The sequence below is a fragment of the Anopheles coustani genome, chromosome 2 (genome assembly GCF_943734705.1).
Source record: "Anopheles coustani chromosome 2, idAnoCousDA_361_x.2, whole genome shotgun sequence".
NCBI lineage: Eukaryota > Metazoa > Arthropoda > Insecta > Diptera > Culicidae > Anopheles > Anopheles coustani.
In genome coordinates, this window is record NC_071289.1 from 25,475,312 (window position 1) to 25,531,172 (window position 55,861).

The window sequence follows — 55,861 nt, forward strand, 5'->3', positions numbered from 1 at the left end:
CTTTACTTCCATCTTTTAACTCACGTCATAAACTGCAACATCCCGACGCGAATTAAGCGGCGCAGATCGGCTAAACACGTTCGCTTATGGCCGGTTTGTGTGTGTGTGTGTTCAATTTTGACGCATTACGATAAATCGCTGGCTGTAATTTGGTTGGCTTAAAAGCATCCGCCAATGGCGAATCGAGACGGATACTGCAATTTCGACCACAAACCCGGAGATCGACGGTTTATGGCAGCCTTGGACGGGCAGTTCGCGAGCCGATCGCGTGCATTGCGAAAGTGAAAATTCCCCATCTCCGGCATCGGGGTATCGGGGCGATCGTGTGATAGTAGGTCAATAGTTTTCGGGTTACCGATTTTCGGCGGGAGATCGTTTTCTCTCTCATCCATGTTGGGGTGGCGGTTTGTTTTTTTTTTTGTTTCTGGTGCAAACAGCACAGAAGTCCGATTCCGTTACGAGAAGCTGATTCATCCTCAACAGGGTGTTTTTATCTTAGGATGAAATTGAACCGGATTTTGACGGGGACAGGCTTTTAAAAGATACTCGCACAACATCGGAAAAAACCCACACTCAGGGTCAGAGTCGAAAGCCGTCGCCATGGACGCGATGATCTTTTTTTTCGGCGGGTTCGTCGCTTGCTGAACCGAAGCAAGTCTTTCTCTGTCGAAGCAACAAAAGCGAACCGAAACCACCAGAACGTGTGATGCTTTCGCTTCCGAAGAATGTAAATACCGTTACTTTGGTGTTGATGAACTCGCGTCCACGTCCGTTCTAATCATTCGATCATCTTGGGGTCGGGTGAACGTTCTCTGAGTCTCTTACTTTCATCGTGAAAGAAAATTCACGCCCCAAAGAAAAGAAGAAATCCATGTGCCCCATGTGGTTTCATTCTCGGCTAACTGTTTCTTTCGTTAATCCCTTCATTTCTTTTCGGGAGATCTTTTCTTTCGAGCATGGCATTGTCTGCTTGTGCTGACATCTCTTTACTTCGCTTCAGCCCTTTGCTCGTCCTTCCCTTACCCTTATTTTTAGCCCTTTTCCTCAGTTTAACCGTTTGTTTGCCCTCCGTCACGAACCCGTAAGGGTTTCTGATTCTTTTTGCTTCCTCCTCTCACAAGCCTTGGTAACATGCGATGATCGCTTCGTTTTCACTTTCGTTCGCCCTCCCTCACGGCTCGGGGAGGCGGGGCCGGGAAGGTCCTTCGGGGTTCGTGACTCCACACCGGAGAAGGCTCCGCAGGCAGACGGCGCTGATGTCATTCCACCGTCACCGTATCCCGAGCTCTCGAGTGTCAGAGGGCGCCGAGGTTTCGAATCAAGCCGGAATCGTTCGACCGAGGCGACCGAGCTTCAGACACTCGTGGTCGGTGGGCCCGGCGGGAGGCTTTTGCCCAGGCACTCTTTCACCGGCCGGCCCGCGTACATTGTGTAACCTGAGAAAGTGTTTGTGTGTGAAATGCTGCGTAAAAGGCCGCGAAGCGGGATGGAAATGTTGAGAAAAGAAATAAACAAAGAAACACCTTCCAGATTCGAACCTCCGTATGGTCGCGCAACACTAAAGGTAAGCCTAACCTCACCAGCACTTGCCACCTTGACCCGTGGCCACAAAAGCATCTTCCACAAGTTGCCAGTGAACGGGAGAGAAAGAGATAGATGTAGGGAGAAAAAAATCTTCAACTGTTATGGCGTTCGGTGGCGATTATTCAGCCTCACTTCCAACGGGCTTCCGATGCCAGGCTCGGATACCCGAGGCTGGACTGCTTCCTAGCAAATGGCGCTCCGTGGAGGTGTTTGCGCATGGTTGGCTACAACCACCTCCCCGTTCGACTAACCGTCGGGCTTAAAATCACGATCGTAGGCGATGATAAACGTAAAGAAAGGAAAAACAAAACCCTTAACCACTTGTGCCGATCAAACTTGAACTAAACCTTGGAGGAAGGCGCCCAACACCTCTGCCGGGGTTTCCCGGTTTTTTTTTTTTGTGGGCACAATTAACCCCCTCCCCCACACACACGCATACAAATCCCTTGGTGCAAGACACGCAACAGGTCCATTTCACTTTCGACCTCCTTGATCCCTCCCAATGTTCCCAGTGGCGTCTGGATTCGGTTCACCTTTGGACACCGCGTGGTCAAACGTTTTCGGGAGGGTTCGTCGCCTGCGCCAAACGTCATCGTTGTTGAACGGAGCGTTGTTGCCTATCTCGCGATGCTTGAGCGCGATTTCGATTTATGATCGAGCCACGATCGATGCTAGGGGACCGTGTGCGTGTGTGTGTTGGCTCCCAACGGAGTGTTACGCAATCTCGTGCGCCTTGCGGCGCCCGCGAATGATAAGAAAGAGGAAAAGAAAGCGCCGGAGGGCGCAAAGCGACAGACGGAGAAACACCTACCGCGGATTCGGATCGACCGTTGCATTGGAAGATGGAACGGTGCAGATGGGGTTGTTTTTTGCTGTCTGGCACGAAAGGAGAAGATGTGTGAGTGTGTCGGTTTGTTTGTGTGGTTTTTTTAGGAAGAAACTATTACCGCATCAAATTGTAGTTCCGACAGAGTTCGATCGGTCGATTGAGGGATTGAGTTAAAAAAGAGCGTAAACTAAGGGTTTCTTGTTTTGCACGGAACTGCTTCATTATTTTTGGTTTGGATTTTTTATCGTATTTTGCTGAGAAACTCGAACAAGGTAGTTTAAAGTAAGCAGCAACAATACTCAAAAAAGGCAACATCCCAAAGGGAGCAAAAACCGAAGCTGCCTCATTCGTTTCCGCATCTTTACGTTCCGGCTCTTATCAGACAGTGGTCGTGTTGTTGGTGGCAAGATTACTGAGCGGTTGTCGACAGCGAACCACTGTTTCCGTTTGCTCGTTAAAAGTCCTAAACACATCGTCAACTTGTTCCGGAAAAAAAAGGAAAGAAAGAAAAACTACACCAAACGCCGTACAAGGAGACGGAAACCGTCGCCAGCGAGCCGATAACAACGCAGCGTATGCTCGTATAAAGTGTTATCAGCTCGAGTAAAAACGCCGCAGACGACGAGTGGGCAGCGCAATTGTCTAAAAGTATCTGAACCATAACGCTCGATCGCTGATTGTATAAGGAAGTTTCCAAAAGTACCCCGCGAAACACGAAACAACAAAACAAATCCACCCCCTCCGCTTGGTAGGGGGTGTTTGCTTGTGGAAGGGGGAGAAAAGCCACCCCCTCATTCCATCCCAGGTGCTGTCTGTGTCTGAGGAAGGAAGTTTTTTTTATTTTTTGTTTTTCCGGCCACCCGTTTTCCAGTTCCGCGGCCCCCAAGAAAAGGGAACTACTCGCACGCAGTTTTCCAGTTCACTCTCGAGAGGGTGGTTGATAAAAGGGAAAAGGGGCGAGCGGGAGCAAGAGAGCGACACACGCGTGCAAGAAAACATCCGTGCGCAACAAAGAAAGGTTCGGTGGGGAGGAACGGCGTGTGGGGCCGGCGGGAAAACACGTTGCAAGGAAACTGCTCCACCGCCGGCCAACGAAAGCGAATGTGAAAATAGAAAGAAGAAAGAGTATCTTTCGCTTTCATGCACACAGTTTATTGCACCGTCACGATCGCCACGCCAATCAGTGGCGACCGTGTGTGCGTGTTGGTTTCGTTGTGTGTGTGTGTAAGTGTGTATCAAAATATGCTCCACGATCGAATGCGGCGTGTCACGTGGATGGATCGCGTTCGGAGTGCGCGTTTCGCGTGTGAGTGAAACGTGCCAGGAGTGCTTCGACCGACCGACGACCGGCGGGAAGGTCGAATATGTTGCCCGTTTGGGTTTCTTGGTTTGGTTTCGTTTGGCTCTTCCCGTCCCACAGTGGGTCGCTAGCGGGCCATCGAATATTTTTCACATGATTTTCTTCTTTTTGAATAAAATAATCTCTTGTTCCGTATGAACCCCATTTTAAAATTGTCCACATGTTGATGCACACAGTTTTTTGACTCAATAGCATCATCAAAAATACAGATCAAACTGGATTTCGGGTGGTTTATGAGAAGATTCGGTAATATAATAAAATTGAAAAGAATTTAGAAATTCAATTTAAAACTTATCCATCTCCTAGAGTCACATCAGATTTTGCACAAAATAATTCAGTTTATTAGGGAAAAATGAGGAAAAAAAGGAAATTTGATTAGTGTCTAATTCAATTATGTTGTATCTCATGTAAAATATATAAGAAAAACAATAAGTGAATTTAATCATTTCAGCCGAAAAAATTAATGATTTGGAGGATTCTCTCGTCAAGCACACATGGATATTTCATTACTTTACATTACATCAACTGCCTGAAACTTATCATTTTGAGTATGCCCATCTCCATCTAAAACATAGGAAAATAGTTTAAAAATATTATTTAAAAATAATTTTTAAAAATAGTTTAAAAATCATGTCAAACCGAATCTACAAAATTATCACATTTTCGATGTTTTCACAATGCTATATGTTGTATTCAGATACGTTCTTCTAAGTTCCACACGAAACGAGAGCGAATCAGTGACAAATTGCTGTTACGAAATCTCCTTCCAAAAGTCCACTCTTTCACCCACCGTGCGTCCTTTCTTCAGCATTTGCGGTTAGACGATACGACTCGCATTTCCCCCCCGCGGAGGAAAAGAAAAAGGTGCGATGATCGCGACCAGCGCTAGTGTATGCGTCGAACATAGCCGCGTAGTGAGAGGGAAAGGCACGGAAAAGAGAAAGAATGAACGAGTGAACGAGATGGAGGAAGATACTCGCAAGATCCCGCGATGCTGCCGAAGAGAAAGACGACGCGAACGAACGGGCATAATTTGGAACCTCGCGGCTCCAAGCGGTCCATTCCGTCAGTCTGAACTTTTCTCTTCCGAACGGCGGATTTCTGTCCGTGTACTGTTTCGCGTTGGATTTCACTTCCGCAGTGGTGGAGGCTTTAAATCAATTTGGTGGCCTTTAGTTTGTGTTCAGCAGTTGGTGCGTTGTTCAAAACGTAATATTTCAAACAGTAACAAGCACGGTTGATATTTTAATCTGAATCCACTGATCCACGTACGTAGAAGCACACGAGGAAAGGTCCACGCGGAAAGAGGGACCATTGCGTTGGTGGGGTCATACATTACTCAATCGGAGAATTTACACTCACCCCCACCGCACTCCACCGCCCCCTCGTGTCTTGGTAATGCAACCGGAACACTTCCACCCATTCCGGTCGCCAACGTCGGGAGAAGGGGAAGAAGGTGTTCCTACTCTGGGGCCCTCGCATGGGGGCCATGCACGAGAGTGGGAGTGCATTCGTGCACGTAGTGGTGGTGGTGGTGGGCACCCCAACGGCAACACGGTGGCAACGGTTTTACCGCGGATTACCTGCGTTTGTTTTATGGTTTATCGTTCAGTTTACGTCGAGTGGCCCGTCAGTGATGTACTAGCGGTTCGAAGACCCGGTGCGGTGTCGTGTATCCTTTGCTGCCTCGGACCCACAGTGTGTGTACACACCGCAGTGTGCAGTGTGTTGAGTTTTCACGGACAATTTCCGCTGCATCCCGGTTCGAAGTATGTAAGCGGGCGCCATTCGTTTGATCGAACTTGTGTATTATAATTCGGGTTCCTCGCCTGTACGGCTGTTGAAGTCTTTTGAATCAAAACCGTGCTAGAAGCTGAATTTTAGATGTGATTAATTATTCTAGTGGACAATTAGTGTTTGGAATGCGTTCTTAAGAGTTTCAAGTGGATTCTGACAGTTTTGTTTTTCTGTGGAAAACTTGAAAAGAAAATTGTATGGTGCAGTGCTCGAATGGATTATAAGCGACGCTTAAAGAAGACGAGTGACATGTGCTGTTTATGATACTCTATGTTAAATGATAAAACAACGCCTGTGATCGTGATCAACAACAATTTCAATAAACGATGACTTAGTGGTTGAGGGTTCTGAAATAATGGTGCAATATATAAGTGATTCATCCTAGCATTTTCGCACATGAATGAAAGTTTTTGGATATTAGCTGAAGAAAATGTTATTCGTGTAAGCTGTGAAACTTGACACTCCAGTTGAATGATCAAGAGAAAATATTTGAAAACGGTTATGAATTTCTGAATTGACGTTTTCAGTTTTTCTAAGTTATTTTTAAGTTCAACTTTTATAGCAATGAGAACATTTCAATATTTTATAAAACCAACGCTGTTAGATGAGCGTTGTTAAACATCGCACCAACATGGTAAAGGGTAACTGTAAACTATGACCACCCTTGTTTTTATGAGTCAAAACTTTTGGAGCTTTCCTCTTTCGTAAAGCAATACCTCTGCTATTTGTTTTGCCTTACATTACTTTCCTTTAACAGTACGCCATAAATCGGCATCCGCTAGAAAAGGCTCACTTCAATCAAGCAAAAGGCTCCATAAAACTACAAAAGATCAATCAGTGGATTTATCTACCGCCCTCCCTCCCCTCCCCTGGCATCCTCCCACGTTCCCTCCCGAGCAAAAGTCCCGTCGCGTGGATAAGGTTGAACCTTGGGCGACAGTTCACTACCATCGCGCGCGCGCGCGCACCGAGATCCAGAGCACTTCGGTGCCGGAATGGAGCGTGCGGAATGTGGCGGATAAAGAGCAGCCCCGAACGCCCCATTGTTGTTTGGCCCGTGCTCCGGTGAACGCTGAAAAGCGCGCTCGTTACATTTCACTAGTTTCACTTTTTCCAATGGCGTGGAAAGTTCGCCATGGTTGGGTTGTGCATTAGTACACTCTTGGCTTTGTTTTTCTTCCCCGTTTTCCTTTCACGCTACCCTTCTCCGACCACACTAGACAACTTCGTGCAAAATTCCCTACGGCCGAGGCGTTGAGGCGTTGGACCCTTTGGGACCGTTTTGGGGGCAACAAATCGAAACCACAGATTTATCCACCGCAAACACTGGGAAAACATTTGCGGTGGCTGCGGTCGTAATCGTTGCAAACACGGTCAACCTTCTCGATCGTGATCCTGTTTCACATTCGCAGATGGCACGATCGATTTGCGGTGGGTTTGTTGCTTCATCTGGGTAAACAATTGGAATGCTTTTCGCCCTCGTCTCTGTGCCCAACAGCCTTCGAAAACATTTGTCAGCAGATGCGATGAACCAAAACACAAAGTGTAACTGCCTGCCACTCCCAAAAACTCCCGAGACCTTACAGCGTCGCAATGATTTTTCACTGTCAAATCGTGATCGTGACATTGTTTCTTGGATAGCCATCAAACCGCTGAGGTGCAGTATGGTAATCGAGAGGGTGCGTGCGTGAGAATGGGAGTAGCTTTGGCAGGTTGATCCTCAAACAGCGCGATCCAAGTTGATTATGGCTATCGTTTCATCGTTTCGCAGCGCCATAAGACAATAAGAAAAAAGTGGCAATAAGAAGAGAAAAAAGCGTTACCACAACCTCTAAAACAAGCGGCCCCAACATGTTTTCCACGCAGGCATCATCTGGCGCGAGGTCAGCCTGCCCGACGACAATTAAGACCATTAGCCGACACATTGTGTGAGGCGCGCGCGCCCTCGTCTTGGTAAACGACCCTCGGTCAAAAGGTGGTGAAAAGAAGCGTTTGTGCCGAAGTCTGAAGCCTCCGAAAACGCCCCAAGTCCGGTGCGGCTCCCGGTGCGCTGGCCATGGGCCTTGGCTGGGGATCATTTTCACGTTGCGTTGCAAACTGGTGCGTGAGAAAAACCCAAGCCAACCGACGGCAAGTACCCTTTTTTCCAGCGAAACCACAAACCTTCGGAAAAGGGGCACTAAATGGCTTTTCCGAAGGCAGATTAAGTTTGGGCCGGCCAACAACAACTGGGCTGGTTGGGCAACGGTTAAATATCACTCGGCGGCATAATTGGCCGCACCGTTTTGCCTTTCAGCTCGTCTGCCTCCCCCCGGGAACGCTGGAATGCATTCGCTTTGACAAGTTGAACGGTGCAGCAACGTTGACGCCGTCAACGGGTCGCTTTGAGTTCGTCCGCCGGCCAGGATTGTCGTGCTGCATCTATACGGCCGGGAGCCTTGAACGCAACAGTGTGTATGCTTATTTTCCTACAAAAAAAAAAAACAAACTCGAGCCCTTTCTCTCCAGCGTTTTGGACAAATGGAAAGAAGCACAAAAAGGTAAACGCGATCTCGCACCGAAACCGAGCCAAACGAGCCAAACTTAAACGGATGTTGGCAAACAAAGTGGGCAAAGGCTTCGTGTACGGAGAAAACCGTACCACCCTTCCCTCCCTTCCTCCCTCGACCAGACGTGGGAGTAGCGCGAAGTGAAATGAGCCTTCGCAATCAACGTGTTTAAAGGTAAAAAAAAAAGATACTTCATACACACACTCAACAAGACTCGGTCTTTCACTTTGCTAAATTGCGTACAGCTCGAGTGTCGACCGGAACCGGAAACTGGGCGACATGCGTGTGCGCACACACACTCGTAGGTGGCGTAGGGATCGAAACCGGTATCGGAATCGATTGCCATTTTTCGGTACGACAATATAAATGTGTGTGTGTGTGTATGTACCGTGGAAAGCATTTCACGCTTGTGGCACGTGCGGAGACGTGGAGGATACCGACGCCCCGGAACGGGTCAGTTGGTAATTAATTATCCGCTACCGCCCTCCCTTGAACACACGGGGCGTGGAGTTGGTTAACGAGCGTCACGAAATATTTCTTCGCGACAAACGCGGCCCCAAGACACCACTTCATTCGTTCGATACACGTTCAATCGGTGGACGGAAAGGCAAGAGAAAAGCTGGAGATTATAATAATAAAAAGCAAAGACTCCGCCATCGGCCAAGAAGGCCAGACTCCTTCGCAAGTGAAACAACCGAACGGAGCGTTGGGTAAAGTGGTTGGCCACTGTTTGCTCATTTGGGTAAATCAACACCGGAAGCGTGCCTGATGAGGCGTACTGTTTTGCTTCGCTTTCCGTTGCAGACACCGTGTCATCCGAGTCAGCATACGCGAGGGTGCAAACTCGGTAGGGTGAAGGTTGTTGTCATTTGACGGTGAACGAACCAGGAATTCAGCGGCCCTGGGCTTCAACATTGTCCAAACATTGGCTTCCGATCGTCAACCGGTGACGGTTCATGCTGGACGACAGTAATTAGGGATGCAACAATATTCGAACCATCGTGGGTGGGTTCGAAATGGTTGATTGCGTCAGTTTATGGCACGGAGAGTAATGATATGTTTGGTGACAACCTTGGCGCACAGCAATTTCCCTTGGTTATGCAATTTTCTTTTAAAATTGTCAAACATGATTTTGAGGTTGTTAAATGTGACATTTTTCTTGTGATTATGAAAATATTAATTACTTTTTACTGAACAGTTTCGACTAAACTGGCATTAGTTACAAAATAAAACCATGTCTCATGTCGATCACCAAATATGACACTAGAATTACAGGCACTTGACGCGCGCTCAACTTTACCGCCACCAGCAAAAATTACTAGTGTATAATTTCGAAGAGCTGATTTTTGTTTGAGTGTGTTTTTTTTTGGAGATCCGCTCTAGATGGATTTTCATAATTCAATCATCTATAAATCAATAAACGTACATATTGTTACATTTTTATTATATTTTTATTTTAAAACCCGAACCAGAGAGTTTATTTTTTATTATATTCATTACTTAAAACAACAATTTTTGAAAGTTAAAAATTAAACACTTAAGAGTTTTCTCCCAAACTGACGTGAAATTTGTAATTAACCTCAGCTTCTTCGTCAGCACCGTGAAATAAAGGCCCTTGGTTGGAAATCCGTTCAGGCAATTCAGGATTTTGGGTCACCATTAATAACACCCCGAGTGAACCGTATAGACGCGCGCGTTAACAGGAGCATGACGGTATGTGAACTAAATTCTGCTTGCTTCAAGCAAATGAAAAATGCAGAACGAAATCCCGTACCGCAACAGTTGCACACTTCGAGCCGGCCGAAAGGTTAAGGAAAATTGAATCAACACAATTTTTCCTCTACTCACCACGAAAAGTTGGGACCGTGGATCGCTCGGCTGCATTTTCTCTTTCGTTGGTTATAAAATGTGTGTGGAATTATTTTGTGCCGTCTTTCTTTGGCTCCGAAAATGCCGTCCGTTTCGTTCTGTCGGTGAAGAAAACCTCCGTTAAAGCCATCACCAAGCCACGACCGCCGGGAAAAGGTTGGGTAGGATGTGTTTCGTAACCCGCCAGACGATGCGCAAACCACCGGTGCGCATCATCCCCGGGCTCGGTGTTATGTGATACGCGAGGTCCACAACACGACGCTCACGATCACGGACGATCTTGCGATTGATGATTTTATGATGCTGCGCTTCGCTTCGTCCGCTAGGAAGCGGGGGAAAACACACACAACCACACATATGAAAACAATGCCATATGGACACGACGTTGTGGGGTTTTTAACCGGCAAACGTACGCATTGCGCTTAATCCTCCCGGTGAAATGAATGGTACGAAAATGAAAAGTGAAATTAATTTCCATTTCTTTCTGGCGTTGGAATGGAGGGTTTTTCTTTCCTCTTTCATTTCTTCTTCCTCCTGCGCTTCTTATCAGCTGCAGCGATCGAGGTGTAGGAGTTGAATAAGCACGAGCAGGGTGAAGTATAAATGATGATGGTAATCCGCGCGGTGTGAAAGCGCTCGTGAAAATAATTCACGCCTAAAGAGATCATTTGTAGCGGGAGTTATTCATATTTTGGGAAAAGAAAAACGATCCTGATTTGCATCGAAAAAGCTATGCTAATCTGGGGTAGCATAAGTACGGACGTATATTGTGACTTGAAGCGGAAATAGTAAACAAATCTATCCAACACTGAACAAATGCATTTGCAAAACGCGTAGAAAGGAGGAAGCTAAATAGTGTACCTTTCGAATGATTGAAGGATAAAAGGTGCAATATAAATCAACAAGACACTGTTGCATCCTGCGCCAGGAGACTCCTCCAGGATCTACAACGTTCCCCGAGTGCGAAAGTAAGTGTGTCTCCCGGTGCGAGAACGTGAACATTCCGGTGTCAACGGGAAAGGACCCCTCCCCCTCTCCCCGTACTCGAATAGTGCAAAGACCTCCTCCTCCCACCGGGCGTTGCAGGCAGCTCAGCTGCAGTTAGCTGGTGGTTGCATAAACCGAAACGAAAAATAAAAACACAGCAAAGCACGACGGAACGAAACGAAAAAACAACCAACCAAACACAAGACACACATTTCAGACGAAATCGATCGAAAACAGGGCGCGCTGCGGGAAAAAGGCGGGCGGGAAATCAAACCGCCGTGAAAAAGAAAGTGGATTGAATTTAAGCGCAGGTGTGTATATATGAACGGTGTGTTACCCTCCGGTACGTTGCTAATGCACGTTAGTGAGTGAGAAAGTGAGGTAACATGTGTGTGTGTGTGTGAATGGTGCGAGTGGACGGTTTTAGCGCACGGCGCGTATCAGCAGTTTGGGTTTCCGAAAGTGCACCCGGGGTAGTGTGGGAGGGCCCTGTTTTCCGGGCGCAGGACATCGACCAAGGGATTGCGAGCAAGTGCAACGTACCGCTCGGTACGGGAAAGGAACGCAAACTAACGCCAAACGGGTGCTTTGTGACGATCGTTGGTGTGCGTTGGGTGCTGTTTGGTGCGCGAATGGAAAACGAAAGTGAATGCGGGCGAACACGGAAAAACTGCTAGCGTCGGGGGGGAGTGGATTAACGATCGTTGAACGGGCGGAGCGTTGGAAAGCCGAGAACCTCAAACAACGAGGATGTGATGGACAAGATTTATCGGACTAAATTTTTAAAAATTAAGAAAATAAGCGACGAACCTTTTTAACACTAGAATACATTGCGTTGGAATCTTGGCCGCTAATGCTATTTTTAAAACACTATAGCTTCACTATTTTTGACGATTTTGCAAATACGTTACCTATTACTTTTTAGTATATATGTTGACTATCTGCGACTATGGCGTTTTTAATTTTTTGATGAACCACTTCAACATTTCGGTGCAAAAAGTTCGAAGTGATTCAAAATGTAATCTTTTTCATCGTTTTATTCTTTCAAAATGTATCTCGTAATTCCGGAAAAAAGTGCACTACAATGCTTATATATTAGACCAGCTTGAAAAACTAATTGCATATTTCTAAGGTAATAAATTATGCCACAAATTAACCTTGAAGGTGTGGATTTTAAAATTTTCCGCAGGTTGTTTCCGTTCTGTGCTTTATTTATTTCGTACGATTTTAGTTTTTAAATATTCCCAATCATTTTGATTTTCTGGCGCACTCGTTTTTTCTGGATTTACATTATAGATTTTGAATAAATAAATAGAAGCGGAAAAAACTTAATTACTAACATTTTTGCTTTACACTGAGCTAGCGGAATGATGAAGAAATTCATCGAAAACCCAAAACCATCAAAACATAGTCATCAAATCTACTACATATTTTAGCTTTTTTTTATGTATGGAGTTCTGTGTACACTATAAACTCGACCAATACTGAACCGTCGCTTCTGAAACTTTTCACACATTAAGTTTAAGTACTGCAGATGTTGTTGAAGGTTTGTTTGATCACTAGTAAACAATAAAGTAACAGTTTACGGATTTGAAAAATCTTCAAAAATAGCGAAGTTCTAGCGTGTTAAAAATAGAGGTCAAAATTACACCTAAAAAGCATTCTAGAGATAGTCAAGTTGGTTCTCGGTACTGGTCAAACGAAAAAATATTTTAGATGTAGCTTTGGGTTTAAAGAAAAGCCTTATTTTTTAATAAGAATATTCAACCGTTTTCGAAGTATTAAAATCGAAAATTGCGTTGGGGTCAAATTTGGATTCTAGTGCTTACTCTACTACCTATTTGGAGTCTAGTGTCAAATATGTTACCTGGGAAAAATGCATTTCCTACCTAGATATACGATCCTGGTTTGCTTAGATTTAACTGCTTGCTTTTCTCTTTCAAGTCCTGAGTCAATGGAGATCACTGTTTAGTGCCGTACAATCTGTCCGGAAGCACCAGTTTTTTCCCAGCACGGAAGTCAAGCAGGCAACCCGACACCCGAACAGTGCTAAGGGAAAAAAAGGCTACACGGTTCTCCCAAAGATTCACCACCGCACCCCGCCCCCCAGCTCACCAACCCACCCCCTGCGTGGCCCATTTACGGATGAGGTAAAATGTTAGGTCCGACCAAATGGAGACTGCTGACGATTGTGGCCGGCATACTGCTGGCGCACGCGATCGAGTCGCCGAACAGTAAGAGCCAGCACAAGCTGAACGCGCCGGTGCGCTCGTTCACCAACGCCGAGCTGGGGCTGCGGATCGAGCAGATCAGCCCGTGGAGCACGGGCCGGAGCGTGCCGGCGCGCAACCTGCTCGTGCCGCACCAGCTGTTCTCGCGGGCGGACGACATCCGCTACATCGACGCCCGCTCGCCCAACAGCCGCCACCTGCCGGGCACGTTCGGGGCGTTCCGGTTCGTGGCCCCGGCACCCGAGTCGCCCGCCACCCTCGCCGGCGTCCAGCGGCGTCGCTCGAAGGCCTTCCAGATGCGCCGCTCGGACGAAACGGACCCGGAAGCGGCGGTGACCGCCGTGTCGGTGCTTCCCTCGCCCGAGCAGGACCAGCAGGACGCGTGGGGTGGCCAGCAGAACGTGAGCCGCGTGCAACGGCAGCATCGCTACAAGATCATCCCGATCAGCTACTTCTACCGGGAGGAGCCCCAGCCGGAATTGAAACCGATCGCACCGAGCCTTCCGCCGAAGGACACCGAGAACGACGAACCTGCCCGGGACGCCCGCTTGCCACCGGTGACGGATGAAATCGGAACCACCGAGGAGTCGGCCGCCGAAGGAAGCTACTCCCGGGCGGACACTCCCGTCATCGGAGCGCGCCGATCTGGCATTCGCTTCCCCGACACGCTGAAGGCGGTCAAGAGCTTCACGCCCCAAGGCTACAGCGAGGAAAGCCTCACGCTCGGCGACAACCTGGGCATCTTCCAGCAGCCCGTCAACACGGCCGACGACTTTCCGGCCGACTTCGACGAGGGCCGGCAGCGCACCGCCGACGCCGACGCCTCCGAGTACTCGCGCAATCTGTACGCGAACCGGTTCTTCCGGGACTTCGGGCGGCCACCGGTCATCTCGCCCGTCGATCTCCGACCCGCCGAGTCGTTGCCCCGCCCGAGCCGGCTGATCGAGTTCCCGGGGGCGGTGGGGGGCGTGAAGCAACCGTTCCGGGACGACCAGGTGACTAAGTTCGGGGACGTCGGGGGCCCCGTCACGGCCATCCAGCGACCGTACGTGGACTTTGGCGACGGCAAGCATTTCCGCACGGCCGACCCGAACTACTACACGGACAGCCCGTACCAGCCGGTCGGCCGACCGCCTTACTTCCCGGCCAAGCTGTACACCGAGCCGAACCAGAAGATCTACCAGCCGCTGTGGAAGACCCGGTCACCGCGCGTCGTCTTCCCGCAGGGCGATCTCTCCAGCCCGTCCGGTTTCGGGGTAGACAATGTTGTTTTCAGGTGAGTTTACAAGCAATCAGTTTTAAAGTGTTGAATTTCTTTAAATCTTTTTATAACAATCTTTTTTGTGATCAAATAATTTCACATTTATCATTAAAATAATTTTCTTCTTGAATTTCTAACTAAATGTAATCAAAACGACCGATTCCTATCGTTTTTTTTATTTTTTCGATCGTTGTACATGTTTACACTAGATTTTACCAGTTTGTTTTTAACTCTACTGTTTACACTTTTCTGCTTTGATTATTTTTCATACTCCACTTTCTAACAGTTTATTGTTTAAATAACATCAAAATAATAAAGTAGAAATGGAAGCTACATATTACATATACAACTATTAAATTTCACTCGTTAAACCCTGATATATGGCACAAAGCTCGAAGAATTGGTTTGTTTCGTTGATTTGATTTGGTTCGAATATTGTTCCTAATATAGATTGAAAGGAACAGAAATTCGATTTCTTTTTTCCTTTAATGTTTACCGTTGATGCTCTAAAGCAAAGGTCGGCATATAATTCCTCAAAAAGGCCAGATGATTAAAAGGAAACCGAAAGCGCGGGCTGGATACCAAAAACGATGATTTAATGGGTGCAAAATAGTACCCTTTTGAATGGACTATCAATTTTCTCTAAGTAAAGTTACATGAAAAGTGGTAAAAGTAAAAACACGATTATTTTATCGTTAAACTTTTTAAAACGTTCTCATTCTTATTTTCAATTAATCTTTTTGATTTGATGATGATGATGATGGAAAATGATTTTTAACATTTAACAGTTGAACAATTTTAGAGAGAAAATCAATAACCCATCGTGAATAAATCCGATATAAATTGAGATGGGTTTGTTGTAAGAAGCATGAAAATTTCTTACGAGTTGGTCCGCGGGCCGTACTTTGCCGATCCCTGCTCTAAACAATCCCTCTCTAAAACATTCAAAGTTATATCTTGCAATTTTTCTGTAAATCTTAGCTTTTTTATTTCAATGAGAATACGGAAAATTTATTCACCATGCGTGAGCCTAACCTTTCACTCCGCTCCATGTTGCAGGGATCAAAACTTTGGCCTCAACGAGCTGGCCGCCATCCAGGACGTGCGGAACGAGTTCAACCAGGATGACATCAACGATGAGCCGGCGACGACCAGCAAAGATCGTGGTAAGTGGCCGCCCGCTTTGCGTTTCTCTCTCGACTTTCATTTTGCGTGTGCTCTTTTCCAGTCCTGTTGGGGGTTTGTTGTTGTTAATGATGTTTTTTTTTTTTTGGTTTACTCTACCTTCCCTTCTCACGTTGTTCGGGGGTGTCTAGGGGCTTTAAACGTTCATGGGTGGTAACACATGACTTCTCACATTCGACTCAAGGCGAGCGAAAGCGAAAACACTTTTCAAAATTTGTGTAAAATGTGTCTCCCTTCCTCAATTTTCACCATCTCTCTCATCGAGTTCTGCTTCTTGGTTTCTTCTGACTCATTCAGCATTCATTCAAACATTCAAACGATGGGCGAGGCTCGGCTCAAGGTTGATTAAAAGTATCGAGTTCTGCTCTCGTCAGCTCGATACAGTCACCTTGACACGAGCGAATGGTTAAGGGTTCTTATTTCGGAGTCTACCTTCGAAATTGTGCTATTTTGTAAATTTATCCTTCCTCGCGGTTGATCAAAACCGGTTCGTCAATTAAACAATTAGATATTAAGTGATGGAAATCACATCATCCTCACAATGCTGCTCACTTCATCACTACATCAATCATTAAGTAAATAATTTCACCTCTCATCGGCTCATTTGTATTTCTATCTCATCCCAAAACGGCCTCCATTTTCCTTCCATCGCTTCTGTTGACCCATTTCCTTGCAGCACAAACGAAATTACTCTCCCAAAAATGCTTACGCATTCGGTGCCTAAATGAAAACCGCTCAAAACCAAGTGTGGAAAACAAAACGATCCTTTCATCGAGTTACAGATCGAAGGTGCGCTCGTAACTCCATGCGAGTGCCCAAAATGCCAGACCAGAACTAGAGCGAAACATCGGAGGGAAACTCTGCCGAACCGAATCGAAAATAAAACAGGGCACCCCAGGGCGTGTTTTGTAAATATACAGTGGTGTTTTAGGTGTGCAAACTATTTCACCTGACGACACTGCGCCACTAAATCGGCAGGAAAAATTCACCCACTTTCGTTGGAAAATTGCTTTGCCCCCCGCCGCATTGCCTGCATCGCCCGAGGGGGAGAAATTAATCTTTGTAGCTTAATCTTTCCACCTCGTAAAAGGTGGATTACCGAGAGAGGTTGCCCGGCGTGAAACGTGCAACTTTTGGAACCTTTCCAGCATGCAGTGAACTCGGGTCAGGTGGGGCCGCCTGGGACGCCTTTGATTCGGCACGCCGGCAATGCGCTTTTCCAAACGGCTTACACAACGACCGGTCGTCGGGCGCTCGAAGCAACTCACTTCGGCCTGCATCGAACTGCTTTAAGACACCGCGAAAGGTGTTATATTGCTACACTTAAAATACTTTCTCCACGATCTCAGGCGCGCGCTAGATGAAGTAAAAAAGAAAAACACATTTCGATCGGGATTTAGTGGATTACTCCATTTTAGCTGGCGCCAAATATCGAGCAACACCGACTCTATTCGACTACAAAGCGCTCTCCGGAAACAAAGAAATCTGTTGTACACAACCTGCCTTCCATTGTTTCCTTACGCATTATTTATAAACGGACCAGATAGGTCGGTTTCACGATCGAGTCTTTTAGTTTTATCAAACCATAGCTTTTCTTTCCACTATGGTTGGATGCATACTTTAAATATGACATGTATTATATTGTACATAAATGGTGCTATCATTTGAGAAAATAGTTTTTCTTTTATTGTTTTGTATTAATTACTGCATTACTGTCTAAACATATCTTTTCGAGTGGTTTCCCTAATTCTTTGTTTCAAACACAGGAATCGTAAAGCTAAATAATTGTTACAAACAACTTCTCGCATTGATTTTAGAAAAATAACAACTAAAAGCTATTAAAGTTGTGTTATGCATAGACGATATTATGGACTAGAAAACATGGAAATTCCTATTTGAGTTTTCGTATTTTAATAGTCCAAACATATAATGAGCCGTAAGCCATTTTGTTAAATACAATCCTTTTAGCATGTTAAAATTTCTTTCTATTGAATTGAGAAGTTGAGAGATATTTTTTTGATAAACAATACTGTGTTGTTTTTTACATAGAGTTGGCAATCTTCAACAGATGGTTTTTTACTTGTTTTACATTCTATACTTTCTTATTACTGTCTTGTGTAAACTGAAATTATGTCCAAACTTTTTTCAAAATAAGGCATAACTTTAAGTTTGTAAACCATGCTCGCCCTTGATAATTTATTAGGGTCTGCATTTTATGTTGATATAAATTTATATAAGTTTGAGGCTCAAAAATATGTCTAAAATAAATTTCAAAGTGGGTGTTCAAAGAAAAAATAGCGATTTTTCTTGAAGATTGTTAGTTGTCGCCGTTAGCGGCCTACGAGGGCCCGAAGAAAGGCGACGGTGACTTTTACTCGTTGAACACCAAACATTCAAAGGAGCAGTTATTTAAATCGCGCTGCATGGAAATTACCACTCCTTACCCTCTCCCCACCGCGTGCCGTTTAACTCTCGTGACATTCGGGGCTGGATCGGACTAAACTGCACCCAGCGTCGCATCGCGTAACGCTGTGGCACCGGTGGCCGTCCCCATCGATGCACTCGAAACCGGCAACGCGGGCCGCGCTCGTTTCGGCAGATAAAATATGGAGTGAAAGTTGCTATTTTGTCGTCGATGACGCGACCGTTCCGCTCGGTGGGGATGGCGACTTCCTTGCTTCGCGTGGCCCGACCCGGTGGGACCGGTTTTCGCGGTCCAGCTGCTCCGAACCAGCACCCAAACAGGTTCGTGATGCACCAATCACCCCCTGGAGGGTGAGGAGACTGGGGGACTGGGGGATGGATTGTTTTTCCAAACCCCAAATCGTGACTGATTATGTCATCGACGGGCTTATCATCTCGCGGAAAGTGGCGTCGATGTGAAAACGAATGGTAAGCGGCGAGGGGAACGCGGCGGAGAAAGCGAGGGCCCCCAGCGGGAAGGCAACGGGTGGTTTCGTGTCCGAACACGTTTGGCGATGTATTATCGCACCATCGATGGCCATCATCATCATCAGCATCGTCGTCGTCGTCGTCGTCGTTGTGGTCGATTCCTTTTCGTCCGTAAATTGGACGCTTCCGATGGAGCCGGTTTACCGGTTCGATCTGTTTCTGGCCCAACTCGTTTCCGTTTTCGCCGCTCCGGCTACTGTGTGCGCTCGTGTCCCAGGCCTTATGGTGCGATCAATGATTTTTCCGGTGAAATTTTTCTCTCCCCAAGCGATCCGATCCGTCCGGAGCCTTTCCGTTAGCGACGGAGTTCCGGGGCGCCTTTCCGATTGACCGATAGGAGCACCACGGGGTTGCAGCAGCAAATTGAAACGAGTCGGTTATTAAATTACCGAAATATACTCCACGGACAGAAACAATGTTCGCACCGAAGCGCGACGCAGACGACGGACATGGCGCCCGACCGAGGCTAACTGGAACAAAGTGCTACATAAAAACATAATGAACGGCGCGCAACAATAAATCGTAAAGCTTTTATCTTTGCCCCGGTGTTGCGTAATGCTTCTGTTTTTTGGCCTCTGGACTGGTTGATTGTAGTTTTTTTCTGCCTCCTCCTCTCCGTCCGGTAGTATCATTTTTTTTTCATCTCTTTCGAGCGCAGCATCGTCCGCTTCCTTTTCCGTCACACCGTTCCGCCATCGGCATCGCCGCGATTAAACTTATTCTGACGTGCGAAGCTTTTGTTTTTCTCGCTTTCCTTCGCGCAGTCTGGTGCCCATTGGGAAATAGAAAACCCGCGGCGGCGACTGGTCCCCGCTGGGTTGGTGGGAGGAAAAGCATCGAAACAGAAACGAGCCGAAATGGAGGAATAAAGAGATCGATAAATTACGCTTTTCGTAAGGGCTGCCCGCAAGGTGCCGTGGAAAATGAGCTAACTTAATTTTACAGACACCTCGCCCCAGGGGAGCGTTGGCCGCTTTCGTCTTACGGAACACGAGAGTAGAAATGAAAAGGAAAAGCGAGCATATAAAAATTCAATAACTTTTCTGCTGCAACGAGAACGAACTTTTGCAACGAATCGATTGGGTTCCGAGGCAGCGCCGTGAATTGTGCAGCCAATTGCAGATTAATTCTCTTCGCGCAACTTCACTCCAGTCGTAGTTCGGAAAAAGATAGCTCTTTTTCAACTGCCACAATGTTTCTTTTAACGTTTCGGGAAAAAATACATTTTTATTAAATATTTGAGGCGGTATTTGTAAATATGTAAAATATAACATAATTTCTACCTTGAGCTTACCGTTTATTTTGTAGAAATTTTGAGATTTGTTTCATACACTGTAGTTGTTTAAAATCTTCTTCATAGAGTGTGAACCTTAACCTGTTCGTGAAATAAGTTCCAATTTTAAATAACAATCTGATGTATTAATTAATAGCTCCAATTATTGCAATCATGTCCATGATATAGTTCCAATTTTAAGTATTCATTTAATGTATTAATTATTAGCTTCAATCATTGCTAATAATTGCTGACTCAATTCAATTGAAATTCATTGTTCTTGGTTGTGTACAAGCAAATACTTATAATTATTATACTTTCTGGAACAGAAAACCCAGATCTTGACACATTTCATCACAAAAATCTGATGGATTTTTTTTCCGTTCAAATATGAAAGCTGGCAAATATATTATTAATTTAAATACAACCTCAAACAAATGCCATCTCTAATTTTGTAAGGCTCTTTTATTCTCTGGATTTGAGTTTTGATTTTTCCAGTATTATCAACAAGATTGAAAAGATTATGTACAGTTCCAAGTTCCAATGTAGTATGTTTTGTGTATATCAATTTTCCAATGAACAATCACATGTAACATTTGTCATTACTAAATTTAAACAAACCCAAAACCAACACTGCTTCTATTTTGGACGACAACAAAAAATTATCCGTTAAAAAGGCAAAGCTTGCACATGCGAGGAACGGAAAAAGTTTCCTGCCTTATTACGAAACGCAAAAGATGCTTTTGAACAAGATAAACAAAACCTGCTCACCAAAAATCCGCTCCTTTTTCATGCTGGGAGAGGCTGTATGCAAAGCAATAACCGAACCTTTAAAAAAACGGAACCAACTCGCGGAACACGAGTTTGTTTGCCCAAAGAGAAAACCATTTGCCACCTTCACCGGAATTGGATGTTTGCTTTGGCGATTGAGCGTCGAGCACAACAAATAAGCAACAACAACAAATGGGCCCTATACAGCGATCGAAGGCTGGCCGTTTCATCATCGCCCGAGGAGGGACGGGTTTCCACACTCCGGAACGAGGAAATTTGCTCAACCCCACACACACACACACACAACACGAGACGTCCAAAGCATCTCCTCGGACAGTGGGTCTTTGTGAATGTCTGCGCGTGATACAAATAAGCGATTAGCGAAGGTACCGGAACTCTCCGGCGGCGCCATCCACGGGCCGAGGGCACGAAAGGGGATGGTTTGCGAACGTCACCGATTCGTCACCGACACACGCACGGCCGTCGGTGGCGTAACGCACGTTGACGCAGCGACATGGTTGTTCCATTGCGTAACACAGCGTCCTCCGTGCGAGATTCCCGGGTTTATTTTTTTCCGTCGTCACGAACCAGTCTCATCGGTTTTGTGTGCGTTTTTCTTTCGCGGAAGAAATAAATAAACCTAGCCATCGTAAATAAGTAAACGTAGCGTCTTGCTACCAGCGCCAACCGTGGGCGCCTTCTCTTTACGACCGATCTATGCGACGCTTGGACCCAAAGTATGCTCCAACCTATACCGCCTCCGGGACTTCGGTCAGTCTCGTCCGAGGAAATGGGTCGTTATCGGCGACAAAGTGACGGAGTGCATCGTTTCCCCCGGAGCTTGGTTTTTTAAAACAGCTTTTCTTCAACTATATCCTTCCCTGCCAGGATTGAGGAAGCGAAGTGATGCATTTCTTTCACCGTTGCAAGATTCCCTTCCCCTAGCTGGGGCCCTCGAGACCAAATCTTCTTGCTCCAATCACGGCGAAACTTAATTAAACTTTCGCTCTTTAAGCCTGCCGAGGCTACCGGGTACATTGCGAGCGGTGCAGAAGCGATAAAACCTATACTTTGCTAAATTATACCCACGTAATTGTACGTATTTGCTAGCGCTGGACCCGCTTTATCGCAAGGTCGAGCAGAAGATGATTGTTTTAGTTGATTATGCTTGTGCAAACCGACGCCATTGCGAGCGCACCGTAAGAAATGGAGGCAGCAAAGTGCAATTTCATCGTTTCAGGAAACCTTTCTTCTCTAATCAATCACAAATTGAACAGGAGCTTTTAATAAGAGCCGTTGTGAGAAAGGATGTTCAAATCGTAGTGATGGAACATTTAGTGGAAATGAAAAACAAATAACTTTTCCCATTGATAGCCATTTCCTCTATTTCAGTTCATTTTCAATTTGATCCCAGACACTGTTTTTTTTCTGGAGAAACAAAGAAAAGGTAAAAATAAAAAGAAATTTAATCAGGATTCTAAAACAATTGTTCGGAAATGCAACAAAAGAAAGGAGATCAGGAGATAAAACAAAAGAACGGTAGTCCAACCAAATTCCAGTTATGCATCGTTCTTTTCTCAACATACCAAATAATATTACGTCATTTTTGACACTGTAACATTTCCGTTCAGTGTTAATACAACCTCTGGATAGTTGTGGTGCAATTATTTATGTATGAACTGCAGATGGATTTTTATTTATTTTTATTTAAAAAAAAATTAAGGTAATTATTACACGGATGTGAAGATTTGATTTATTACAATCAACTTTTATGATTTTATTTTTAAGTTCAATACACACTGCACTTTGCACGCTAATTTAAACCGCTTAGATGGTCGTAACAAATCAAAATATCTTGGTTATAATACTGTCAAACAAAAAATGAACTCCTATCCTTAGTATCGGGGAAAGCAAACTGTCCTGATTGCCTTCTTGTTGTAGAAAAACAAAACAAGTTAACATAAATTGCCCCACGGCTCGAGCCTTTCGATCTGATTCCGCTGTACTGTGATTACTGTTTCCCGATTGCACGTGCGAAACCTGTTCCGTTGTGTTTTGCGGCCGGAAAAGCGCGTACCTCCGCTCGGGTAGCCTTTCCGATGCGGTGCCCATACTGGCCGGGGGAAGGTAAAACGGCGCAAAGAAAGAAGAAAGGGGTGCTGCCGTGGGCTTCGCGGAAGGAAGGGTTGGTCAAGCAACGGGCGAGGGGAAAGTGGCGTGGAAACGATGGAAAAAGAGTAACAACTGCAAATGAAAGTGAGAGTGAACCGTGAACGGACAAACAACAACACGACGTCGCAAAAAAAAAAACAAAAACGCAAGGTAAACCGAGGGACGCGGTAAAGGATGGTGCGACGACGCCGAGTGCGGGAGATGATGAGGCTTGATGTTGCTGGCGATGCGGGGGATGCGATTGCCAGGGATGCCGGATTGTCGGACCGGAGCGGTTTATGTAATCGGAAACGGCGTACCGTACGGCATGCCGCGCACGGATGTGTTCGATGTTCCGGATAATCGAAACGCTGACCGTCAGCTGGTCTGCGGGCGATGGCAAAGGGCAGAGATCGCACCGTGGATGCGTTGTCCTCCGAAAGGGAAACATTGCCTAACCAGCATCTGCAAGAAGCGATGGGTTTAATTCGTTTTCGGTGAAATAACGGCTGGTCGGCGCGTTTCGTCGTTGCCAATCGCTCCCTGCGCATCGTTATGGCCATCAAATCCCATCTGATGTGAAACAATCCAACGTCTTCACACTACAACAAACCATCGATCATCCGATCGGAGAGAAGTTCATCGAACAGGCAACAGAGAAGGTGTGCAGTACTGAGCAAGTAAAATAAAAGTGTCCTATGTTGAACCTTTGGCTTCTATCATTTAAAATCTGTTATTAAAACAGAATGTAGAATTTCTGTAACAACATTGTTTATATTGAGAAAACGAAAATGTTTTCCAGTTTGCTGCCAACTATTTTTGCCTCTAACCCACGCATGATTTAAATAGCGCATTAAATTCTGTCTCTAATGCAAATGAGTTTGTCTTATGTTCATCTGGTTTTGTCTCTTCATTTCAATTTTGTCCCTATCTAAAATTTGATGATTTAGAATGAATGAAAATATGAAGATTATTGTTTGAACTAAAACTATTTTGATAAAACTGCATACAAAAAAGAAAATTAAGTAAAATTATGAACAAATTAAAAGTTTAGTACTGATCAACATTTGACAAGTATACGGCAAAGATCGTAAATAAATAGTACAAACAAGTGACGTTTAGCAGCTGTAAAAATAAATTTAGTTCCACGAATTCATTAAAAGACATGATAATAGGCACAAGTTAGTTTCAAAAGATAAATTAATTAATTATAGACCGATTAATTTTCATGTTTTCGGCAAAAGACAAAAGCTAAGGAGTTAGAGATGCCCAACTCAGATGCCGTAGAGACAGAAGACAATGAGCCATTTCATATGACTTTTTGTAAAAGAAAACTCTTCAAAACTGTGCTCTACTCATGTTCCGAATCTCGTTAATAAAAAAATGATAGAAGCAACACTTTTTCAAACTAACTTGCTCGGTGCTGCAGCATCTTACCATCACATCAACAAATCGACACAAAATGAAATGAAAACGAAACAAACTACAAAAGTCACAGACATCTTCACACAATGCAGACCCTATATGACATCGCATCGACAATACTAACTCCCGCTCCAAAATCTAGTCGGTGGTGACGGTGGTAATAATCGTGGTGTCAGGTCCGAACTGCAGTGCCAGCACGAGGGCGGAACGTGCGAGTTTTTCCTGCTCTGCTGGATGTCGGGCGGGCTGCTGCAGGGCACGTGCGGCGGAATGCTGAAAGGATGCTGCCACCGGACGGCCAAGTCGGCCAACATCGGCATCGACGCGAGCACGGCCGTCGACCTCACGAACGTCCCGGCGCTCGAGTACGGCCCGGTTCAGAACGACCCCAGTGAGTGTGCCAATGCGTGTGTTTGTGTGTGTGTGTGTGTGTGCGAGTATGAGGAAAATTCTAAACAAAATGAATGAATTAGACGTTCGAGAGAATTTGTGTGTGCACGTGGCGCGGTAATCCGGATGGGGACGGTGTGCTTGATGGTTGAGTTTTCCCGGTTTTCCCTCCCCAGACATGGCGTAGCCCTAGACAAGTAGTTCCTTCGGTTCCGGAGTTGGTGTAGCACGTTTCCTTGCACGTCCCACGGTTTATGTTTGCCTGCAATGGAATAGTTTTAACTAATTATAGCCAGGAAGGGGTTTTGTTTTTACAATAAACAATGGAGAAATATTTGGGAGTTTTGTTTTTGGGAAATGCATGAGCGGTTCAGACAAAGTAACATTACCAGGACATGTATTACATGACGTTCAACAATGAGATTTAAATAAGCTCCAAATAATAAAACAAACTGACCAATCAAATTGCCATTAAACATGCCGCAGGTTAAATCTTATTTAGGAGATTTTCCTTAATCACTCCGAGTGTCCATTTTTAGTGTCTGTCAAAACTGCCGATCGGCCGAATGGTGCCAGGAGTTACGTGAACGATATACACGGATCCTATTTAATTTTCACGAGCTAATGAAGGACCATAAATGCCGCCCCATTAAGCAAAACATTTACACACGTTTTCCGGCTTTAACCTACCAATCAGCCAGCTCAATTTCTGGTCGATCAATTATCTAACTGGAAAGTTTGGACACAATTTGGAACATTGCTTTACTCGAAGCTAAGCGCGTTCGACTATTGTAGTTATAAGTACACCGAAATTGCGCTTTGTCATCAACAGTGCGCGAAGAACGTCGCGTAATGATCGCGTAATCGAATGTGTTTGAAAATGGTTTGCTCGTGCCCGCGTGTGCCTGAAAGTGAATCGTAAATGGGTCGGTCGAATGATAGTTTAACTACTTTACACAACGTAAAAACTTATAGAAGGTTTTAAGATGCAGTAAATTGCAAATCCCGTTACTTTTGTTTAATACTACTGTTTTTTCATATTTGTGGTGATTTACTGGATCGAAATGATGAACCTTTCCCAAATTAATGGAAAAAATGGGACATCCTAATCGGTTTTAACCATATTGCCTAGTTCTGTACTCTTAGATCTACATGCTATAACATGTTCAGATATTCTTTCTTTTCTACGTCATGAATATGCTTTTTCAGATCTTTATTATCAAATGTTAAAAACATAAAGAAATATTTAAAAAAAACAAAATTATCAACAATCGAACTCGCTCGAGTTGGGATTTCTCTAACAAATACAAATAATTACAATGAAATGGTTTTGTTCTTTAAGGTCATTCAATATGACTTTCCATTATTTTTTTTGCCTGCATGAAAGGCGAAACAAAATAATAAATGACTGTAGAAAGATAACAACAAATATTCCAACAAAAGAATGTACAATTTGTTCTCTTTTGAATACAAGAAATAACAATAATATAAAATCAAAATACTTTTTGAAGCTTTCCAAGTTTGGCTGGGTACATATTAATAAAAAAATGCTTCATAAAAGACGTCAATCATTACATTCTATCACCCAATGCACACCTTCTAACATGTTTAACTTCAGCAACCTAACGCAACATAACCACTTACACGTACGACTCACCATTTACTTTCTCAACCATCTCACTCACCTCACTGACACACTACTGACTCCTTACTTGTTTTTCTGTGTTCTACTGTGTTCTTAAACTCCTCTTAGCACAAGACACCCCTATCAACACCCCCTCCGGACAAGATTCTTCGTTCGTAAAAGCACACTTTGTCTACTCCGCAATGTACTAAATGTTTCTCGCATTAATACCCCAAAGCTCGTCCCGAAGTTTTTCCCGCCAATCCTCATCCATGTCTCTTTCTCTCTCTCTCTCTTTTTTGGCTCGGTTCCCACCCCGATCGGTTTGGTTCCATTCCGACCCGCAGGTTGCGGAATATCGTTAGCGAAGCAGACGGCCCAGCGGCGGATCGTCGGTGGAGATGACGCAGGATTCGGCTCCTTCCCCTGGCAGGCGTACATCCGGATAGGTTCCTCGAGGTAACGTGTTCGCCGATCGTGCCATTTCACCCCGTTCACGGGTTCGTGGTTGAATCGTACCCTGTATTTTTTTGTTTTATTTTGCCTCCACTTTACGTGTCTGCATGTGTCACCGTGGGCTTGCGGTTTTCTCCACTCCGTTTTTTTTTCCAGAGTGCGGTTGAAGTGAGATGAGAGCTTTCGTAGCGTAAGATTTATGGTAATGCGCCTCGGTGGGCGCCACGAACCAGGTTTATTTTTTGTGCGCCGTCGCCAGGTTACGTTCCATGGTGGAAGGGTTGTAAAAGGAAAAAAATAGAACACCAAAACATGTAATGATTCTAGGGAAAGTCAGTCAAGTTAACCATGGTTGGGTTGGAGCTTTCGTTTGCCCTCCGTTGCGGTTTATTCGGGACGGTCAGGATACTGAATCCAAACCGTCGGAGTACAAGGACAGGAGTGTAGGGACGCCTTGGGTTGCATTCCTTTCGCACACGGAAAAACCGTCCATCCTGTCTGCACTTTTACCTGACCTACTTTTTTGGGGGACACATCGCTAACATCCCGATTTGAATTGGGTTCCTTTTCGCTCTCTCATCCGTGCGAGTTTGAGTGAAATCTCGCGGATGCTGTGCGTCGGTGTGGGAAGAAAGTGAAAATGTGCGACACGGTGGGGAGCGCGCGGAAATCGAAAGTTTGAGTGCGTTTACTTTCAACCCACATCGGTACGTGTATCCGCAAATACGACAGTCAAATAAATTCCGCAAAGTTAAACAACCGACGGCAGCAGAAACAACCAAATTACTGCGCACATACACACGCACGCGACAAGCAGCTCCCGGCCGGTGTGGGTGGAACTGGGTAGTTAATCTTGTCTTCCAGAAGAGAGCAGCCCCGTGGTCTCTGGTACGACACGGCCAGAGGTTTTGGGCCAACACGGAACCGCTGGAAATGGAGCTCATTTGCATTTCGGATACTGTGCGCAAGCCGCTTTGTTTGGCGTTTCGGCTGGCGTCTGGCGGCTTGAGAAAGTGGTGAAAATGCGTGTGTTTGACGAGCCGGGAGACCCAAGCCGTCGCGGATTAGCAGTAGAAAATTACTTCAATTAAGTAAACAGCTGTGATTGAATCGATCGTACAAACAACTAAACCGCGGTTCGCTCGTTCGACGTATGCTACATGGCACGACTGACTTGGTGTACTTTCCCCTGTTGAGAAGCGGTTTGTGCAAACATAGTTTTTGGGGTCTCAGCAGCCGAAACCTAGTGTTCCAACAACCCTCTCCAGGTCGTGGTGCGCTAATCATGTTGGTATTGGAGAAATTGGCAACAACATAAAAAACAAACCTATACATTTTATTACCGTTTCAAATTAATAAGATAATCTTCGACACCAATTTGTTTTGTTTTTCAATACGTTCAAAATGCTTGGTCTATTTATGTAACCAAGAATTTCGTTTACATGACTTTTTATTTGTATTGATTGTAGTTATTAGAGTCTAAACTTTCAAAGACTTAAGTTAAGAGTAGTTTTCTCCCTTTTCAAATGTCGAAGGACAGTTATTTCTTATTTACCCTTCAGTAGCTGGCAATGTTTCGATACATTTTATCAATTAAGAAAACAATTAAAAAATAATGCTATAACTGTCTAAGGTCACTCAAGGCTTCATAATGAACCAAAAGCAACAGGCAAAATTATTTTCCATTGTTTTTCGTTGCGAATGTTCTGTCATAGTAGATTGCGTTTTTTATGTTACCGAATGTTTCGATTTTTTTAAAACGATTTCGATATATTCGTGAATGAGATATATGGAGAAGTTAATCAAAAAAAAGTCATAAGTGTTATTCAAAATACTTTTATAACAAATAGGATCAAATTTTCGTGACAATGATCTGAAACCCTTTTTTTTGTTTTGTTTACCTTTAAAATACCAGTTTCTACAATGTTCTCTTAAGAACAGCATGTTGTTTGCAATGACCTCAGAAGCACTCTACCCAATTTTTGGTTGATCATTCTTTGCTACTTACTTTCAAAAGATCTCTCAAAGCCCCAATACAACAATGTATCCGTGTCCTGTGATCTAACAACATTAGTTGGTTTATTGTTATCCCAACGAACGTAGAAAAGATCCATGCAACCTTTTTTTCAAACTTATCGGATGAATGAGACGAAACCAATTTCAAATCCCAATCATCGATGAAAATTTTTGCACACTTGAGCCATATAGAACCGCGCAAATTGATGCACGAAGGTGCGACGCCGGTCGAGATAATGCCCATAACATACTTTCCCAGCGTTCGCCACGTTTCGCCTTCCCCAATTATAGCGCGATGATGTGCAACAATGATTCGAATTACGCTCCATTCAAGCGCACCCCGTCGTCGTCCATCGTAACGTGTGCCGATTCGGGGAGGAAAATTTCATTAACATAACTACTAATTAACTCTCACCGTCTTCGTCGTCAATGTTGCTGCCATCGTCGTCGGCGTCATCGACGTTGTTGTTGTTGTTGTTGTGTCCCTTCAAGGAAGCAGCACCGAGTGAAGCCTTCCAGCGAGGAGATTGCCGTGCATGTTTCATGTTTCAGATATCGCTGATAATCAGTACGTTGTTGTTACTAATCATGGACTAATCCTCTAACATGTTTTGTCCCCATTTTTTCTCTCCCCCCACCTTTCTCATTTCACCCGATCATTTTTTCTCTCTGCGATTTTCCCCAAACCATCTCTACGGTTACATTTTCGATATCGTTTCCTTTTTGATTACTATATCTTTCTTCTGTTGTCCCGGCTTGTTGACGATATTGAATACCACAATTACCATTGCCCTTCCTTTGTGTACCATTTGATTGATTTTCCTTTACGATTTCTACGCCGTACTTGACTTTTTCAATCCTCGTTGTGTTTCCGCGTTTTTTTTTAATGATCCTTTCGATCCTTTCGCTCGATTCCTTGTTTTTCCTGCTCCGGACGTCAACTCGTGCGTGACCGATCGTGATCCCATTACTCGATCTCGTTCCACTTCCTCATCCTCTCTCTCTCTCTCTCCTCACGATGCCCTTTTACCCCCTTCTGCACCCCGTGGCTGCCGGGTCTATGCCTTTTCCACCTCTTTCTCTCTCTCGACACACTATAAAAACACAGGTCTATGCTTTCCAGATGCGGGGGTTCGCTGATTTCGCGGCGCCACGTGGTGACCGCTGGCCATTGCGTCGCCCGGGCGACCCCACGGCAGGTGCACGTAACGCTCGGCGACTACGTGATCAACTCCGCGGTCGAGCCGCTGCCGGCCTACACCTTCGGCGTGCGGACGATCAACGTGCATCCGTACTTCAAGTTCACGCCGCAGGCGGACCGCTTCGACGTGGCCGTGCTGACGCTCGAGCGGACGGTGCACTTTATGCCCCACATCGGTAAGACCTCCCGGGGGGTGGGTCCGGTTTCACTTTCGAGGCGGCAACATCTGACCGCGCTTTTCCAGCTCCACTGGCGGCGTTCTCCATTTATCCTTTGATAAGCTTTTACGTACCGAAACAGATTTTAAACGAACGAATTCACGATAGTGTTATTGAATCAAAAACAAATAACATGAATAGCATTCACTGAAAATTGAAGCTACTTAAGAGCCGACGAAGTGGAACCGACCCACCAAAGGATCTTTTTCCTCTATTTTAACTGGCATCTAATACATTTTCCACACTAACCAAAGAAAACCAAAATGTATTTAGACGAATGTATCATCTTCACAAAAACTCTTAACGCATTTACAAAAATCCTTTCCCGCATCGGGAAGGGTTCATTCACTCACAACAGTAACAACCTTCTATATTTTCCAAGCCAACGTTTTCATCGTTCCTTGTTATTTCTCTTCCAAATGCGTATGTTTTCCTACTCCTCGGACGGATCTGATTGCGTGTGGTGTCTATCTACCAACGTTCTGCGAAACCGAAACCAAACAAAAACAACACCAAAACTCGCCCAACTTCCTCCACAAAAACACAAACGAAAAATACACCCACCACTCAACGCATCCCTCATTTTCCCAACCGCAAAAACAAACCAAAAATCTCCATTCACACCCGTAACCGACACCGATACCAACGCGCCCGTGCCTTACCCTTCCGGGTTACCCCCCGTAGCTCCCATCTGTCTGCCGGAGAAGAACGAAGATTTCCTCGGAAAGTTCGGCTGGGCGGCCGGCTGGGGCGCGCTCAATCCGGGCTCGCGGCTAAGACCCAAGACGCTGCAGGCGGTCGACGTCCCGGTGCTAGATAATCGGTAAGTGTGATGTGCTAGAATAATATTTTTGCAGCACTCGGAGCGGGCGTTTAAGGCGTATGCTGTTTCTGGCTGCTTGATAATCTTAGATTGAACCATCCTTCCCTAAAGGATTATTTGCGAGATTTTGTGTTTTCTTTTTCGCAAAGCAACGCAAACAACACGGGTATTGAAAAGGGTATCATAGACAAACGCAGGAAAAACAGGAGAAAAGTATCGTGTGTAACCGTTTCTTAAATTTTCATACATAACGCCTGCAGGTATGCAAAAGGCAAAGCACAGAAAGGAGATATTCGAAATAAAGCTTTAATTTCGTCCCTTGCGCAATGCATCCCGGGAAAACTCAATTTTCTTCCAAACCCGACACCACTATGCACGGCTAAATGAAACTAATTGGCTTGTCTAAAATTCCACTCACGCTCCACAGGGTTTGCGAGCGGTGGCATCGCTCCAATGGCATCAACGTGGTCATCTACCCAGAGATGCTGTGCGCCGGCTATCGAGGCGGTGGCAAGGACTCCTGCCAGGGAGACTCCGGCGGGCCGCTGATGCACGAGAAAACTGGCCGATGGTATCTGATCGGTGAGTGCACCAAAAGCACCTGCCAAAAAAGGCACAACTCCCTCAACTCTATCGCTACCTTTTCGCTTTCCCTCCCTCTTTCTCTCGCGATAGGCATCGTGTCCGCGGGCTACTCCTGTGCCACCAGAGGGCAACCGGGCATCTACCATCGGGTCGCCAATACGGTCGATTGGATATCGCACATAACACAAATTTCCACGTAAACCCCCGCCAACCCAAGCACCGGAAAGGTCTGCTGGAAGGACTGGACACATCGTGCGCCACCCAGCGAAGTGCACCTAAGTCACGCAATTCCACACCGAATGGAGGATTTTTGGAATCGCACACAAATTGGATTGACTTCGTTCAGTTCTGGCTTAACAGTGTCTCGTCAGAGCTGGACGCTCATACCTATTCCAGTCCCTTCCTCTCTTTCGAACCAAGTGGTTGCGTGACGTTAGTGCTTCTAAAGGGCGGCGACCGCTGATGCGATAGTAAAAACCAACCGACCACAGATGGGATTAATTTATGCAAAACTTATATTTATTTGCCAACGTGCCTCCGGTTCCATCCTGCATCGGGTGAAGACAGTGGAGACGGCTTGCACGCCGGAAACCAACCGGTTCGGGGTCGTAAAAGAGATGTGAATCATCAGGCACCAGCTGAATTCAACGAGCTGCTCGGGCATTAAATGCGCAATTTCAATACCAACGAACGATAATGAGGCAGAATATTGAAACTGAGACAAAAAAAAAGAAGAATCAAGAGACGAGCAACACACAGCCCGACGTAGCAAAGCCAGAAAATGCACAAAAACACGCGCACGCAGTGAAAATGTGATATGTAAAAATGGAAAAAATCGTTTATGGCTTAAAGATTGATATATATTCGTTTCCGAAGAAGTGTCCGAAGAAGGACGACATGGGTGGATGGTATCGACTCGACTAGTAAGACACGCTCACACGGAAGTGAAGCCTTTCGAACGCCGAGCAAAACACTGTTAGCCACGGATTGTACACTAGACTAGGTGATCTAGCATTAGCGAGGGAGCGGTTGTTTGCACCTCACCAGGTTAAATACGAGAAAAGGGGAAAAGTAGCTGGAAAGGAAATTCAATGCCACAACAGCTCTCGGATTTGTCGGCCGCATCGTGTAATATACAAACCGTACGCTGATATCATTCGCTAATTACACGTTTCTGTGAAACTGTTCAATTAGCACGGTACCTTTCCGTAATACCGACATCAAACGAAACGAGAAGGAAGCGTGAACCATACGGATGGTAGCATAACCGGAATGATGTGTACGCACTTATACAAAGTTATAAATATATTCCCGCCGCGCTCTACGACAATTACTTCAACGCTCCAGCAACTTCGAACGCTGCTGCGTATTGTAAATATTATTTTTATTCCGCCGGAAGTCTTACGAAAAGAAGGAAAAACAGTAACGCGAAAAAAAAAGTTACACTGCGATGGCGTGTTTCGGATGGAGACAAACCGAAAGTTTTTCACGTTTTCATGCTCGGGTAAGAACATCGGCAAGTTCGCCAGCGGCATGGAAGGAAGATATACATAATGCACGAGGTTTGTTTTTTACACAAAACACAAAAATGTTGAATATATTTTCGGGTCAATAACGAAAAATCCGGTACGAGCAAGAACGAGCTAGAAACGCTAATGATATTTTATGTAAAGCTAATGTTACCAGGTGAAAGAGAAGTAAGCTCAGTTTGTTGTTGTTTTTTTTATACTTACACACCAGCCGAACGAACAGAACGCCGTAGGAATATATGTAAAGTTATGCGAATGAAACTCGTGAGCGAGAAAAAAAAACGACAAAAAGCTCCCGAGTCACTGTAAAATGGCAGTAAGCGGAGCGGGTGGCGAACGGTTTGCACGTTTTACTCGCTGGGCCGTTGAGTGGAGCAATATTTTTAAAGGACTCGATGGCAATGTTTGTTTTTAGATAGCTACTGAAAAGTGTTTTTTGCTTCTCCAACGAAACCTCGTCAGAATCGCAAATAATATTAACAATAAAAAAAAACGATGTATCCTGACAGAACTACTACCAGTTATTTTCATTTCCATTTTGATTTTCGGGAGAAAATAAACGCCTACGCAAGTTCATAAAATTACGTTTTTAGATAATTTACCTAATTTTAACTTTGTTCTTCTCTCTACATACATTATTCATAAACGGAAAGCAACATTGAAAGAAATTATTAACATTATTGAATTACCGGGAAAGGAACTGTACAGCCGAAACGCCGAAATGTAGGCAAGCCGAAACTACATATCTGCAAGTATTTGATTTTATTTTTCAGGGTGCTATCTACGGAGAAAATCATTTCAATCTTGAAAACGTGTTCGCTTTTCAAATCCCCAAACTCGTGGAAAAAAAACCAAATTGCGATAGTATAAATTGGACAAAATAATTGAAATACCCTACTTATATGTTGTTTTGCCCTACAGAAAGATGGCAGCCTATACGATTGAAAAGAACATCAAGGTTAAAAAGTTTGAAAGAACATCAACCCGAATTGAAGTATTACAAATTTGGATCTGTATTTCAACCACACACCCTCAATTTGAAGTGTTGATCTCACATCTGTGAATATGATGCACAACAGCACAGTAAAGTTCTTATAAATAAGCTTATAATGGTTTGGTTTAACCACATCATACTTTTATTGATTTATAACTTGTTTGGCATTCGACGAGCGTTCTGTTTTTTTTTTTTTTTATAACTGTAATGTTCAACAAAATGTAATTTTGCAATGAAAAAAAATCTAGCAAACCTAAACTAGATTGATAACAAAAATGTCTTTATTTGTAAAGAATCATCTATCGAAAATATTTAAAACGAAAACTCGTTTTCAAAGTTTTCCATTGTTATTGGCTGGTTTATCCTCATGTATCCGGATGCTAAAGTCCTGTTTTTTTTTAATCCCAAACCAACGTACCGTTTTTCAGCTGATGCTTAATGTTGACATACAAATAAATGCCAGTTTATAATTTTTGCCAGTTACTTTAATACCTTTTTGTGAAAATTCGATACCAGTTATGCATTAAAGCTTCATGACTTTGACCCAAGAACGCAGCAGCTAGTCACTGTCGTAACCACTTTTCCCCTTAATTGGGGTCCATAAACATAAGCCTCCTCCCAATCGCCCCTTTCCCCCCTCCATCCCCACCACCGCAAGCCGGATGTGTAGTGCGGCTCCGATTCGGTCAGTCGTAAAAACTTTTCGCAACCGGACTTACGTGTTTATACACATGCCCTCGTTGGCCTAATTATTTTAAATCATCTTTTACTACGACGCTGCTGACGAAGTTGCCGAGGGCAGACCAAGAAAAAAAAGGCAACCAAATGCCAAACAATCAGCTGCTCGTACTCTCCCCGAAACCCGACGCAACATCAAATCATCTCCCGGTCGCGGCATTCTCGATACGCGGGAAACACACACTCCAAAGCTCGCCCACTTTACGGAACGCTATCAATAGGGGTTCGATCGATGGACGAAAAAATTGGGGGCGATGGGAAAACTGGGTTCGAAAAACACTCTGCCACCTCGCGAGAGAGCCATCGTTCCCATTTTCGGGTGATCGAGCAAAGTTTCCCTGTCCAAAAAAAAAAAAAAAAAGAAAAACGATGGAAATAACCCAACTTGGGTTGATGAATTTTTACGGAACGGATTTGATTACAACCTTGCGAGGCTGGCGAAAATCGACCTTGTGAGTTTATTGCTCAATTTGAACGAAACGGGACAAGCAACAAGCGGGGGAAAGGCGACCGCGGATGAAATGGCCCTTTTGCCTTGGCCGGGGAAGAGGCCAGGGCACGCATCCGGCTCGCCCCGTCCCTTCCACTCGCCATCCCGCGCCAAACGGAACGCAAAACCGTTGGTTTATGGGCACGATAATTTGCCGTTGTCCGTCGATCAAATGTCGACGCACCCGACTTGGTGCTTTGTGGCTCGAAATTGTAAAAAGCGATTATCCACGGATGGCTTTCAGTGTTCGCAGCGGCCTCATTCGGCCTTCCCCCCTCCAAGCCCCGTCGGTAAAGGTGGCGAGGGCCAAAAGGATCCCGAGCGTTGATTAACCCGTGCACCCGTGCACGGCGAAAGCCTCGCCGGAGAAAGGAACCGGATCTTGGCACCGCGATGTTGTGATCCCGCGACGACCTCCCGACGCTTTCGGGAGGCTTTCCGTAGGGGCCCGCACAGGTATTGTATGTGTGTGTGTGTGTGTGTGTGTGTGTGTGTGTGATGTAAGTACGATGTCTGTCTGGCCGTTCCGATGTGCCAGTCTCCCTTTGACCTCGGCGTGAGTGTGGGGTTCCTGAAAGGTGACGTCACGACAACTCTCCCATCCTCCCGAAAGGGCAGGCAACGCAAACCAACGGAGAGGGGGTGCCCGGTGAAGGGGGAAGAAATTGAGAAATTGTTTCCATTTTCAAATCGCCTCCCCGACGCGTCGGCTATAAATCAACAAATCCTCCCCTGTTCATTGCAATCAACTGGTGGCTCGGGTTGGTTCAGCAAAACGCACGGCGAAAAAGCCTTACATTCGACCGTCAAAAGCGCCCATGGCCAGGCTGCTACCGGCCCGCACAAAGTCGGCGCTAGTGGGAGGGTTTTGATCATAAATTATGTATCAACTGCTACCACACGGCGGCTGACGCAGAGCCTGACGATGCCGATGATGATGATGATGATGAAGGTGCTGCTGATGCTGCACGCGGGATAATAATAATCAGGGTAGTAATGAATGTCAACTGTCCGTTTCGACTTGACACTCGAGCGTCCGACTCTCGGACGCTATTAACGAGCAGAAGGATGCTGCTTCCTTTTGCTTCCATTATAAAGCCATCACTCATCCATCCAGCGGGAAAACGCCTGCCGTCGAAGGAGGGCTCCTCCGGACTCCGGACGGAATTGCTTCACATTTGGCTGGGGCCGAGACTAGGGTCTCGATCGGTGGCAACAATGTTGCCGCCATCAGCACGTGGCTGTCATCGGCCGGGCGTATCGAGCATGTCCGCGGGAGCGGAGGCTATCGTGCCGATCACACCTTTTTTCGCGCAATTGAATGTCGAAGGGAAAGTGGGATTATTATTGAGCGCATGTTTGCAGGACCTAATGCTTTCATGTTTAATTATATCCGTATACGAATGTAGAGGAGTACGTTGGAGGAAAGCACTGGAGAAAGGATAATTTGAAGATGATATAGGAAGTATAACAGAAGGAAAATTTATGATACTTTAACGAATATTCTGTCGAGATTTTTATGCAAACAAACCAATTCCAATAAATACGAACTGAACACACAACAAATGTTTGTGCTTATGTGATTGACCGAACAATGAAAGACTACATAAGTTTGGGGATTTAGACTATAATCTATTCGTGTGCTGGTCTAGTTTCTAACTCATAAAGAGTTACTCAAAATAATATGGATAACGCACCTTGTTTCATTACCTATTTCTTGTTTAAAGTTGGAATTAATATGAAATATAAGATTCTACTTTTTTGTGATTGAACTGTTCTAGTCCTTCATAGACTGTGACCTTTATATTTACTGATATTTCACATGTTACCTGCATGTATATATGAGTTGTTAGGTCTCCAAGGCAATCATGTGCGGAATTCATGATCAAGTAACAGTACGATTTTAAATGTGATTAGTGTTTAAAAGTTATCCAGTAGTGTTATCTATCTTTTGTTTTAGCAAAATAATGAAATAAGGCACTGTAATGGAATATTTATGTTATTTGTATGAAGAAATTATATTGGATTAGCAATAGTATCACTGTAATGTTTGATTTCAAAAATTAAAAAGATCCCCAAATTAAATTATGTCACTTCCGTCTACCTAAGAAGTAGAAAAATGACTTCCTTATGTTGATCGAAAATAAGCTAAAGAAAACATATCTAAAAACTAAAACCATAAGGAACCTAATTGTGCAAAATGTTACAATATTCAATCAAGTAGGCTTGGTAACAGGTATAAAGCAGCGGGATATTCTAAATCAGCTACCGCTGCCGGAGAAGGAAAGTTGGGTCTCCAGAAGCCAACAAGAAAAGATACTTCAAGCTAAATAAGATGATAAGAAAAAGATGTTGTTTAAATACAGTTTATTTTAAATGTGAAAATTATCCAAAGGTAATTTTAATCGAATCATAGTCATTAGATTAAATCGCTCTACATTTTTCATACGCACAACTCGTTTTCTGCACTGTTTTGAATTTTACAAAGCAGAGAACGCTTCCACCGATCGGTTTAACTGATGTGTAAGCTGAAAGATACCGAACTCCCGTTGCAGCCAGCATCCTGATTAATGCTCTCGCATTGTTCTCAAACCAGCTCCATTTGCATATCAAAAATTTAATCTCCTGGAATGGAAATAATGTATCCACTTATCCGCGCGCACCACCCCCTCCCGGCGGCGCAGACCACTCATTCCCGTTCCGGCTGCTTAACCCAATAAGCCACTAACCTCTCCGTGCCTTCGCCGAGGGGGCACCTGTTTCGCGCCGGCTCCCCCGAGCCGGGAGAACAGGGTGTAGAAGGGTGGAAGTGCCCGTGGGAACAACCCAAAGACCAGGCAGGCACATGTGCAACCCGCCCCCCCCCTCCTTCGGTCGGAAATGGAATGAAATATGGAATCTATTTCGACCGTTTTTCGCGATCCATCGATCGCCGAAGGCTATCGTTTCCCTCAATTTTCGTGATCGCCGCTAAACGAGCCGGAAATCTTGTCGATCGCAACGCCATTGGTTCCCCGTTTCTGCTCGGGGACTCGGTCTTAAACCGTTAAGCATTCGCAAATGTGTCCCCGGTTGGGTTGTAGATAGTTTACTATCTTTGATCGCCACGGTTAGAGCATATGCTGGAGTGGGATTTAGCATCGAGCGTAAGGGCGTGAGCCGTCACGATCGGGCAGGAAAAATCCTCGATCGATGGCACGCGTTCCTTTCTTCCTCCATTTTCTTTCTTCATGTTTTTTGCAATACACCTGCGGAATCGTGTACAGTTATGTTGTTTCCCTTTTTCCCGTCGTTCTCATTTGACTCGACTTCCTCCACGCCAGTCCTTCTGTCCCTCCTTCCCCTTTCCCCTAGCGCGTTGTTTGGGTTGGATTATTCTGTGATTCATGTTCCTGTTGCGCCTTATGCCGCCCTCCCGGGTTGACGCCAGCAGCCAGTGACACCGCGCGACCGTCTTGCAGTCGGCCTGCTTTTTTGCTCCGCTCGTTTCACTCTCTAGCCCACCGCTTTGCGCTTCCTTCTTTCGCCCTCTTCCGGTCCGGTTCTACGGCCCCGAGACGCTGTCCTCCCGCTCTGGCCGTCACTCTCGTCTTCGTTCACGCGCCGCGCCGCGCACGTACGTGCGCCATTTTTCTCCCTCCCCTTCTTAATTTTTAACAAGTTTTCAGCTGATCGACGATGCGATGGAGCACGCTTTGCTGCTATTCACCTGGCGGCATAGGAAGCGCCTCCCCATCTAACATGGAGAGTGAGCTTTATTTTACCGTCGGAAGAAAAGTCGCGTTCTCCATTTTGATCTTGGAATCAATGCATTACACGTAAGGAATCAAACTAGGAGAAAGAGACAGATAGACAGACTGTCAGTTAGACAGTTTAACTAAGTTTAAAAATGAATCAAATCAGGCAAATTAACAGTAATCGGAAAAAGTGTTGTCAAGTTTAATGAAGCTTTACTCTATCTTTTCACAAAGAAGCCAATTATACGATAGGGGATATATTTCTATCTTTTGGGTTAAGGTTTGAGCAGATCCATCATATAAAAAACAAGTAAAAGTATTATAATGCAGTCAAAAGATTGATTTGAAACAGCTTTTATATTTCTATATAATTTTATAGGTATTACCTTCTTAGCTCAAATACTTGAATGTTTCGAATAAATTAATATAGTGGACTAAATCAAGAGGAAAGAGGTTGAGTAATATTGTTAGTTTCATTATGCATGCGAGCAAAAATCTTTAGAAAGTAATTCGGAAATGAATTTTTATGAAGAATACTATCGTCTGTGGGTCACTTCCCACACAACACGAAGTCGTATTAAGTTGAGTAAATTGAATCTCATATTAGTATATTTCGAATCGGAATCGCATTATGCATAGACAATGTACGAGCAATGTATATTCTTTGTTGCATATGATGCCGATTATGAATGTAATACGATTTTCTTTATGCATGCGTATAGATGAACGAGCAATGTACGGCTAATGTATATCGTAAGTCGTATATGATGCCGACTTAGAAAATATACGACTAAACATATACATTTTGAACAATGTACGGTTAGCGCCTCCACTTTTGTACGTATAGGGATTATTTTTGCATCGTTTATGATTCAATCATATTGCATAGAAGTACGATTATTTCAAGTTGATATTCGATTTACATGCATATGTGTTATGTGGGTTTGTATGTTATTTTTATTTGATATAATAAAATCAAGCAAAACAACAAGGTTGTCTTATGTCAACATAAAACGCATCACAATTTGATGCGGCTTTTATAATGCTGGTTTTAGTGCTTTGTCGAACGATATTTTATCGGATGTCAGGTCCGCCAATGTTTCTGTAATTTTTCAAATTCTAAGAAGATTAAATGAATTTGTTTATTTTTTCTAGATAAAAACCACGACTCCGAGTTTAGAAAGGCAAACTTTGTTGACTGATAAACTTTTTGCCTGTCAAAACCTGACGCGGTAAAGCACTGACACCAGCTTAATTCAAATAGTATTACATCATCGTTTCCAGCTTTTTATGTGATCGAAAACATGTTATGTCACTTCATTTGATTCGAATTTAGATTCGATGCGAACTAAGAAACAACTATTCCACTGAACGTCTATCGGTTTGTTGAATTCCGACTGCCGTATCAGTAAACACGAGGTCACAGACCGGATGTGAACCCCTAGGTTAGCTAGCATATGGTGCAGACCATTTGGAGATAACCAACAAAGCCAAACAGCACAAAAAGCCACAGATAAGAGAGTTGACGCCTTTTTTTTATTTCCTTTTTCCCACGCCATTCGAGCGATCCAACCATCTTGGCTCGCGGGGCTGCCTCTAGGGAGATTTAGACCCGCTGTTGCTTCACGGCTGCCTGCCCCCGCCGGCTGCATGCGTTTCATGCGATCGCGTCCACCGCGTGCCGAGCCGAGTTTCTTGCGCTTTGGGAAGGCATTCCGGGTCGGCATTTGGAACACTTCTTCAGTCTGCCACAACATCGCGGCCCGTTCGGTTCGGCGTTCTCGATCGATCGGCATCACCCAGCCCGTACCCGGGGGCCCACCTAGTTTCTTCCCTTCCCGGACCAACCGGTTTTCTCCTTGGCTTGCGCCCGCTCCCGGAGTCCTAGAAAACCGACTAAAAACCGACGGGGAGGAAAAAAAAAGGCGGCCAGTCTTCCGCTGGGCCGGGCCTGCGCTGGAAAGCGTGCCTAAAGTGTCTCGCGCCTTCTCGTCACCCCGGCGTCTGTGTGGAGTGCAGTGTGTGGAGTGAAGTGGAGTTGAAGTGAGCTGCCGGGCAAATCGGAGGAGGAGACGGAGGAGGCTGGCGAAAAGTTCGGTGTGAATTTTCCGCCCCGACGCCAGGGCGTGCGCGTGCGTCAATCGATTGCCGTCCCGATGGACCTCCGGCCCGGAGTGCAGACGGTGCCCTGAGAAGGTGCGATCCCCCAAAGTCCACACCCCTCTTCCCCTTTCCCTCCTCCTCGGTCCAATTCCTCCGCCACAGTTCGAAACCTGGTCGCTGCTCCGATTTTTCGTCGTGCTTTCTCCGGTCTTCGATCCGCAACGATCGATGCGCTCGATCGGGACAGCAATCGGGGGAGGGAAAACGAAAACGAACAGCAAACAAAAAAAACAACGGGTGCAAACCACCCCCCCCTCCCGGACCGTGGCTGTTTGCCGGGAGTCTGCTCGGGCCCGTGAAAAATGGAACCATGCCCGTGAACCAGTTACTTATTCTAATTAAAAGTGGATTAAACGTCGATCGGCCGAGTGCGCGCGCGCACGGTACGCTGCTGATCACGATCGCCTCCGTGTTATGCTCCAGTGCGAGCTCCAACATTGCATGCCGAGCTCGAAACCCAAGCGCACAGGCGCATCCCTTTCACGCGGGGAACACCGGTTCCTAATTCAAGCGGGAGACAAAGCGAACCGAGCTGAACCAGTGAGACGTTTCTATCAGCATCAGCTGGCATTTGTTTAAGGCTTTCCAACTCCAAAACAAACATAGAAACCGAGGCAGATCCTAAGGCAAACACCGTTTTCAATCAGATGGTCCCGAGCCGGTCCCGAAAACGAAGCTCGAACGGAAACAAAACGCAAGAATTAATTCCAACCGGTTCCGGCGTTATGGGTTCTCATAAATCATGGACCCCGAGGAGACTCCCGGCGTCTGGTGTACACACGGGGGTTCTTTTTCCTTTTCCTGCCGTGTGAATGTGTGCGCGGAGTGTAGTTTCGGGCTCCTCGTTTCATCGTCTCCACCGGTTCCGTTTCGGGAAGTTTTTCGTTTTTCCTTTTGCGATTGCTTTGCTTTCCAAAAGCTTCCCCGGAAGCAGGCCAACAAGGAAACCGGCCGCTGGGGGGGGAGGGGGGGGGGGCGCCAGAAATGGGTGAGAATCCAGGCCAGATTCGCATGACAGCGCTTACGGGGGTTTGTTTGGATACACGCACGAACGAGCGAGCGTATGAGTTCTGTAGGACGTGGAAAAACGAGACCAGAAGCGAGAAAAACCCAACCACGGGCAGCCCTTGGTTTGGCGTCCGAAAGATGTTCCGCAAAGAACGAATGCATACAACACACACACAGCGCACAGTACAGTACGGGCCAAGTACAGTTCATTTAAACGTGGCCGCCTTTTTTCCCGAACGTGTTGCAACCCAGAGCTGGTTTGAAACCCCCAAAAAGAAACAAATGCAAGATGGAGTAAACAGAAAATTCCCATATCCCAAAAGCTTGGCGAATCCGCGAACTCGCCCGTGTACGGTGGGCGAGGAAAAAAAAAAGGTTTGACGTAATGAACTTTTGCCATGCTGAGAGCGAGCACAATTCGCCACCGTCCACCCCACGGTCTCGGCCTGGATTTTTTTGTTTTTCCACCCGATTGTTCCATTGCAACGCATCGCGCAATAAATTTGGCACATTTTCCCTCCACCAGGGAGCAGCATCAGGCAGGTCGGTTGCATTTGTTTTTCGCCAAACGTGAGGTGAATGTGGCAACGGCACGGAGTTTCCCACACACATTCTGCCTGGGAACCTCATGCATATGCCGCAGCATAACAGGTTCGGACGCTTTGGCCAGCTGAACCGTTTGTTACCGAAAGAGATTAATCCCCGTGTCACATGCGCCGCTGGACGCACGCGAACACAATGCCGAGGGGGGGGGGGGGGGAAACACAATGGGTGGTTTGGAAAAACGGCAAACTACCGGACACCCGGGATCGTACGGTGATCGTACCGCCCGGAGAGGAAAATCTCCCCCGCGAAACAAAGCGTACCGGTGGGGCCATTTTTCCCGGTCATTTGCATTCGTCCGCCCGCCTGCGCGTCCATACTTTCTTTATTTCTTTCTTTCTTTTGTCGTTCGTGTCGAGCCATGCCGAGCCGGGATGTTTCGCCAGGACGGACCATTAAAGTCGCGGAGCGAAAATGGTGTACGCGGGCGTGCGCCGTGTTTTTCCTCAATTTATCGCTTTCGTGCATAATTTGCAGAAGGAAAGCGGCGGCCGAGGCAGTAAAACACTAATCTCGGGCCACAAAAATGGAACGCATTCGGCCACCAAAGATGGCAAAAGGGGGATTCAAGGTTTCGAAGCGCCATTTTCAACCTGGCACACCACACACACACACACACGTGTACATTTATGGCACAAAAGACGTTGGAGGGGTAAGACGCCAAGGTGCCGAAAATCAAAAAGGGAAACCGAAACGAGAAGTGCATTGACATTGTGCCGCACGCGCAACGCCGACGGATGCAGTATTTTTCGGTACGGTTATCAGTTTGCCGACGCCTTTCGGCTGATTTATTGTGGACGGCCGTGACGGGGTTGCGCCCGTTTTTGCTGCCGTTGTTTTGCTTTGCTGGCGGGCGAAAGTGTTCGCGGGGTTCGTTGGCACATTGTTTTCGATTGTTTTACCCGCGTGCGTTTCGATCAATTTGAATATGGAGCATAATGCATGGCGGATGAGTAAATCGAACGGCTGCGATTGCACACCGGTGGAGGGTGAGGGTGAGGTGTTTGGAATTTATTTTCTTATCGACGGAATCTTTCGACACTTTCCCCAGCAGGAGGCGATCGATGAAGATTAAGAAATTTCGCTGCGTTCAAAGTAACCTTTCTTTGTTTGATACTCATTATAAAAATTCATCACAATTAAAAGCAAAAGTTATCTTTAATTTTACAGCGCGCTTTACATTCATATTGCAAACAGATTATAAGAGAGGGAGATTTACAAAACAGTAGTGAACTTTTGAGCAAAACAAAACCTCACTTGTTAGGCTCACATATTTAATTATAAGAATTCCATTGTGACTCCAATGAATTAATAGTATAAAATATATTTAAGTATAAGGTAATGCTAATTTGAACTTAAACACAAGCTTCATACTACTATAGTATAACACCAAGGACTTTTAAAGCCAAAAGAGTCCAAAGCCTGAAAGCAATAAATCAAACATGAATAAGAGTAGATCAGCCTAGAGGAACAGAACATGCTATAAAACTACATTATTGTTGATACAAAATATATAATTTGAAAGGCTTTTCGTACTTGGCTACAACATAATCAATACCGACAACATTGTTGCTACCACCACTATTCAACTGATGATATTATTAAATCAATTGATATCAAATGTTTTCGTTATCAAAGTTTAAATATGCCTTATTTTCACATCATTTGAATAACACAAAATCGAACTGGAAATAAAGGATAACATGTTCAAAGTGACAATATTAATTTGAGGAAAAGTCCTTTTAAAAGTAGTTAAAAATAAAGCAAGTAGTTCTGCAATATTTAAATAGTTTATTGGACAAACTAGACGGTAACGTGTTGCAATAGATTGTGAAATGGCGTTGCTGGACTGCTCTTAAAGCTCATTTATTTAATACTCTCCTGTGATCAACAGGTTCCACCAAATTATCATAATTTTATAACCACCCAAATAAAGTCCAATCAAAATGCTCACAAATTTGCAGCCAAAAAGGAAAGACCGTTCGCATAATTTAGCTACAGCCCAAAACAGTTAATTTTTCGCACCGATTCGAACCAGCGTGCAAATTGCTTTGATGATGGTCAAAACAATATTTTCTGCGATTTAAGGCTCCATTTATGACACTTCCAAAGGCAACGTTAACAGTAGGGGTTGTTTTTGATAATTTACTGCCACAAGTTCTGGTCTAATGGTTCCATTCCATTCTTAGCACTGACTAAAATGCCCCCCCCGAGCGTTATTTTGTGGCAAAAATCTGTCGGGGTTTTGTGTTTTCTCTTCCCTCGATTGACATGTGAAGTGGTTGGCGTGGGTACCTCCGCGCATAATTTATTCACCACCCGGCGAAGAATGAGGTTAAGAAACCGTTCTTTTTAACGATCCCACGTGCCAGAACGAAGGAGTTACATTCGGGGTGTCGTTGCCCTGGCGTGAGTGAGGTTCATCTGTGGCATGAGGGTAGCCAAGAGTCGCGATCGCGATTGACATTCGAAGCACGTCATCCAGGCGCATCACGCACGATTCGCACAAAGCGTTCACGTTCCGATCGTGCGGCGTCGTGACTTGCTAATGCATCATGACCATCATCTCCACTCCGCTCCCACGATCGTCGACTGCCCCGCGAACGGATTAGGTCAATCGTGGCTTGTAATTTCTTCCACTTTAATTTCCCGTAATTTAATTCCTCGCTCGCTGCACCGAGGCGGGCCAGGATCCGAGGAGGCGAACCGATGCTGATAATCTATTTGTTTAATAAGGCGGCTGCCCACCATCGAAGCCGTGCGGAGAGCTTTCTGCAGCCGGAGACGCGGCATGTGCGGCAGTGTGCGGCTGAAGTTGATGATGATGATGATGGCGCAGGTTGTTGTGGCGTTGGTGAGCGGTGGTGGGAGGCGGAGAGTCGGCTGGCGGTGCACCATGGAACACCCGCAGGCGTAGGAGAAAGGCTCGCATCGATGACGCACTGTTTGGTGCGTTTTTGCTGCGGTTCGGGAACCCGCTGCGGAGCGACCATAATCTGCACGTTTGGCGAGGAGGAGGCCTTCGGAGGTCGCGCGGAAGGTGGTGGATCCCGAAGGAGCGAACCGAGGGGCTAGGAAGTATTAGTGCGTCAATGGCCTCGCGCAGATCCGTGTCCCGCAGGGAGGAAAAGACGACTCGCCGAGTTTGGCGCAGCGATACTCGCTCCAGCCGAAGGCTTTAATTGATAGCATCCAGAGATAGGATCTGCCGCTTTCCGCCATTTTGTGCGGCTTGCTATTTGTTTGTAAACAACGCCTTTAGCCGAAGACTTTAAGCAAAGTGTTTCACTAAGGTCACTTTCAAAACTATCCCTGTTTCTGGCGATATGCACTTGTATCCCTTTTATCACTTTCTAGCATCCAAAATAACCTCCCTGAAACGAAACTTCATTAGGAGTTCATTACTGGCGCCGGTTTTGCCACCGGAGTTCCCCCCAAAAGAACACCCCCATTTCTTAAAATATAACAAAACGTCGGACCTGTTGGATGGAGAATGGTTGGTTTCGGGTTTCGTCCGACAGAAATGCTGGAGGATATTTTAAGACAATTAATGCCCTCCTTCTTCTCCTCCTTAGGACCCAACCGACCACCTGAACAAACGGTGATTAATTTGACCATCAGAGTATGTTTCCAGCTAATTTATTTATCTATCTCAATGTATGCTGGTCTTTTATGTGCTTCTTTTGTTACTGCTCTTTGGTGGGTGGGTCTAAATAATGTTTATTTTTTTGCCAACAAACCAATGACGATGCCTCGCGATGAATTTTGTTCAACGGCCTTAAGCCGCTAAAGCTCATGCAGTGAGGTTATGTAAAGCGGAATTTCGGATTTTAGCATTTTGTTTAGCATTTTATTTGATTTAATTTTATTATTCTTTTGGAATATTTTCATTGTATCGCGTGGTTTGCCATTTAAGTGTTTGCCTAAAATATTTGTCAGTATAAATGTTTATTGGCAAACATTGGTACTTAACATGAATTATGCGCTTTTAATAACAAATTTAATTTTGCTTTTAATTAACAAATCGAATTATTGAGAAATAGTTTTTCATTCTTATACTAAACTAATTTCATTTAATATTTATTTTCTAATTCAAGGTGTTCCGAAATGTTTCTATTTATTTCAATTTGATGAAGAATATGGTGCAAGAAGAAGTATAAACGGTTGTCACCAATGTACCACAAAAACATCCAATGCCTTTCTTTCAGTACATACTGATGGTGATTCAAACCATGAAACAACACATTTTACGCATGTTGGAAAAGAACAATCAGTGTCTTGAATCATCATCATGGTTACTGTTTTTGAAAGAAATGATAAAGCACTCTGTTGTTGAAGGTGTCATGGAACTAACTCACGAAATTAAATAAACTCCTTGCATGAGTGAAAACGCTTAAACGCACAACGAACAGTAAAACAATCGCACATGAACAACCTGTCCATCAAATCTCAACTACTTAACATCATTAAACCGTCCATCAGTGATATCCCTGCGTTTCGTTGACCTTTACGTTAAACACGGTGGAAGAAAACTAGGAAAAGAGGTAAAGAGGCTGAGCGAGTACACCGGGAAAGATAATGGACGAACAGGCCGAAGAAAACACACGGGCGAAAGAGATCGTGCGCCGACGCAAACCCGGGTGCAAAGAACGGCCAGGAAAAATGGTTTTTCGATCGCCGGAACCGGCGTCGACCTTCATCAAGGCCAGACAAAATTAGATACCGGAGAAGAGGAGAAAGAGGGAGAGAGAGCGCAAAAAAGGAAAAACATTCCTTCCAACAAAACGAACGATGCCTGTCCGTCGGTTGATGATATGGGCGTCGTCGTTGCGTGGCTCAGATGTGGCGTGGGTTTTTACTTTATGTTCGGGAATGCTGCTCGTCTGGCACCGACTAACGGTTTCTGAGTGATGGGCTGATTTATGCTGGGGCGATCGTTGACGGGTTTTAAGCGTTTGGTTTTAGTGTTATTCGGTAAAATATGTAAATCCACCCGGGCAGTTGCATAACTATGCCCGAATTTTATTGAGGCTTTTTTACTGACCAAAAGTCACCCACTTTTACGATAATGAAGAACCGTCCTACCAACCGAAGCATCGGCTGGAATAACTGGAAAAATCTCGTTATTCGATAAGCTCAAACTAGGTCCATCTCCCCAAAATACCTAAACTCCCACGATGTAGCGCTCAAACACGTGATTCATGATTTGATCTTTTCTCCCACCATCTCGTCCCTCTTCCACGCGGCTCCAGAAGAATGAAATTACGACGCAATCGGCGGCCGGCTAACCGAAGAAGATGCTCTCATGGCATTTCCCAACCTGCCCGATTGGATTGCTGATTTGGTTCGGCTGCTTTTCCACGCTCGTACACGCAAGTAAGTATTTGGGAGGGGTAAAATAAATTCTCACCAATGGCGGTGATCACAAAGAGTGATTTCTGTTAAGGGTAAAAAAAAGAAGCAACCGAAGGTGGTGCTGTGGAGTTTGATATTATGCTGGTGCGGCCATCACTTGGGCAATCGGTTGGTATTTAAGCTTTGCTTTTGATTTCTTTTGCTGACTGCACCGTGTGACCGGCAGACGAACGATGAAACGTCAATTCGTCATCCGGAGAGTAATTGCGGTCGTTGATTTTCGAAATCTTTTGTGCAGTACAGCATCACCACAACCTACATGTGTGTACTTTGTGTTGTGCGTCAGAATGGCCGAGTGGTTAAGGCGCCAGATTTAAGCTCTGGTTCTTGTGAAATATCGTGGGTTCGAACCCCACTTCTGACTACCGTTGAAGGTTCTTTCGTTTTGTTTCCTTCCCGTTTGGTAGTATTGTCAGTTAAGTAGACCGAGACGGGGACTCAGAGGCTATCAAATGTCGCTCTTAGGGCTCTTCCCAATTCAACCTTGTGTACTTTAAATTTCTAACTCGTATATCGGTGATTGACACTTCGGCAGGAATGTCTTAAACATTAACATAATCAAAAGTGCAGCTCAAATCCAGGGTCAGGAAGCCATCAGGCTCTGTTCAACAGTAATAGCAGCGAATAGTCAGCTCGCTTCGCTTGGTCAGCATAGCATGTAGGTTAATAAAGTCCAGCCGGCCGCCACGAAATATGATCTCAGTTTTGCCAATTCACGCCCCATTGCTAGATGCGGTGGTTACTAGATTGCGCACACGTACCGGCACTCCTTTGTAGTTTCGTTAGGTTTTTGCTAAGCATTGGGATGTTTCGAAATGGCGATAATGATGGTTAGGAACGTCGGTTACCAGGGGAGGCATTAGCGCGGTAGGTGACGTGCTTGTTTGTGTAATCAGTCAAAGTGAACGATGAAAAAGAAGTGCGCATCAATCTTTCGAGGTTTTGCAATAGTTTGTGTTAAAAATGAAATCTATTGAGTACTCCTCGGATGGATTGGAGAAGTTTTCATTATAGACTGAATGAAAGAATAAGTTGATGGACTTGGATACATCATCTCCGTTCGACACTACCAATTCTTCATAAAAAATCACCCATAATTATGCTTGTTTGCTTCAAAATGCCCTCAGATATCATACACAACGTGCTGGGTCTTCCGGATACGTGCGTCTATCAGAACCAGGTCCGCGCCTGCCGGTTGTCGTTCTCCTGCTGGCTGGAGGGCGGTAGACATGTGTCCGGTTGCGGCGAAAGCCGGTGGCTCATGTCATGCTGCGTGCCGGAGAACGAGCTCTCCAACACCATCATCGCACCGAAGGTGGCCTACGCCGGTCCGATGGTTCCCGTGGCCCTAATACCACCGATAGTACCGGCTAGTCGACCCAACGTGATCGTCCCGCCGCCGGCGTTCTCCAACAAGAAGAGTTTCTTCCACCGTCGCTCGGATCAGCTGATGCAGGTAAGTCGCGAAGGAGTTCTACAAAATCCCAGTCCACGCTTGACTCTCCTCATCGTTTCTTGAAGAGTGAGTGTGGCATCCCGCAGACATCGCAGAACACGCTGCAAAAGCGCATCATTGGAGGCAGGACGGCGAACTTTGCGGAGTATCCCTGGCAGGCGCACGTCAGAATCGCGGAGTACCAGTGTGGAGGGGTGTTGGTCTCTCGGCGGTTCGTCGCGACGGCTGCCCACTGTATACAGCAGGCCCGGCTGAAGGACATCCTCATATACCTGGGCGAGCTGGACACGCAGAACTCGGGGAAGATCGTTGAACCGCTGCCGGCGGAGAAGCATCGCGTCGAGCTGAAGATTGTCCATCCGAAGTTTATCTTCCGCATGACGCAGCCCGACCGGTACGATCTGGCGCTGCTGAAGCTGACGAGACCGGCCGGCTATAAGTCGCACATTCTGCCAATCTGCCTGCCGATGCGACCGCTGGATCTGGTTGGTCGCAAGGGCATCATAGCAGGCTGGGGCAAGACCAACGCCAACATGGGCCAAACGGGAACGAACATTTTGCGGACGGCGGCTGTTCCTATCATAAGTAAGCGTGTCAAAGTGTTCTGCTGCTTCTGGCCAGTGAGACTAACAATCATAAACTTTTCGTCTCAAACCAAAGGTACAAAAGAGTGTTTGCGGTGGCACAAAAGCAAGAAGATCAACGTGGAGCTGTTCAACGAAATGTTCTGCGCGGGACATTCCGACGGTCACCAGGATGCGTGTTTGGGTAAGAATTCGACGAAGTTGGCTAGATCCTCCAACATCCTACTATATCTTCCCGGGTGCTTATTTCAGGCGACTCCGGCGGTCCACTGATCATCAACGATCGAGGGCGCTACACGCTGATCGGGATTACCAGTGCCGGGTTCGGTTGTGGCGTCGACCACCAGCCGGGCATCTACCACAATGTGCAAAAGACGATCAACTGGATACAGAGCGTAGTGTATGCGTAAGATGAGGGCATGATCGCCGCATCCACAACGCGTCGTACAATCCACCCGGTGCGGAACGCTTCACTAGCACAAACAGTTTTCCAGCGAACAACAGTATTGACTATTTATTGATGTAGCATTTTTAACCATCGCACGGTCGGATAGGGATAGAAACACGGAGCATGTGATTCGTATTTTTTTTATCAACGGTTCGCGTTTTGTCCGCGAATCGCCGCATGTTGAAATTGGAGTTTATTTTCGTATTCGGCTATCATTATTCCTAGAAGATTTTAAAATCATACTCGACTGAACGCTCTCTTCCTATAGGACGCTGTAGAAGCGATCGTATTATGCAATAATTTGTAGGAAATAAAATATTCATCCCATATCATTCTCGCTTATCATGTCTCTTCTGTGTTCCTGAAGATTTTCATGTTTCATTTCTTGCATGTGATGTGCTTTCACTTAACGTTTTTGCAATCCCATAGCATCTTTTGACAAAACCATACATTTCCTTACTACTTTTCCAGCCGCTGACTGGCATTGCATACGAAATCGTTAAGTTAAATGATTGTCAAATTTCCATTCTGCAGTAATTTCAGTGCATTTTTTTTATTGAAAACGAACTTATAACGATCATTGATTATAATTTACAATAATCGATTTGGTATGCTATACTTTCTCGTTTGCTGGCTAGCATGTGCAATTAAAAAAAATCAGTAATTCGACATCTCATCGAAACGTACTCATAACTTCTTGAATCCTTGCAATATAATCTGTTAAAGAACTAAATTATTAGAACTTAGCAAGAGGTCTAAGAACTGATGATCAACGGCGTGGACCTAGAACGAATTATCAATAGTGAGCTACTTATAAAAATTTGACTATGATGTTTTCGTCTTCTATGCTGGTGGCCAGTGAAAATAGGATATATTTATAAAGGTGTTGTTGAGATCGTATTATTGTTTCAGAATATCGATCAAAACCAACTTTTCTTTTTTCCTAATTCATGGTGTGAAAAAGTGTATGACATTAAAACCACAAAAATGCTGTCGATTCGATAAGAAAAAGTAATGTGATGTTACAAAGGAAGCATAACACGAAATTTCTTCTTGCAATTTCCGTTCTTTGTTACTATGTTTCATTACATTACAATCTAACGATATTTGTTATCGGTTCTGGTTAAGGGACGCTGTGCTAAACTTCGGCATAACCGTTCGGCATAAGCCACTTACATAAATTCAAGCCGTATGTTCTTACTGATTACGATTCAGGTGGTACTATAATTTTCATTCTGGATCTGTTTTTTGTTTTATAACTTATGGTGAACCTAATACAATTCCACTGAAGGACCCGAACATGGATTTGGTTTTTATGCTCCTATTTTGGGTTCTTCAGGTATTTTGGAGGGTAGTGTATCGATGACGTAATAAGCACTGTCCTCTCACCTTCGAGGTGGAATAGACAAATTGTCAAATCCTCTTACCTAATAAGTGAATGGTCTGTGCATTTTATAGGAGATACTCTATCTATGCTGTGTTTTTATTAAAATCCAGTTACAGTATCTGACTACGGCAGCCAAAGATATCGTTTATCATTCCTCAGTGTCACAATGGGGTGCCCTGAGGTTATGTTTATTTTTGCTATTTGAATCCCTTTCAACTTGTACATCTTGGATTCACTTCCTATCTCAAACTCTTCTGTATACTTATTACTTACTGTATACTTTGTTTTTGAGATTCTGCTGAATGAACTTAATGCAAGCAATCAGTAATGAAGTCACTTCATGCTTATTCTCTAACCCAATCCAAAACTCCCCTTCAGGTGTCCAAAACCCTAGGCGGTACTCATTCCAATTGCGATAAAAATCTACTGATCCATCAAACCAACGTTGAATTATAATACGTGGAGATCTAATAAAATCATGCATGCCTGATTAAACTTTTATACTCTTGCACACACACTATGAAATTAAACTGTAGTACACTTTCCAGGTGGATCCACTTCGTGGGCATGCTTATGGTAGCATTCTTGTCAAACGATGTTTGGGAATGTATAAAGTTTTTTCATGATGCTTGGAGTAGGTTTTTTCGAAATGTGTGATTTTGCATGGAGTTGGTTTTCAGTGATCTGATACTGCTGAATATTGTTCAGAAGTTTGCTAATCAATTTCTGTTTTGACCATAATTCAAAGTATCACCAATGGCTACAACACAGTACTCCAACTCGTTCTAGTTTTCGTGGATAATGTCTCTCTTATCTCTTACCTTCAATGAGCGTTTGATTCGTTTGCCATTTCACATAACATGATCCTCATATTTCCATTAATACAGGAATTCCTCATTTTCTCATCGATTTCTTCTTGCATGCCATGCGTTGATTTTTGTTGTCCTTCCTATTTGGATCAGTCATCCAAAAATTTGTGGATAGTATAACTTTATTACTTCGCAAAGTTAAGTTTGAAATAACAGAAAAGAACTTTAGCTGAGGCATAGCTTTAAGAAATTGTGTACAATAAAACACTACGTATGGCGACTGTCAAAAAAAATGTATGAATTGTTGTAAACTAAGAGATGCGTTCATTCAATGTAAGTAATGCAATTGCTGATCAAAAATTTACAAACTTGGCGGTATGCAAGCATAATAATTAGCAGGAGCGATAGTTTCGAAAATTTGTCAAATTGGAAGAGGTTTAATAAGAGTAGTTGAAACAAATATTTTTACAATTTTACACGTAATTCAAAGTAATCCAACCGTTCGGTTCAAAATAAAACAGACAAATTATGAAGGAGTGCGTGTTGCATACTTTTAGGCACTACAGTTTGTCGGCTTTGTCGACTTTTCTTCGACAAGGAAACGAATTCATCGTTTTGCACCGTTTTTGATAGTTAACTGTTCTTTTGAAAATTAACATAATACGAACTCAGAATTGGATGTTTTTTAGAATTAATTTCGATTTCTTACACAACATTCTAAATTCTATAAAGAACCAGTCTAATGAAACTAGATTACTTCTCGTTTGTTCGATACTAAGATACTCATGTTCTGTATTACTATGGAATAAAAAAAAAAACATTGTCTATGAATGAACAAACAAAATCTCATCCTGTCATGCTATTTTTATCTTTCAACACCGTGCGTATCAGTTTCTCGTTCACCTTTCGCCAAACGGTAGCCAAAGTGAAAATAGACCTTTCGCAAGCCACCATGCGTGGCCACGAGGCCCGGGGCTAATTATTTCCCACACTGGAGCATATGTGATACCGATCGCGTCACGGTCAATCGATCCGTGGTGCTGCGAGCGCGAGGAAGCCAAGGGGGAAATGTTTAACAACATTTTGCGAAAGTTCCGATATCTTACAGCACACACCGGTAGCGTAAGTGTTCCGCCGGTAAGTGGCACCAAACAGCAAGGAAATGTTTATGATGTTTGGACCGGGTCCCTAGGACTGCTAGCGTGGTTTTATCAACGATCCATGCTTTCCTCTGGTAGGCGGATGAGTTGATCCGTAGTTTCGTTTAAAAGCGGGCAAATTTCGCTTCGAAACGGTTTCTAGCAACTCAATGGTATTAAATTTGCAATAAAATGTTTATGATTCCGCGTCTAGCAATATTAACCGAATTGCCGAGTAACCTCGCGACTCCGTTAAGTGATCGGTCCAGTGGTTCTAAGCCCTGAACTTATGGCCCTAACTGAGAGGAACTAGACCCGAAGCTTGATTTAAAAAAAAACACAAAGCTCAACTTGTTTAGTCTTTTCTTTCACAGAAAGTGATTAGGCGAAGTATTACATCAATACGTTTTCATTTTGATTACAGCGGGGTCGGCAATTTATTTTTATTTTCTGTTTTCAAAAGATAGATTTTAGACAAATGTTTGCTGTAAGAACTGAAGAAGTTAACATAACATAACTTTACATTAAACAAAAAGACATAACAAATCACAATATTTCGTGTCTAAAATGTCCGTTCCCTGACCTGCAGATCATAGTTAGATAGTTAGTTAGCCCAAAACTCACCAAATTCACCACCACCACGTGGGTCGTTAAGGTCTGAGCCACAAACCCAGCCATTTGGCGTTCCCCGTCCGGACCGCATCGAGCTCACTTCCACCTTTCGGCGTGAACTTTTCCGCCCGCGGCGAGGAGGGGACGCTTGTGTGTGGCGCTGTTTTTACTACTTCACCGACCCAACCACAAATCTACCCCCCGGCTAAGCGAACGGCGTTGGCCACGGGAACGGAGGGAAGGGGACATCGAGATCGAATCGAGCAGCGGCTCCGGGCGACCGCTCGAAGCGATAGTTTCCCGAGAGACGGCACGGCGATCGCACGTGGTTGTGGCAGTGTTCCCAAAACAAACGATTCCTGGCCGAGGTCCTGTTCGCGATCGACTGAAGAGTGGAGTGTTTCGTGGGTTTTGATGAATAATCCTCGCCCGGTTGCATAACAACGCATTTGCAGAAACAAAACCTCGAAGTGCTGAAATCCGTGTTGCGGTGCGATTTCCGCGATTAGTCACTCGTTGTGCCACTCGTGCCGTGAAAGTGAAGTGAAGTAGCCTTTACCGTTGGATAAGCTGAAGGCTTTCGATTCCCAGCTGTGCTTTTCACTATCAGTTTTCCGGCTGGAAGTCGTTCGGCGGTTTGTGCGGCGCACACTAAAAAACGTGTTTCCTTGCGTGCGCATCGGAAGTGCACAGGATTTCTTCCTGTGTGTGTGTGTGTGAGTGTTTGTTCGTGTATGTTTTTCCCTTTCATCTTCACGTGCTCCACAGAGGAAGGGAAATTTCAATATCGTCCGGTAATAAAAAAACATCATCGATTCGATCCACAATCCGACCGCTGGTTCCGCTTTTGAGAAAGTGAAACGCATCATTTGAAATCCAGTTTCCGTTTCCCGCCGTGGCCTCCTTTTGTACCGCCGACGATAAAGTTCCTTCCCCCGGCCAGCTCGTACACATGAAGCGTCGCCTCGTCGCCTCACCCAGTTTCAAGTTCAGTTGCCTAATCGTCTAAATTGGGGTGTGATTCCCCGTCTTTCGCCACCCTCGCACAACAACCAGCGTTATCGTAATCGCGCGTCGAACGAAAACAAACCCAACCCACGTATTCTTCCTTCCCTCCTCCCCACTGCTCCTCGTCTGCGGTCAATAGTGAGAGTGATTACGCGATCGCGTGGGATCGCACGGTGTCGGTGGAATCCCTGCCCCTGGCCTGAT

General features: G+C 45.0%; 2 protein-coding genes and 1 non-coding gene across 3 annotated transcripts; all 3 read left to right on the forward strand.

The window, feature by feature from the left end:
- Positions 1 to 13,130: 13,130 nt before the first annotated feature.
- Positions 13,131 to 31,737, forward strand: LOC131264768 (uncharacterized). Its single transcript, XM_058267036.1, has 8 exons — positions 13,131 to 14,482; positions 15,527 to 15,633; positions 24,367 to 24,615; positions 26,586 to 26,697; positions 29,819 to 30,087; positions 30,814 to 30,952; positions 31,380 to 31,534; positions 31,628 to 31,737. The coding sequence occupies exons 1-8, from the start codon at positions 13,131 to 13,133 to the stop codon at positions 31,735 to 31,737; spliced, it is 2,493 nt and encodes an 830-aa protein (XP_058123019.1).
- Positions 31,738 to 48,495: 16,758 nt separating this feature from the next.
- Positions 48,496 to 48,578, forward strand: Trnal-uaa (transfer RNA leucine (anticodon UAA)). The gene has a single exon. It is a non-coding gene; the product is annotated as a tRNA-Leu (tRNA).
- A 753-nt stretch (positions 48,579 to 49,331) lies between these two features.
- Positions 49,332 to 50,664, forward strand: LOC131264146 (serine proteinase stubble). The gene is made up of 4 exons (XM_058266435.1): positions 49,332 to 49,670; positions 49,736 to 50,255; positions 50,331 to 50,438; positions 50,507 to 50,664. Exons 1-4 carry the CDS (start codon positions 49,332 to 49,334, stop codon positions 50,662 to 50,664), a joined length of 1,125 nt encoding a protein of 374 aa, XP_058122418.1.
- Positions 50,665 to 55,861: the final 5,197 nt, after the last annotated feature.

Excerpts from the sequence above, each read along its gene's own strand:
- LOC131264768 (XM_058267036.1), top strand. The coding sequence starts at position 13,131 with ATGTTAGGTCCGACCAAATGGAGACTGCTGACGATTGTGGCCGGCATA. Across the intron at positions 14,483-15,526 it reads GTAGACAATGTTGTTTTCAG|GGATCAAAACTTTGGCCTCA; the intron begins GTGAGTTTACAA and ends TCCATGTTGCAG. Across the intron at positions 26,698-29,818 it reads ATCCGGATAGGTTCCTCGAG|GTCTATGCTTTCCAGATGCG; the intron begins GTAACGTGTTCG and ends ATAAAAACACAG.
- LOC131264146 (XM_058266435.1), top strand. The coding sequence starts at position 49,332 with ATGCCCTCAGATATCATACACAACGTGCTGGGTCTTCCGGATACGTGC. Across the intron at positions 49,671-49,735 it reads GCTCGGATCAGCTGATGCAG|AGTGAGTGTGGCATCCCGCA; the intron begins GTAAGTCGCGAA and ends CGTTTCTTGAAG. Across the intron at positions 50,256-50,330 it reads GGCGGCTGTTCCTATCATAA|GTACAAAAGAGTGTTTGCGG; the intron begins GTAAGCGTGTCA and ends CTCAAACCAAAG.